The following is a 67,477-nucleotide window of genomic DNA, read 5'->3' as shown; positions in this document are numbered from 1 at the left end:
TTATATAAATGGTGGGAAATGTTAATTTTTAAGTTATTAACTTTTTAACATTCATATCCCACCACTTGTATGGTGACAGATGACGTACCATCTCGTGTACCAGTTATACTGAAAAATCTATAGAGGGAAGGGAACGAAGCTATAGTTCTTCACAAGAGCAGCAATAAAGTTCCCCTGGCAGTCACGAACAACAATACCAACACCCCCGTGTTGAGTTCCTTGTTCCAGGCACCATCAACATTTAGCTTAAGCTGTCCCCTGGGTGGTCTTTTCCACCTAAAATTATCGGGATTGGAGGATCTGGGTTGGATGGGAGTTAGTGAGGACAAATTCCAGTCATAAAGAAGTAATTCGAGAGGCAAGAAAATTTGGGGCTTCCAACTTGTCATTCCACAGCCGCGAGTTCCTAGCTCCCCAGATCACCCAACACAGCATCATGAAGAGATCAAAATCTGGTGGTGATAGCTGCTCAGCCAGGCTCATGACCCAGTCACCCATGGGTGTCCCAACGTGGCATCTATATTTGTAGGGGGGATGATAACCAGGTGCAGCGGGCAAAATGGCACTCCTTAACAGATTTGACCCCTTCACATGATAGGCAAGCGAGTTTGTTTCATAGAAGGCTACCTGAAGTTTGAATTTGGACCTCAATTATTAACAAGCCTCACCACGGGGTTTATTTTAAGAACTTTTTCACCATGAAGGTGATATTAAAAGTGGCGTGTCATCACAGGAACCATGAAAAAAAAATTTGACCTTAATATGTTAAAGTGAAAGATAAAATTAAATAATAGATTGAAGAGTAGGTTGGAGTGACAAATTTAATGCCAAAACGGGTTAGCAAATGACATTTTTAAAGAAAAGATTTGCTAACTCATTTGGAGATGCTCTTAGAGCTCATTAAAGGTAAGCAAGTGAAAGATTCATTATCACTTCATATTGAGGTTAAATTAAGCATGCTTCAAGCCCTCGGATTAGTACGACAAACCCCCACCCTGGAGTTATAAATCCTTGGAGGTGAAAGCATAAGAGCAAAATGATTCGATCGTGTCATTGTATGTTCATTGTTCGTGGCGGGAATTTCCGTGGGGGATGCTTCTTGGCCGACGAGCACACAGCTCCTCAAGAGGTTGGCGCCGGTTAATGCTTTCTGTCGGGCTCCTGCTTTACTGGCGGGCTTGTCGGGTAAGGCCTGTCGGGCAAGGCTGAAAGAGAAGGACATAGTTAACTTTGAAATGTGCCTTTGTGAGGCCTTAGGTGTAGGCCTTGAGGCTCACAATCAATATTAACTTTTAAGTGCTCGGGCGTGCCACTGCCATCTTCAGCATGGCAGATGTAGAACGAATGTTTTGAGTTTTAATTATATATATTCGAGAGACTATGTTGGTTATTAACAGGTGCCTTTGTGGGGCCTTAGGTGTAGGCCTTGAGGCTTCTCATAAATAACTAACTTAGTACTCGAACACATAAGATTCCTTTTCTTGGTTATGAATCTTATAACCATCATACTTCTGATTACCTAAGCCCAAAGAGTAGAATGAATCCAAATAGGTGCCTTTGTGGGGCCTTGAATAGGTCTTGAGGTTTCCCATCAGAACTCCTTCTATACTCAATGTACTCGCCCGAGAAATAGGATGAATCCAAATAGGTGCCTTTGTGGGGCCTTGAATAGGCCTTGAGGCTTCCCATTAGAAGTCATCCCGTACTCGAACGTTATGTGGTAAACATATTATAACAGCAATAAAACTAAGTGACAGGTCGATTACTTGCGCCTCAAGTAACTTCGGACTTCTTGTTATCAAAGCTTGTCGTGGATGGGTTAAGTCCACATCAGGTTCTTTTTTATGCCTTGAGGCCAATGACTTTTTAGAGTGATCAAATCTTATATGCTCGAGGGCTTAGAACTTAGATCTGGCTTGAACTGTGAAGACATATTCAAATCCGATTCAAGTGCTGAGAGAGTCTTTTAATAGCCATATTACTAGAAATAACTTGGATACAACTTGTAGTATACAACATATTGCTAGGCTAATGAATGAAAAGACAAAAACAAAGAGGGTCGGGCAAGGCTTGTCGTCTTGCAACTTCCTATCTTTGTGGTTTATCAGGGGGTTTGAAAGCTTAGAAAAAGGGTTGGGAGGTGAGTTTACAGAAAGAAATCGATACTACAGCAAGAGTTGAACAGGGTAGCAGAGCTATTACAAAGGGTTTATCCCGAAAGAGATGAAGGCTTGGGTTGACTACAGCTTCGTTTTGAAGGCAAATCTGGCTTTGAGCAGAGTTTGTGCTTGTATTTGTTTGTTTGAGTGTCCTTGACTCTGACTTCTCTTTCTCCTTTTATAGACATCTTGGCTTGGCCTCGTGTAGCAATAATCTTGCCCGAATGCAGTTTGAAGGATAGTGACTCATCAGCTATTTACTTGTACTGCCATTATAAAGTACTTTTGGGCTGATTAGCTGGCTGGTCTATACCACTTGGCCCTTGGGTAGGTGAGCAAGTGGTGCAAATGATCTGTACCTAGTCGGGAAAGGCCTTTTCTGCTTTCTGGGTTTGGGCTGGGCTTCGGGCTTTTCCTTCTCTTTTTGGGCCAACTCCCCTATAAGCCCAAAGTTTAAATTTTAACCCAAACATTCATAAAATGGACAAGAACTAAAAAAACATATAAATGGATACGCAGAAGCGCTTCTGGTTAAGATAATACAAATTTTCTTTTGGAAGGCAGATTTAAATCTTTTTTCTAGTTTGATCGTTTTGATCTTGCCACGAAGCTTGCCATTGCTTGTCGTAGAAGGTAGCTGTTGTGCAATGATAACACCAAACCCGTTGGAACCAACTCAAGCTAACCCACAGGAAATTTATCAAATGAAAATGTAAGAACAAAATATTAAAGACACCAAGATTTTAACGAGGTTCCTCAACAATCAGTGTAACTGGAGTACGTCCTCGGAGCAGTAGGAGCTCACCCAATAATCCATTATCAACCAAATGGGAGTTTACAAAGTGTTGGCAATCTCACAACCCAAAACCCCAATACACCCAATAACTCTCACTCACCAAAGAAACAAATAGAGAGGGAAATATAGTGAATAATTTCATCTCTATACAAAGCTCAAAGCTAATACACAAATACAACTTTGATTGAGTGAGTACCAACAAAGAAAGAAATCACCTTTCTTTCTTCTCTTTCTGCTCTCAGTTTTCTGCTCTCTGCAGCTCACTTTTCTCTCTCAAAGATAGGCTACTCAAACTGAAAAAATGGTGCACACTTCCTCTCTTTCTCACTTCCGTATATTCACTTCATCAATACAAAAGCACCCAATAAAAAATTCAACAAACATAATCATGATGCCTCCTCATCATGATGTTCCCTCATCATTTTGTCTTTCACCTTTTTGTTTCTTTTGGTTTGTTTATTAGCCGAAAGTTGTTTTGTTTTGTTGTCCACTTGGCCACTTATTCAACAATCTCCACCTTGGCCAAGTTTCGAAAAACGCCATGATAAGCCAACCAACACAATTAACACACAACATCACTCCCAAACACTAGCAAGAGAACAACTCATGCCGAGCCAAATGCTCCAAAACTCCTATCGCTCATCGCCTTCTTTATATAGGCAAAATATGAGCCAAGTTCAAGCAATGAACAAACTTGGCTACACCAACAACCTTAGTCAACATATCAGCGGGGTTGTCTTTAGTTGGAATCTTCTGGAGAATGATTTCCCCTTCACCAACAATTTCACAAACAAAGTGATAACGCACATCTATGTGCTTGGTCCTCGCATGATGAACCTGATACTTAGCCAAATAAATGGCACTCTGACTATCACAATGTACCTCCACCTGCTTCTGATCAACCCCCAAATCTCTAATCAGCCCATGTATCCAAATGGCCTCCTTTATGGCTTCAGCAACTGCCATATATTCAGCCTCTGTAGTAGACAAGGTAACAGACGACTGCAAAATGGACCTCCAACAAACTGGTCTTTTAGCCATAGTAAACACATAGCCTGTAGTAGACTTCCTTCCATCCAGATCACCTGCATAATCTGAATCAACATAACCAACTGCAAAATGACCAATACCAGAGTCATCCCTCTCAAAGCATAAACCAACATCTCGAGTATCATGGAGATATCTCAATATCCACTTAGCTGCTTGCCAATGCTCTTTACCTGGATTATGCATATATCGACTCACATGCCAACTGCATGAGCAATATCCGGTCTAGAGCATACCATTGCATACATCAAACTACCAACCAAATTTGCATATGGTATATTTTTCATTTGCAGCTTCTCTTTATCATTTTTAGGACATTGTAGAGAACTCAATTTAAAATGAAGAGCCAAATGGGTACTAACCGGTTTGGTTGAATCATGAACTCCAAACTTCCGAATCAACTTCTCAAGGTATTGTCTTTGATTCAAACTGACCAAACTCTTCTCTCTATTTCTAGTAATCTCCATGCCAAGGATCTTCTTTGCTTCACCAAGATCCTTCATCTCAAACTCATTCTTCATTTGTTTCTTCAATTTCTCAATCTCTTCAACATTCTTTGAGGCAATCAACATATCATCAACATATATCAATAAATAAATGAAAGACCCATCTTGCAACTTCTTGAAGTACACACAATGATCATATTGACTTCTAGAATAATTTTTGCCTCTCATAAATTTATCAAACCTCAAATACCATTGCCTTGGAGATTGCTTCAAGCCATATAGTGATTTCTTCAATTTGCAAAACAAGTTCTCCTTCCCTGTCACTATATACCTATCCGGTTGACACATATAAATCTCTTCATTCAAATCACCATGTAGGAAAGCCGTCTTCACATCAAGTTGCACAAGCTCAAGATCATAATGTGCAACAAGAGCTAACATAATGCGAATTGAGGAGTGCTTCACAACCGGAGAAAATATTTCATTGTAGTCAATGCCCTCCTTTTGTGCATACCCTTTAGCAACTAATCTTGCTTTGAATCTCACATTGCTTTTCTCATCAGCATCTTCCTTCTTGGCATACACCCATTTGCAACCGATAGCTTTCTTGCCCTTAGGCAATTTAGCTAACTCCCAAGTCTTGTTCTTCAAGAGAGAATTCATCTCATCACCCATGGCATTGCACCACCTCTCATTTTCCTCACTCTCAATGGCTTCCTCAAAATTGGATGGAATCTCATCAGTGATAATAGGAAGAGCAAAAGCAACATAGTCACTATACCGAGTTGGCTTGGTAATTTGTCTCTTTCCTCTGTTCTTGGCAATAGACTCTTGAGGTGAAACTTGCTCTTCAACTTGAATAGAATCTTCAAGCTCAACTTCTTCAACATCCTCATGGTCTCCAACTTCTTCACTTGTAGTTGCTTCGACATCAGCGGAAATAGGATTTGAAGTACCAGAGGCAACTTTCTCAAGCTCCACCTGTTGGACATCTTTCACATTCTTCTCAGAGTCATTGAACATACTTTCTTCATCAAATGTCACATCTCTGCTGATTACAAGTTTTTTCATCTCTGGGCACCACAACCTGTAACCTTTGACACTGCTACTAAAACCAAGAAAGATAGCCTTTTTGGCTATAGGATCAAGTTTATTTTCAGTCACATGAAAATAAGCAGGTGAACTAAAAATACGGATATAGTCATAATCAGAAGAAGGTTTTCCAGTCCATACCTCCATTGGTGTCTTACCCTGAACAGTAGTTGAGGGTAACCGGTTGATGATGTGACATGCATAATTAACTGCTTCTGCCCAAAATGACTTGCTTAAACCCGACTGAGACAACATACATCTAACCTTCTCAAGCAAGGTTCGATTCAATCTTTCTGCAACTCCATTTTGTTGTGGAGTTCTCCGAACACTAAAATGTCTCACAATTCCTTCTTCTTTGCAAACTTTAAAGAAAGGATCGGATGTGTATTCACCACCATTATCCGATCTCAAAATCTTAATCTTTCTCCCAGTCTGGTTCTCAACCATTTTCTTCCAACCCAAGAAAATGCTTAACACCTTACTCTTGTGCTTCATAGTGTAGACCCAAGACCTTCTTGAATAATCATCAACAAAGGTCACGAACCAATGTCTACCACTCAAAGAGGGAGTCTTTGTAGGACCCCAAACATCTGAATGCATATAATCAAGAATGCCCTTCGTCTGATGTACAGCAGTACCAAACTTCACTCTAGTTTGCTTCCCCAAGACACAATGCTCGCAGAAATCAAACTTACAAGTCGTGGCACCTTTTAGAAAACCTTTTTTCACAAGCCCTTGTAGAGCTTTCTCACCGGCATGGCCTAATCTCATATGCCACAGTCTAGTAGTATCTGAATCAGATGTGCCCATATTTTCAGAGACTACAGATGCTTCACCTGTCACAGTACTTCCCTGCAATAAATACAAATGGCCACATCGAGGAGCTTTCATCACAACAAGTGCACCATAAGTAACTTTCAATGTATGTCCATTTGAATGAAACCTGAAGCCCTTGGATTCTAAAGTACCCAAAGAAATAAGATTTTTCTTCAAATTCGGTACATACCGAACACCTGTCAACTCTTTAACCATGCCATCATGCAACTTCAAATGAACTGTACCAATCCCTTTTGTTGTGCAAGGATTGTCATCTCCCATGAACACAACGCCACCATCAAACTCTTTCAAGCTTGAAAACCAATCCTTATGAGGAGTCATATGATGAGTACAACCCGTATCCAACACCCACTTAGTAGCACAATCAAATGATGAGGAAGTGGTTAAAGCAAAATCAGAAAAATTTGTTTCAACCTCAGCAACATTAGCTTCAGAACTTTCTTTGCCTTTGGTCTTCAACCTAGGACAATCTTTCTTCCAATGGCCCTTATTATGACAAAAGGCACATTCATCCCTTTCCAAAGTTTTTCTACCTTTAGAGTTTCCTCTAGGTCGAGATTGTGATTTTTTCCTGCTAGAAGATGATATTCTTTCCGATGATCTACCTCTAACAAATAAAGCTTCAGAGGTACTATCATGGTTTTTATCTCTATGCCTCATTTCATAATTCATCAATGCATTTGACACATCTTCAAATTTCACAGTTTCTTTACCATGCATAATAGTGGTAACAAAATGCTCATAAGAGTCCGGCAAGGAATTCAACAATATTAAGGCTTTATCTTCATCCTTAATATCCTCATCTAAATTTAATAAGTCGGCAATCAACTTATTAAAAGCATCAAGGTGTCTAATCATTTTTGTACCTTCTTTGTATTGGAAGCGGTAGAGTTTTTTCTTCAAGTGTAGCCGGTTCTCTGCACTCTTTGTCATATACTTGTCTTCCAATTTTTGACACAACACACTTGTTAATGTCTCCCGCATCACAAAATACTTCTGAGTTTTTGCAAGGCACAACCGAATTGAAGAGCAAGCCCACAAATTTAATTTCTCCCATTCCGGCTTCGACATAGCTTCCGGCTTCTCTCCCAAAGCGGCAAGTAGATCTTGTTGAGCCAACACATCTTTGACCTCACATTGCCACATCCCGAAGTTGTTTGTGCCATCAAACTTTTCCACTTCGAACTTTGCATTTTGCACCGTAGTTCTTGCAAACCCGGAGCTGCTTCCAAAAGGATTCTCATCTTGCCCGTCTGACATCTTTGGCAACTAGACAGTACCCAAGAGCAACCAGTGCTCTGATACCAATTGTTGTGCGAGGATAGCACCAAACCCGTTGGAACCAACTCAAACAAACCCACAGGAAATTTATCAAATGAAAATGCAAGAACAAAATATTAAAGACACCAAGATTTTAACGAGGTTCCTCAACAGTCAGTGTAACTGGAGTATGTCCTCGGAGCAGTAGGAGCTCACCCAATAATCCACTATCAACCAAATGGGAGTTTACAAAGTGTTGGCAATCTCACAACCCAAAACCCCAATACACCCAATAACTCTCACTCACCAAAGAAACAAATAGAGAGGGAAATATAGTGAATAATTTCCTCTCTATACAAAGGTCAAAGCTAATACAAAAATACAACTTTGATTGAGTGAGTACCAACAAAGAAAGAAATCACCTTTCTTTCTTCTCTTTCTGCTCTCAGTTTTCTGCTCTCTGCAGCTCACTTTTCTCTCTCAAAGATAGGCTACTCAAACTGAAAAAATGGTGCACACTTCCTCTCTTTCTCACTTCCGTATATTCACTTCATCAATACAAAAGCACCCAATAAAAAATTCAACAAACATAATCATGATGCCTCCTCATCATGATGTTCCCTCATCATTTTGTCTTTCACCTTTTTGTTTCTTTTGGTTTGTTTATTAGCCGAAAGTTGTTTTGTTTTGTTGTCCACTTGGCCACTTGGCCACTTATTCAACAGTAGCTTCATCGGCGAGCTTCCTAAGGTTTCCGAGATCTTGTGTTCGCCTAATGAGTATTATAGCAGTGACTGTCACGAAAAACCCTGCCTTGCAGATGAAGTTTCCTGTTTGCCCGACAACCCCAATCCCCGTCAAGGCATCTACAACATATGCCATGAAGAATCCCACCATTGCCGCTCGACCTAATTACAAAGCAACAAAAATTGAAATTGGGTGTATAAGTTCATGTGACGTATAATAAAGCAATGCGTGCAGCAAGAGATGTAATTCTAATAACAGAGAAGTGTGAGTGTGTGAAGTGATGGGTGATTGGAAACAACCGTTGATCAGCTCAGCCTCCGGGAGATAAGATCTCATCATCCATGCCCACCATGGTATGATGGAGCTCCTAAACACTACCGGGTCATCGTTCGTAGATGCTTCCGGGTGAAGCTCAAGGAACTTCCTCCTTTTAGCTTCTGCAGTGCCAACACATAAAAAATCAACGATGTTCTAATCGAATTTTATATTTGGATTAAATGGAACAGAAGCACAGAAAAATTACAACTCAAACTGAATAAATTACAAACCTGCTAGAATCATGCCATCCCAATCCATCTTGCCATTTTTGGAAAACATATTCAGATCCCATGTCCCATTCTTCCACCTTTCGTCCCTGAATTTCAAGACAGACAACTCTGCGCCCCCGAGACCATCCTCTGATTTGGAGTCAGCAGCATCCTCTGCCTTGTGTTTTTCGACGCGTAAAGCAGATTCCTCTTGTGCAGATACGTTCAAACTATTTGCTACCACATTCAGAGCAACAACATGCGTTGCTTCTTTTGTCCCCAAAGAGCGAGCTCCTGGTTTCGATTGGGGCTGTTTTGTGACTTGATGTGAGCTGCAAACTGTTTGCAGTGAAGCAGAAATGGCAATTGAAGCCATAGCCTTATCTGAGAGATTTTTTTTTCTTTTTGTTCTTGTTGATTTGGTTCTTCAGCTTCTTGATTTCTTCCCCTTTTGCAAATGAAATTGTAGATAGAATTGCTGAAAGTGGGGAGGAAAGCCCATGCTTTGAAATTTGAAAGCTTATCCTCCCTCTCCTTTTTTTGTCAGTGAAGTTATGGGCAGCCTTTTTGCTGCATCTGCTTTAAATATTACTTTGAAGAACAAGTAAAAATTGCCAGAAGTGATTGCCAAAGAAATCACTCCTTGGAAAGGGGAAATAATTTCCACACACCCCCTTGCTTGCACACTCTTGTTTATTTTTGTTCATTAATTCTTCTTTGATCTAATTCAATCCAAAGATTAAAAATAAACAAGGGCGTGCAGGGGAAGAATAATGCACTCAAATCTCTTTTCGAGATTAAATATTGCATGGAACTATTTACCATAAGCACTACTGATGGGAGTATAGGAGCAGAAACTAGCAATTTTATCATTTAAGACACATTGAAACAAGAAAAATCAGAATTTTTTTTTCTTAATAAATCAATCCCTCTAATCAAATACAAATTCTGAATGCAAACAGTTACCGCCGAAAAAGAGAGCCGAGAAATTTGGAGGTAAACTAAGAATAGCTTCAAATCTGCCTTCTTCAGCTATGACTATATATGTAAAGGGGGAAAAAAGAAATGCAACAGGCTAACAGAAGAAGCTCCTTATGCTTCCCAACCCCTTAAGTTGGTGGCGCGCGCAACCCGGTTTACACCCAATGTGAAGGCACCCATTCTGAGATTACAATCATAGGTCTTGCACATGCTCTTGATGTTATGAAATGCCCGAGTCATGTACCTCTGAAGCTCGTTATTCACTTTCTCTTCCTCCCACATAAACCCTTGAATGTTCTGCAACAAAATAAATCGAATTTCAGTATGTTAAAATTATGTCTCTAATATTCAAATGCAACTTAGAAAAATCGAGCTAAAGTCCTGTCAGTCACCTGAACCCACTCAAAGTAGCTAACAGTCACACCACCAGCATTTGCATATATGTCGGGGAGTATTATAACTCCTTTCTTGGATAATATCTGCATCAATAAAAAATCATCTCAGAACTGGAACTATCTTTTTCCGTATTCAAAATCCCGGAAGAATGAAAAGGTAAAAGTACCTCATCAGCTTCTGGATCGGTAGGGTGATTTGCTGCCTCAACGATGAATTTTGCTCTCACAGATGAAGCATTTTCCCTTTACAATAAGATGATTAGAACAGATCAATCAATGACAGTGATTCTGCAGCCAATCGATGTAACATTGTACAAGAAACAATGAAAGCAGTGATTTTGTCGGAAAAAGGCTCAAACCTGTTCAAAACTCCACCTAAAGCAGAAGGGATGAGAACATCACATTCGTGTATAAGTATCTCATTAGGGTCCATGTTATCTCCGCCACTGAAATTTAACAAACTCCCAGTGCTTTCCTTGTGCTTAACCAACTCAATGATATCAAGTCCATTCGGGTTCTTAACTGCACCAGTAATGTCACTCACAGCAATGACCTTACCACCTTTCTCATGTATAAGCTTTGCTGCCCAGGATCCCACGTTTCCGAAACCCTATAAAAATTCACCCAAAACTCAACTTGTTTACATCATTACCGAAACTTCTTAACAAACATGACAGCATCAAATGTGCATACATACCTGAATAACAAAAGTCAAGCCCTTGCATGACTTCCCATATTCTGCAAGTAAAGCTTCTGTTCCAAAAACAACACCGCGTCCAGTTGCAGCCTCCCTACCTAGTGATCCCCCAAGATCCTAAAATCCCAAATACAAGAGATAACTTAGACAGTTCCAGTGACATATATTTGATCCAATTCTAGGAAACCGATTTTTGGCTTAATTTTCTCAGTGTCGAATACTTACTATGGGCTTTCCAGTGACAACAGCTGGTGAGTGACCATGAAATTTGGAGTACTCATCCAAAATCCATGCCATGGTCTGAGCATTGGTGCCCATATCGGGTGCGGGAACATCAGTATGAATTCCAATGAGATCATGGATTTTCTGAGTGAAGACGCGAGTCAGACGCTCCAACTCGCTCATACTTAAGTCCCTTGGGGTGCATCCAATTCCACCCTTGGCTCCACCATATGGAATGTCTGCCACAGCAGTCTTCCAGGTCATCAGCTGAGCCAGGGCATTCACTTCATCCGGATCAACCTTTAAGAAACAAACCAACAACAAATTCAATACAGAATTCACCAACAGAACATACATTTCGCTAATCCATACCCATTTTTTCTTGTGTGATTGCATATGAACAGTTTATCCAAAAACACAATTACATGTAACGCAAATGCATCATTACACTAGTTCTTAACATATTTATGCAAATCTAATCTCTAATTAAAAATTATACCAGTTCGATTAGTACCCAAAAGTTCAGAAACAAAGTTCATGCCTTTTTTTTTTTTTAATTACTGAAAAGAATCGAACCCTGAACATATCATAATCCTAACACGTTACTCTCACCCCACCCTCGCCATTTGGACCGAAAAGCTAATATCTTTAACGATCATTCCTCCCTCCTGGCCTTTTTCTGGAATATGATGATAAAAGTATTCAGTTTTATCTCCAAAAAAACAATCAAATCACTGGACCCCAAAACCCAAATAACATCTTGTCGAACAGAAAACAAGTAGATCAAGAAAAAACAAGAAAAACAAAATACAAAACCAAATTTAGACATCATCCTCACCTCAGGATGATATCTGATCCCTCCCTTCATTGGTCCACGTGCATTATCATGTTGCACTCTGAATCCAACGTACGACACCAAGCTTCCATCGTCCTTAGGAATTGTGCACTCCACCTAATCAACACACACACACACACACACACACACACACACACACAAAGTTCAGAACTTTCTCGAGAAACAAACAGAAATTAATCAAAACATTTACTCTAAACAAAAAAAAAAGACAGAAAAAGCAGCTGATGAACAACCTTGATCTCTCTGAAGGGGATCAAGAGACTCTTCTCAATTTTAGCATCGAGTCCCAGAATACGCGCGGCGTTTTTGAAATTGCGGCTTGTTGCTGCGAGGGCGTTCATGGCTGCTGATCAAACTCGAAAACGGAGAAAACCCAGAAAAAATGACGTGATGGGAAATGCTCAAAGCACCAGAAAAGCTCCAAATTTATAGGAAAGTAACTTGGGTTGTGGTAAAAATGGTGAAATGGGGTAAATGAGACAGTCAAAAACGAAGACTACGAGTTGGGCAAAGGGTGAAGTGGTTGGTGAGTATATATAGGGGAGGAGGAGTAGAAAATGAAAGCTGAGCTGCCACTGATTTTAGGGAGAGAAAGTAGAGAGAGAGGGATTAGCGCTGTGTGTATGCTTAGATGGATACACTAATCAGGATTTATAGGGATAGGATTGAAGAGCTTGGTCAAGCAAATAGCTAACAAGAACAGTGGTGAATTTACGAAAAAGCCACTTGGATCTGATGTTTGGTGAGCTATGAGATGAAGGGTATAACCGTCAATGTGGTGAGCAGTCAAGGAAAGCCGGCAGGTTTTAAGGGGGGCGGCTCATCACGTGAAATTATGTGCATGGCATTAATTAAATTAAATTATATTTTAATTTGAATTTTTTGTTTGTATTTGTCACGCCACTTATTTGTCATCGAGTAATGCTATTCATACAATATTTTTATATTATATTTATATACCATCTTAGTTTTCATTTAATGTGGAAAGCCACATCATTTGAAAATTTTGCAAAATCCAAGGAAATGAAAGAGAAAAACTTATCGTATATCACAATCATCATTTTATTAACTAGTTTTTCTTAATTATTAGTTTATTAAATAATGAATTAAATTTAAAAATCTGATTAATTTAAATAATGTAACTATTCACATCAAATGTTACCTAAAATCGTATGAAAATATGGTATAAATAACATTACTATTTGGCATCCCAGTCCGTTGATTCCCCCAACTTCTTAGTAACAACTGCGTCACGACAACTCAGAGTTGAATGGGAGGGAGATGGGTGATGGCCAATGAAATTTTGCCAGGTGGAAAACAACCTCCTCGGGACGCCGCGCGCTAGGCTACTAGTTTGGACCGCGTTTCGCCGCGTTTTGGTGATGACGTGGAGAGAGACGATTGAAAGGAAAGGGGATGTCTCCAGTTAATTCTACCAAATCCACCAAAAATTTTAATTCGGATCCTTGAAATTTGATCTAACGGTTAAAGTTATTATAATTTTTAAAGAAGATCCTTATTTTTAGCCGTTTGATCAAATTTTAAAGATCTGAATTAAAGAATTTTGTGGATTTGGTAGAAAAAATCCAGAGATGATCATTGATTGAAGGGAGTTTTAACGAAAAATCTGCGGTAACCATATTTTTACACTAAAAAATCAAACCTGGTACAATTTACTTTACCTTTTATTTTGTCTTTATCCTTAAAACTCAAAATTTTCAAATCATTTTCATTAGTTTTCTTTTGAATAAAATGGAAGGTGACTGTATAACGTGTTGGTTTTGATTTTTATCCTTTTTATTTGCTTGAAAATTAAAAGGTGCCGTGCTGTATCTGAACTGTATTTATTTTGTTAAAATATTGGAATAAGTTTTTTTTATCTCTTTGTTTCTACATGTGGAGATATTTTTCAGTGTGACTGATACACGGGGTGGTACCCATGTGTCACTAAACAAATGGTGGGATATGTGTGCTAAAAAGTTAATACCTTAAAAAATATAATTTCTCACCGTTCATATTAAAACACGTGATGTACCACTTGTGTTCCCGTCACAACTAAAAATTTCTCCTACCTACCTGTGGTTTGGAATAAGCTAGGTCACTCATTTGGACAGACGTTTCGCCGCGTTTTGGTGATGACGTGGAGAGAGAGATGAAAGATTGAAATGGAAGGTGACTGTATAACGTGTTGGTTTTGATTTTTGATTTTTATCCTTTTTTATTTGCTTAAAATTTAAAAGGTGCCGTGCGGTTTCTGAATTATATTTACTTTGTTAAAATATGAAAAAGCTCGGTCTCAGCACATTATGATTGAATTTGGAAGGAGAACGTGCTTGGTATCTAAATACGTGAATAGCATGCTCTAATCTTATAATGTACGACCGAGCATTCAACACAAATCTTTTGGTAAAAATTTGGTAAAAATTGGAGACCAAAAAGGTCCAAGCTTTGGTGATTTCCTTAAGAAAATAGGCACAAGCGATGAGATTCATGAAACGTTCGATTTCTCTCTTCTTGAAACTTTGTCTACTTTGCTAGCACCTAAAGAACATCAATCTTTTTACACAAAAGAGGGGGAATCAAACTCAAAATCTCGAGCACAACGGCAAACGCTATTAACTTACATACAAATCCCAAGCAAATATGACTCATGAAATCAGATTTTCATGTAATTAGTCTTCATCAAATGCTTGAAGGCAAATAATGATGTATACCGCTTAGCCATCGTATCATCATGGAGTTCAAATTCGGAGAAAAATCATTCCGATCAATCCAAGGCAAAGTACCTTTTACTCTACCAGTAAAGATTGACAACCCGATCGAAGGGCAGTTCTGAGTTAGGCTTTTAGCAAGGCACCTCAACAGATCTTCAACTCAATCGAAACAAGTAGCGGGCATAAACAAAACTGTCTTCCAGAAGGTCTTCTCAAAGCTTTGTGATATAACGTCACGGTCTCACCAACCAAACTCCCAAGTGCTCATAAGTGCCCTCAAAGACTCTAACATCATATCGTCAGAATGTCTTTGAAAGATGGAAACTGCCGCACTGCACCTTCAGTTCTTGACCATTCTCCTACAATCAACGACAATTTTCAAAACACGTACTAAAAGCCTGAAATATAATGAACAAGATAACTTATCGCAGCCAAAGGCCATTCTTTCCATGATTTCAAAATACAGTAAATATTAGAAGTGCCAAGATTCTGCCACTGGATAACGAAAATCGCAGACCATCCATAATCTCAAATGGTCAGCCAATAGGGTAAACATACCATTGCACTAAAATGCAGTGCAGATTAGTTGTGAATATACTTTAATTTAAATGAAATGCTAAAAAAAAAATGATACAAAGAACTCCTTACAACACAATTTTCCCGTCGTGTAGGCCAGACAAAAATTAAGGTGCCCATCTACTTGAAAACATTAAACTAGTACAGCTTTGAGATCAATGAAATGAGCATCTTATACGTCACTCTCACCAAAATGGCTCAGATTTTTTACTAGTTCGCTCAAAGAACAACTGCAGAGTAGCTGTTCTCACCCTGAGAGGTGTAGTTTAACAAGAGCACATCATCATTGCCATGTATAGGTGGGAGGGGGAACAAAGACTATAACAAAAAACCACGAACAATTAGGAGGGATATGATATGTTCACAACACCTGGTAGCCACTTGATCGGCACACTCCCTTGTGGTATTTTAACACCCAATCCCACCCCAAGAAAAAAGACAAAACGAAAGAAAAGAAGAAGAAACAGAAACTTCTTTGGTTCTTTTCCTTTCTCCTCCCAATTTTCAGCTGGCGGTGAAAATTACATAATCAGATGGAATATGCGGAATGTGATAAACTAGTCACTGAATGCTACCGCTAACCAATAATTTCATAGAGCAGAAAGATTTTGTGAATTAGCTAATCACTATCAAAGAAACAAGAGAGAAATGCAGAAGCGGTGGATACTATATATTGCCATAATGTTAATCTCATAAGCCTGAAGACCAAGAAATTAAAACTTACCTCGCCTGATTTATTTTCCATTGCTGTTATTATGTATGATATTGTCAAGTTAACCGTCTTTCCTATAGTAATAACCACATGCATAAATCAGGCAACTGATCTAGTATGGTCTTTTGGTTAAAAATTGCAGAAAACATGTCCTTCCAGAATAACAATTAACATGAACTATATAAAGTTTAATTAACATACTTCCTCTTTCGTCGATCAACCCCACTATTCCTCGGTTCAACTTTTGGAGCAGACCCAGGGGGCATAGCATACTGCATAGGAGAAGGGGCTGGAGCAGTTGCTGTCACAGAAACAGTTGTAGCCGGCACAGGTGGAACGGGAGGCACAGCATGCTGAGGTGGTGCAGGTGGTGGAAGTGCAGGAACAGGTTCAGGGAGGGATCTCGGTAATATATGTTTTAAACGGTTGTTCCTATAGTTCTTCCAGAAGTAGAATTGCTGCCTATGTGCCAATTCCTAGAAATAAAAAGAAAAACCAGATGAATATGCTGCTGGCTTCAACATACAGTTCCAAAGAATTAAAATTTCAAGGGAGAAAATGCATACAGAGACTGACCTTGTTTCCGGGATGTGCCATTGCAGCGCGAAAGTTCGCATTTTGAAGTTGCTCAAGAAAAAACAGGCAATGAGGATACCTGAACAATTACAAGAAAACATGTCAAGGGACAGAAATTAAAACCTCAGAAAACAATGTAAGACCATTCAACCAACTCCAAACGACCACAAAGCTATCACACGAGACGGGTTTCCGCTCACATTATAAATCTCGTATACTCGGGACGCTGCCAATACTGAAGATGTTTCAAGTACCCAATGAAAGCCTCATCCTCAAAGTAACGATTCTGAGCCAAATCTACATTACATATACAAAATGCAAGCTGCAGGGAATCAAATGCAAGGACAAACTTAAGGGGAAAAAAATCCAAATAGTAAGAGAGATATATACACACACATACAGTGAATGTAGGTGGGATTTGCGAGGCACTGGACGAACTCCAATTCGAGCAAGAATCGCTGCCGGCCGTCATCTGGGTCCTTGTAAATACTGTTTGTCCTGAAATTACAAGCACAAATCAATCAATCGAACGAGTTCGCTCTCTGTTGCAATCAAATGGGTAAAATTTAAGAAATTAGCTAAGATGTGTTTGGCAGCCGAGAAAGTGGAGGAATCAGAAGGAAAGGCAGAAACTTTAGTGATGAATTGAACTGAAAGGGGAAAGGAAGAAGGTGGGTTTGCTTACGGGGGTGGAGTATCGGCTGTGTCATCACTCTCTGTGCCGGACGCCATTAAATATCAACACTTCTAATCGGAAAGCACCCATATTTCGGAAGCGATCCCGAATCGTCCCCTTTTTCTAGCTTCTTCTGTAAGTTACCGTACCCAGACGGAACAGTAAGGAACGGAAGATGTAAATATTGAAAAAGATAAGGAGAAATTTTGTCATAAAATGTTATAAATTTGTCACGGATGTGGAACGGATCGTTTTAGGGAGAAGAGGTGGAACGAAAAATCAGCCAAATTTCGTCCCATGGGACAACCCGTTCCATAGTTTTTAGGCGCACCAAACGTGAGACGGAACGGCTCCCGTTCCGTCCCGTCCGGTCCCACATACCAAACGGTTTTGTAACAACTAAAGCAACGAGTATGGGCCGGGCCGGCCCAAACAGACCCCAATCACAAAATGACTATCTAGCCCAGTGCGGCATTGTCACACACAGTCACTGTTTTTAAATAGTGATAATGTTAGACTATTTGAATTGGCCCTGCAGTTTCTTCCTTCTTAATGCAAACAAAATCTGGCAAACATGTTTAAAGCAGATTTTTGGTTGCTTAATACGATAGTTAACAAAATTAGTATATTAAGAACCTACAAAAGGGACCTAATGCAGCTTTTACATGGTTAAATCAACAGTATATTATCCCGGATTTTGTTTGCATGGTTAAAACAGATTTTTCTTGCATTTTGTTTGCTTAATCCGACAGTTTGATTTTTGTATCATCTGGAGCAGTTCATCACGTATTAAGAACCTTTTATACAAAACAATTTGTGCAACACTAGTTTAGTAATTTTTGTTTTTTTGTTAGACCTTGTGATTGCAACTATCTGTTTATTCAATTACTTGTTTGCTTGCATATTGTTTTTCTTTTTCTTATTTCATGTATGCGATAGATCTCGTATTGAAGTTGTGAATTTAGAGGAAAAGAGTTGCACGCGCCTACAATTTGATCTTGACCAACTACTTTGCTCACATGCTTGTGCTGCATGTAGACACTGACAAATTTCATGGTATCATATGTGTTCCCATTATTATACCATAAACTCTTTAGTCATTGCGTATGCAAAAGCTATATGGCCAGTTGGAGATCAGATTGATTGGATAGTAATTGATGATGTGATTGAAATAATTGTCCTACCACCAATTACACGAAGAAGAAATGGTAGGCGCAAAGAAAAGAGGATCACATGACGTGGAGAAGAAAAATCAACTCAAAAGTGTTCAAAATGTGGTTCAAATGACCATTATAAACAAAACTTGTAGGAATTCCGTTCCACTTCATCCTACTTTGTGAGAGATTTTTTAATGTGACCGGAACGTGAGGTGGTACACCATGTGTCATTATACAAATAGTATGATATGTGTGTTCAAAAGTTAATAACTTAAAAAATACAATTTTCCACCACTTATAAAAAATACACGTGGTGTACCATCCGTGTTCCGGTCACAATGAAAATTTTCTCCTACTTTGTAGAACTTTTATTATGTTTAGGTGTAGTGAATAAATATTTTGAAGTCGAGACCTAACAAAAGAAGTAAACCCGAAGTGTCGACTTATATGATCTTATCAATTCTTTTCTTTGAAATTTTTTTTTTCAATAAATCATGAATTTGTCTAGACTGGTTTATGTTTAATGTAAGTATGTTGTTATAGCCGTTTGTGTGGAGTGTGTCAATTGAAAGAGGAGGGGAGAGAACTCAAATGCCGACAAGGGGATGTCGTTGTTGCATAGCTCAGGTCGGAGTTTTGACCATCATATTATTATTTTAGATGTACGTACAATCATTTAAATTTGACAAAAAAGACAATCCTTGGATTTTGGATATCTGCACTATACACTATACATGAATTCCTTTTTGCTGGGACCGTAAATCTATTACAAGGACATAGAATTTAGTTTGAAGTTGAACATATGTATAGTGAAGATGACAATTTCATTGTGCGTGTTTATGAATTTTGTTAGTGCTAGCTGAACATGATCAGGCCAATTTTTCTATGCCGTATTTGCCAACAGAATCAATCATCGTAATAGTCTTTAATTTCATGGGTCAACAATACTTGATTATAGCACAAAAAGTATTTGAGTTAACAACTAATTATACATATAAATTGAGGGGTATTTTTATCTATTTAAGTAAATTTAAGATATATTTGAACGCTTTTATAAAAAAAATGATATTTTTAATTTAAAGGTTAATATTTGGTTATATTTGATAAATTCTCTTATGAGTCATCTAATAATAAGTTTTAACGTGGAGTGTATGTACTAATAAAAAAAACCCTAATTTTTTTTTAATTATAATCTCTCTTACTAGACCCCTCCTCTTCCTCAATTTCTCCGGCCTTTTTTCTTGATCTTCTCACTTTTCCGTCTTTTTTCGTCTGTCTTTCCTCTCCTTCTCCGTCTTCAGTTGAATACTTTTACGTCTTTTTTCGTCTGTCTTTCTTATTCTTCTCCGTCTTCAGTTGAATACTTTTCCGTCTTTTTTCGTCTGTCTTCTTCTTCTTCTTCTCCGCTTTCAGTAATTGAATAGAAAAGATGCGTCTTTTTCGATGATATCAACATCAACCCACCTGTACCTCCCAAAAATTTCCCCAGACTATATAAATATTGCGCTTAGACGCTCGATAGTTCAATTCCTCGAGTCCCCTTGCCATAAGCAAAGGTTTAAGAACTGAATAATATGGGAGTTTTGATGTGGCAGGAGCTGGAGGCTTGATATGGGCATGAAGTTTGAAGGGGTTGAAGGGGAGATCTGGGTAGGGTCGACGTAGGAGAGTTTTGATGTGGCAGGAGCTGGATACTGAATAGGCAGTTCTCAAGTATCCCCCTCCGCTGCCAAATTTGACAGCAGTTTCAAATATTTTTTAATTAATTATTAAATGTTTTTTATTAAAATTTTATCAAATCTGCTACTCTTCTTCGGGAAAAGCGCTTTCTTTTAAGAATGTATCTGGTTCCATCTTTCTTTCTTTAGTTAACCCACTTTTTTCCAAAAGGGATTGTAGTAATTCAAGTTTTACACTTTTTGCCTAGAATTTGTTTTTCAATTGGACGTGGTGCATATTGTGGTTGTTTCGGTACTACATGAGAATCTCAACCCCATCGTCTTCTTCTTCCCTTTTCTGAGAACCAAACCCCGAAACAAACATCACGATCTCAACCTAAAACCCTGAAACAAACGGTGTTTGGATTTCGATAAAGAGGAGAATTGGTATGGTTTGGTTTGCATGGATTGCAATAGTCAGGAGGAGTATAAAATGAAGGACAAAACTTGTGTACTCAATGGGGAGTATGTAATATACTGACCATCCTATCAAATAACGACACGCGTCATTTTAGACCCCACCCACTCTAACTACAACTAGTTGCCAAACATTCCTATTCCTAGTGCCAAACATTCATATTCTTGCATCCAAACATCCTGCTTCTCCCTCACCAACCTTCACCAGACTGTTCTCCCCATAGCCCTCAATGCCGGCCAGTAGCCCACCCTTTCCACCACTTCCCTCATGCATCTCCTTCTCTTTGTCTCATCATAGTCTACAATTCTGAACATAGAACTTCAAAATTCCAATCTCGTGATTTTTCACGAGCTCTAATCTCAAGGAATTTCAAAACCCAGTTTTGACGAGTGGGTTGGATCACACGTAGTGGGGTGGGTCATCGCAGAAGAGAGGATTGAGGATGAGTGGCCGGAGAAGAGACGGAGTGAGGTGGGTTGCTGAAGAAGAAACGGAGAGTTTTCTGGAGATGGAAGGCCGGGAAACGAGGGAGAAGAAGGTTGTTTGGCCAGTGAAATAGTGAATGTTTGGCTATAAAAATAGTGATGTTTGGTTGCGTGTTTAGGGAATTTAGATAGACATGTGTCGTTTAATGATTGCTCCACCTAACAAGGTCAGGATATTGGGTCCTCTCCAGTGAGGATCCAAGTATTGTCCAAAAATGAACAAGTGTTATAATTTTATTGGGTCACATAATATGGTCAGTAACTTGGGTACTCTCTGGTGAGTACCCAAGTATTATTCGAGATGTTATGCCATGTTGGATTTAGTTTCTCGATTAGAAAACATTGTGTTATCTTTTCTTACCGTTATTGTTAATATTTACATTTTGATATAATGTTGTACTTAATATAGTAATCTTTTTTGAGAGAGGATCCTCGCCGGATCCTCTTTATGAGGATCTCTGGAATCCTCTAATCATATCTGTTTATCGTATATTGTGCTGTCAGTTTTTGTCAGGTACTGTTTATATTCAATTTTAAATAAAAAAAATTTATAATAATTTTTAACCGCACGATATATGATGAATGGATGTGATTTAAGGATTCCAATCCTCACAAAAAGGATCCGGCGAGGATTTTTTTTTTATATGAAATCTCTCTTCTCCCTCATTTTCTTCGGCCTTTTTCCCCTATTATCTTCTCATTTTCTCCGTCTTCTTCATCTTCTTCATCGTCATTAAAATAGCGGATTTTTCGATGATATCAACATCTTCCGACCTGTAACTTTCAAAAAAGCTTGCCTTTTTCGAAACCTGACAAGCCCAATATTCCCTCCTTTGGACTATCGAATCCTTCTCTCCTGCCATGGAAGCAAAGGAAAAGAATTGAATAATATAGGAGTTTTGATGTGGCAGGAGATGGAGGCTTGATCTGGGAATGACGTTTCAGTTTCGTAGTCTTTCTGCCATTCTCTATCAAAGTTGTGAGAACAGTTCCAGATGATATGTTGGCACGGCTTTTTCTCGACTGAGCTTTCAAGTGTTTTGTTTTGTTTTTACACGGTTGGTACTTGGTAAGGATTTTTTTGCTAATTTAATCAAAAGGAAACGAAATAATTATTTCCACCTTACCAAAAGGCATATGCCTAGAAATTCATGAGACTAATGCATTTACGTAATACAATCACCATATAACTAAAGCATCCCGTTCTGGTTTTGGGGTTCTTCGGTGCCCTTTGATATGATCATCAGCTCCTTCATTTTGTCACGGACATAACGAATTGCTGCCTTCATTCTGTCACAGACATAACGAACACCTGCCTTCATTTTGTTACAGACATGACGAACACCTGCCTTCATTTTATGACGGGCATAACGAACAGCTGCATTACCTAGTCTTTTTAGGGTTTGGTAGGACTTGGTCACAATTATCACAAAATATATGACCCAACATGCGAGAGTAAACCAACCAAAATTTGGAATGAGGATGAGCATCATTAGAATCAATGCAAGAGTTCCGCACAAGAGGCTGAGGTTGTTCACCAACTCATATATCTCTGTATTGTTGGAAGCTTGGAATATATTGACAGTCGCCAATGACCCCGCGTAAGTGAATAAATCAGCAATCAACATCACAATAGCGTTGTGGTCTGTAACAAATGGAGACGGCATATCTCCGGTCGCATGCTTCACCTGGAGGAGGACTCCTAGCATGGTAAGGAGAAAGAATATACATTTGTGTTCTGGCCGTAGAGAATTGTACTGACCACCCTCCACCCTAGTGCTGCTGCTGTGAATGGTATACATAATGGATGTGAAATTTACATAGAGGATATATGCCCACAACGCAAGCACATTTGCTAGCCAACTAAAGAACATGAGCTTATCTAAGACCCCGTTTGATATGCATACTATTAATTGTTTCTTCACTCTTCTTCATTCGTCATTTCTTCCATATATGTACGTACATATTACATTTCTCTTATATTTAATGCACACAAATGTTAAAAGTGAAACAATTATCAAACATGTACTAATTGAATTTCACAATGGCTTATCTAATCAAGTTAAAATGTTACAAAACCAAAAAATTATTAGGTCGTACAATACTATGACATCAGCACATGGTAATTCCACCCAAAATTTGGCAAATATTTCATTGTTATACTGCTGGAATAAATTAAAAAAAATAAATAAATAAATAAAATAAAAAAACTTGAAGAAAGAAAAATACCCCATGACCACCTCCCATCTCCCTCCCCGATGATTCCCCGTCCTTAGCAGTTAGCCCCCATAGCTTCACCCCTGCTATGAGGCTGCCGCCCCTCTCTATCTCTTCCCCAAAACCTCAACGATTTGTGCATATGGTAAATACAATTATAAATAACCATTAATTTGGACTACTAATTAGCGACATGGATTATTCCCACCAAATGGAATGGCAGCTGGGTTGCCAGGAAGGACTTTCCGGCCAACCTGTGTAACCGCAAGCTCATCGGCGCGCGTTTCTTCTCCACCGGCTTCGAATCCACTAACTGCAAGATGAATGAGACCACACAGAGTACCGCTCCCCTAGAGACTCCGACCGTCACGGGACTCACACGTCTACTCTCGGGTATGCCAAGGGACTCTGGCTCGCCGCGTACAATGTCTGCTGGGGCGCCGACTGCTACTAAATTTAAAACACCGGTCAAATAAAACTCTCCCAAACTCGGAAACTCCTACTATCTTTCTAACCAAACACATCATTTTTCTCTTTTACTAGTTTCCAAACATCCACTTTCTCTCTCACTAAGAACACAGCTGCCATACCTCCACCAACCACCTCCCTCCCCATTCTCCCGAAGCCATGGCAGCTCCATCCCCAAATTTCACCAACCCATGATAGATCATATCCATCTTACTAACCTTATGTAGGAAATTTCATCCATAAGAAAAATTACTAAGGTGGTTGAAATAATTTGGGGAAATTTGGGCTTATGTACTGCCCCGCCAGACGACAGAGAAAGGTTGGAGGAGAAGTGGATGGCATCAATGGATGAGACCATGGCAGAAGCAAGGAGGAGAGAGGCTAGAAGGGTCCCTATTTTCTTTCTTCTCCGTGCGCGGTCATCTTCTCCGAGAAGAAGACAGCCACTGCAACCTGCAACCTACAACCTGCACAGACCTCATGCTTGAGTACGAGGGATCCTCGGAAAATTTCTAGCAGCGATTTAGGATCACCGCCGGGTCATGTGACCTCCCAGGTCCCTATGTGTATCCGTCCTTGCCTAGAGACTCCGACCGTCACGGGACTCACACGTCTACTCTCGGGTATGCCAAGGGACTCTGGCTCGCCGCGTACAATGTCTGCTGGAGCGCCGACTGCTACGAACTCGACATCCTCGCCGCCGTCGCCGACGGCTGCGATGTCGTTTCCCTCAGTGTAGGCGGCGTCGTCGACCCTGCGATACTATTTTTTTTCACTCTATAATTCCTCCACAACACCCCCACAATCCAAGATTTTAGGATTATTTTGCGTCGAGACAACGGGTTCTAAACAGAAGGCAGATCTTTTTTCCCAGCTGATTTTGAAAGAACAAAATATGAAAAGGGGAAAAAAGAGCTTTCCAAATAACTATCCAGAAATATGAGAACAAAATCACAACATACATGCATACATGCTGCATGGCGAAGTACGGAAAACGAGCAAACGGGCAAAAGTAAAGCAAAGAAAATGTACTAACAGTGGGAGCCGTCTAGAGTTAACCAAAGTTGAGTCCTCCATTGCACTGCTTTGTGCAGAGCGCTCAGTCGTACTCATTAATTCCCTCCTCCTTCTTCTTCTTCTTGTTGTTGTCAAGTAAGTCTTACCAAATGGTTTTTTCATCTGAAATTTCGGGGGACGACAAAGGGTTACATCGTATATTCCCCTGTGTCAATTTCAGGTGACGACATAGGATCGTCGAGGGACGGTATTCCTTTGTCGTGATTTCTTTGTTCCATCGATGAGCTCTAGTTAATCTGTTGGAGGTCAAGAGAAGACGGATTGACAGAGTTCTGATTTTATTAACAGTAATGTTATTCATACCATGTTTTTATACCACATTTTTATACCATCTTAAATGGCATCTGACGTGGACAGTCACATCATTTGAAAATTTTGCAAAACCCAAGGAAAAAAAAGAGAAAGACTTCTCGTATACCACAATCATCATGTAATTAACTAGTTTTTCTTAATTATTAATTTATTAAATAATGAACTAAATTTAAAAAATCTGATTAATTCAAATGATATGGCTGTCCACATCAAATGCCACCTAAAGTGGTATGAAAATATCGTACAAAAACGTGGTATGAATATCATTACTCTTTTGTTAATGGAACCAAAAAGAGTCACATTATCTTGTAAAATAAAGAGTAAATTACTGATTTCTCCCTTGAAATTTCACTTAGTTTTCGAATTCCCCCTAAACTTTTCAATTGGAAAATTAAGGACTTAAACTATTTTTTTAGCCGATTTCCCCTATGCTGTTAGTTTTTCATTCATTCCATCCAAATTCAGTTGCCTTTAAAGACCCTAGATTTCTAAAATGTTGATGTGTGCAAATCTGTGTGATTCTATAGCTTATGTGTCAAAAGGTCTAGCGAAGTGATGTTTTTGTCCTCAAAGGAGAGTCACATAGTGTGCACGTGATAAGAGTTAACGTTAATTGGGTGAAATCTATGTAAAACTAACTGTAAGGGAAAAATCAGTAAAAAAAAAATAGTTCAAGTCCGTGATTTTCCAATTAAAAAGTTTAGGGTAAATCAAAAGTTAAGTGAAAATTCAACAGGAAAATTGGCAGTTTACCCTAAAATAAAAACCCTTTTATTTGTGTTCATTATTTGTCCACTTCTGAGCTCACATATTTTTTATTTGTGTTCATCAGTGTCCACTTCTGAGCTCACATTGTTGACATTGAGTAGAATTACAATTTCATCAAAACAAATTAAACAATTCTTCAAATTTGAGATCCCAACTGATATTGTTTTGTTTTTATCCACACTCCTTTCGAACATGCAGACGTGACGTGAGAGGAGCCATGCAAGAGTTTGAACCCCCCTCTCCAACTTTGAACCAGCACGAGACTTATAATTTAATTAATTAAGAGATTCACCCGCACGCAAAGGCTTGTAAACAAAAATTTGTTATTTGCCCGCAATTAAAGTCATAATTGTTTAGATATAAACTCATAGCAAAATTGTACTACCATGTCCCATGTCCGAGCTACGACTAATTTAAGAATTTTTTTCTATGGTAAATGTTTTCATTTTATAGAAAAATCTTGCAACCATACCAAGTTTAACTATCCAAGGAAGACTCAATCCATTGTTCTCTTTGCTAGACCAAGGAATAGGTTCAAGTCCCGCTAGCGGAAATTCCTCTTGATAGGCGATCTCAATCCATTGCTAATATCAGCAACCATATTTCCTACTAAAAAAAAACCCTTTAGCTGAATATATTTCTTAGGAATCAGGATGCCTAAAAAGTGATTTAACCTCTTGGAAATCAAATCAAACCAACAATCTGACAACAAACAGGTTCACTTCACGCGATCGGACATATAAGACTGTCCGATTTCACTAGCTCCATTCAGATAACTTATAAGTGGTGTCGACAAATACAGACGATTCATACAGTTATATTTCACTACTTGAATCATAAAATCGAATGCAATAACAATTCTTTGGCATAGGGGATCCTTCAATGTTATGAAACATCGACAATGGTCTTAAAACTACAAATCTAAGCACATAAATCTGTAAAAAGGAATCATCTCTGATACAGCATTTGCACATCTGCCTTCTCTCATCCCCCTCCACACATAAACTAAACCCTTTTTGTGCACTACAAATTCGAGAAAGAATCAAGTCGGCCTTTGCCATGCAAATGGTTTGTTCAACTTCTTTTCTCCAGTTCCCAAAACTATAGATATGCCCGTAATAAAACATAAATGGCCCTCACACAGTGCAGCCACCTAGCAATCTAAATTTGTCATTGGTATGGTATAGGACCATAATCAAACATACATGGCCTTCCGCACAATGTGGCCACCTGGGGATGTGATTCATCATTAGAATGGTCGGTATCGCATGGGCCGCCTGAACCTCGGAAACCTCCTGAACAAAAGAAAAATCAGGTCAATGGCATGTCACAATATGAAGAGCTCATGCAAAGTTTCTTAAAGTGAGTGAGACAAACAAAAACAAGGCTACAACTTTCGAGCAATGCAACTAACGAAGTAACTTCAACAGAATTTCAATAAAGTTAATCAAGCTGCAATATTGACAACTTGATACAGGAGAACATTGTAGCCTATGAGAAATGGCCTAGTCCTTTAAGGTCGTTTTAGTTTCCAGTTTTGGCGGTTTAAGCATTTTCACCTTTTTCCCTTTTGCTAGAGACAACATATTATTTTCCAAAAGACAACATAATATCGGTTTAAGCACAATAAATATAGGCTGGCCTTTTGCTGGAGACAACATATTATTTTCCAAACTTCCATGCCTCTTTTGACTTCCTTAAAAAACAACAAAGTAGAAAAGGAGATCATTGTGCTTACCCATAACCAAACGCAGGATAGAAGGGTGCAGCAGGCATGAAAGGCCTCCGAGATCGAGAAAATGGGCTGGGGCGCCTTCCTCGATACTGTTTCAGTCCAGGAACGTTTGTACGCTTAGCAGAGACCTGTTAATATACCAAAACCAGTCACTGTTACCCAATTGATTGACTAAAAAATCAATATTCAAATAAGTATAGAGACCTATACATAAAATAAGAAAGAAAAAAAATCAAGTACCTTCAATTGACGGCCATGCAATTCTGATTCATTTAACAGGAGAGCATTCTGAACAGCCTCAACTTCAACAAACTCAACATAAGCAAATCCTTTTGGTTGACCAAACTTGTCGGTCAAAATTGTAACTCTGTTAACGGTTCCACAAGACTGAAAATGCTGCTGGACTTCCTCAGGAGTACATGCATAATCAACCTGAAGGTGAAGTTAAACAATAGGTTCTCACTCTTGGCCATAATGCTTCCAAAGATCACCGCAAATATCACATGGTAACAATTTAAAAGAAATTCTTCCCTAGTGCAGATGAACTTAGTCAAAGACTTGGGAAAGCATACTAAAACTTGAGACTGCAGCTTATAAAGTACATTGAACTATAAAAAGGTCGTACCCAGTGCACAAGGCTCCCGCTTTACGCAGGGTCTGGGAGAGGTGAATGTCGGCTAGCCTTACCCCCATTTATGGAGAGGCTGCTCCCAAGTCTCGAACCCGAGACCTACCGCTCATGGGCGAAGGCACTTGCCATCGCACCAAGTGCGACCTCTTATAAAGTACATTGAACTATACATTAACTAATACTAAGTATTTGTTACAGTTTAAGTCAACTGATCCAACTATATCTTTGTTACAGTTCAAGTCAACTGACCCAACTATATCTAAACCAGAAATTATCCAAACTAGCTATTCTTTCAAGATTAGCATGGCTGTGGACAGCAGGTGGCTACTTGATTCAAATCTCAAACGAGAACTTACAACAACAACAACAACAACAAAGCATTTTCCCACTAAGTGGGGTCGGCTATATGAATCCTAGAACGCCATTGCGCTCGGTTTTGTGTCATGTCCTCCGTTAGATCCAAGTACTCAGTCTTTTCTTAGAGTCTCTTCCAAAGTTTTCCTAGGTCTTCCTCTACCCTTTTGGCCCTGAACCTCTGTCCCGTAGTCACATCTTCGAACCGGAGCGTCAGTCGGCCTTCTTTGCACATGTCCAAATCATCGGAGCCAATTTTCTCTCATCTTTCCTACAATTTCGGCTACTCCTACTTTACCTCGGATATCCTCATTCTCAATCTTATCCTTTCTCGTGTGCCCACACATCCCACGAAGCATCCTCATCTCCGCTACACCCATTTTGTGTACGTGTTGATGCTTCACCGCCCAACATTTTGTGCCATACAACATCGCTGGCCTTATTGCCGTCCTATAAAATTTTCCCTTGAGCTTCAGTGGCCTACGACGGTCACACAACACGCCGGATGCACTCTTACACTTCATCCATCCAGCTCGTATTCTATGGTTGAGATCTCCATCTAATTCTCCGTTCTCTTGCAAGATAGATCCTAGGTAGTGAAAACGGTCGCTTTTTGTGATCTTCGCTAGATTGCTCCGGTCATTAGTGTGGATAAGTATATAAATGGATAGAGATAGGAAAGCAAACACAAGATGTACGTGGTTCACCCAGATTGGCTACGTCCACGGAATAGAAGAGTTCTCATTAATTGTGAAGGGTTTACACAAGTACATAGGTTCAAGCTCTCCTTTAGTGAGTACAAGTGAATGATTTAGTACAAATGACATTAGGAAATATTGTGGGAGAATGATCTCGTAATCACGAAACTTCTAAGTATCGGAGTGTGGTGTCGTCTTGACTTGCCTTATCTGTCTCATAGGTAGATGTGGCATCTTCTCTGGAAGTACTCTTCCTCCATCCAGGGGTGGTATCTTTAACTGGTGGAGATGCACAAGGTAATGTATCAATTTCACTTGAAGCTTACTTGTAGTCTCAAGCTTGGTCAAGCGCGATACAAACCATGTAGTAGGAGTCCCCCCAGTCGCCGAGCTAGGGGGTCTGCTGAAAGAGGTGACAGACAAGGTAAGCAATCAGAGCTCCGACTGATTGTTCACCTTCTCCCCATCTTGCAGCAGCATGAAGGATAAAGAGAAGAAAAATGAGAAGAGATGATATGAGATACTTTTGCTTTTGAAGAAGTAACTTTCCACAGGCTTATTCTTGAACTGAGCTGGAGGGTTTTCTGGTTTCCTCCAGAGTATAAGGCCGACTGAAGAATTTGAGGGTCAAAACAAGTCCATCAAATCTAGAGTACGTTCCACCCTGCTGATATGGGATACTTTTGCTTTTGACAGAGTAATGGATGTATCGGCACGTGTGCTGTTACGCTTGTCTCCACATGCTTCCTTGTATCCTTCGCACTTGCCCTATCTGTTCCTCAAGCAGATGCGGAATCGTCCCTGGAAACATAAGATGTTGAAGATGAGTACTCGAGAGCAATGCCAGGTAAGTAATCAGGTAAGGGGTTCCAGGCAGTCAGTTCCTGGCTGGAAGCTTGGTTCCAAGTGCTGACTGATTGCTCTCTTTCTCCTTGTCTTGCAGGTAAAAACAAGGCCAAAGGAAAAGACAGGGAAAAAGCATGATATGGGATACTCTTGCTTTTAACCCTGATTATATGAGATATTCTTGCTCTAGTATAGCTTGTTTGCAGAGGTATTATCGGGGGGAAAGAAAGCTGAATATTTCGAAAGGCTTCGTTGGGAGTGCCCTCTCAGATATGATGAAGGGTTGAGCATTTTTGCAGGTCTGCCTGTCCATTGGGGATGGAGGTCGACATATATAGGAGTCTCCCTAACAACAAGTAGTAATGCTATTCCTTTACCCTGCTTGGTCATAGCACGGTAGTGGGAGCTGCCAGTTTCACATGTTTTAACTCTGTCAGAGCACTTTGAAAAAGTGGTCTGTGGTATCTGGCTCTCGAGATTCGGAGAACGATGCCTCTTCGATTTTTGAGAAAGCAATCATGCTGGGGGTCTGGCTCTCGAGATTCGTAGAGCAGTGTCTCTTCGATTTTTTAGGAAGTAATCATGTTGGGAGTCTGGCTCTCGAGATTCGGAGGGCGGTGCCTCTTCGATTTTGGAGCAAGCAATCCTGTTGGGAGTGTTGTCTCGAATGTGAGTAAAGGTTGGGCATGTTTGCTAGTCTACCTTGCCACGAAGCACAAAGGTTGACACACAGGGACTTTCCAATTATCCAGCAATGGTACTGTTCCTTTACCCTCTCTTCGCTTTTGAGAGAGTAGTCATGTTGGGAGTCTGGCTCTCGAGATTCGGAGGACGGTGCCTCTTCGATTTTGGAGCAAGCAATCTTGTTGGGAGTGTTTTCTTGAAAGTGAGTAAAGGTTGGGCATGTTTGCTAGTCTACCTTGCCACGAAGCACAGAGGTTGACACACAGGGACTTTCCAATTATCCAGCAGTGGTACTGTTCCTTTACCCTTGTGGGTAATAATATGATAGCTAGACCTTCAAAATTTATGTGTCTAAACTTTGTTAGTGCTGTTTCTTTGCTATTCTTTTACCTTTCTTGGTCAGAGCGATGTAGTGGGAGCTACAAGCTTCACGTGCTCAACTTTGGCAGAGAACTTTGGCAAAGTTATCTGTGGTACCCATGAGCTATGGTTGCGTGTGGGAAGTGGGTGATTGAACAGTAAGATTCATGTGCTTTCTACTTCACCAGAAGTCTTCGACAAAATGCCCATAATTTCTGCAAAGCTGAGTGTGCGTGTGACAGGTGCTGACAAGGCTAGAAAAGTAGGTGCCTCTTCGATTTCTGAGATCAGCCCTCGTGGTCTCTGAGCAGCCCAGCTTTTGAGAAAGCGAGCGCCTCTTCGATTGATTCGGAGAACGATGCCTCATCGATTTTTGAGAAAGCAATCATGCTAGGGGTCTGGCTCTCGAAGATTCGGGGAGCAGTGTCTCTTCGATTTTTGAGAAAGTAATCACGTTGGGAGTCTGGCTCTCGAGATTCGGAGGGCGGTGCCTCTTCGATTTTGGAGCAAGCAATCTTGTTGGGAGTGTTTTCTCGAATGTGAGTAAAGGTTGGGCATGTTTGCTAGTCTACCTTGCCACGAAGCACAGAGGTTGACACACAGGGACTTTCCAATTATCCAGCAATGGTACTGTTCCTTTACCCTCTCTTCGATTTTTAAGAAAGTAGTCATGTTGGGAGTCTGGCTCTCGAGATTCGGAGGACGGTGCCTCTTCGATTTTGGAGCAAGCAATCTTATTGGGAGTGTTTTCTCGAATGTGAGTAAAGGTTGGGCATGTTTGCTAGTCTACCTTGCCACGAAGCACAGAGGTTGACACACAGGGACTTTCCAATTATCCAGCAGTGGTACTGTTCCTTTACCCTTGTGGGTAATAATATGGTAGCTAGACCTTCAAAATTTATGGGTCTAAACTTTGTTAGTGCTGTTTCTTTGCTATTCTTTTACCCTTCTTGGTCAGAGCGATGTAGTAGGAGCTGCAAGCTTCACGTGCTCAACTTTGGCAGAGAACTTTGGCAAAGTTATCTGTGGTACCCATGAGCTATTGTTGCATGTGGGAAGTGGGTGATTGAACAGTAAGATTCATGTGTTTTCTACTTCCCCAGAAGTCTTCGACAGAATGCCCATAATTTCTGCAAAGCTGAGTGTGCGTGTGACGGGTGCTGACAAGGCTGGAAAAGTAGGTGCCTCTTCGATTTCTGAGATCGGCCCTCGTGGTCTCTGGGGAGCCCAGCTTTTGAGAAAGCGAGCGCCTCTTCGATTTCTGAGATCGGCCTTCGTGGTCTTTGAGCAGCCCAACTTTTGAGAAAGCAAACGCCTCTTCGATTTCTGAGATCAACCCTCGTGATCTCTAAGCAGCCCAGCTTTTGAGAAAGCAAACGCCTCTTCGATTTCTGAGCAGGCGCCTCTTCGATTTCTGAAGCTCCGTCGAGTGCAGATTTTTATAGAGGCTGGCATTAAGTTCCAAAGCACACTTGAATCTCCACCAGTAGAAGCTTCATTCTTGCACTTCTAAGATCTTGATTTGTCCGACCTCTTCTCTCTTCAACACCTTTGAAAATGTCTGGCCCCTCCGACCGTCGTTTTGACTTGAACCTTGTTGAAGAGGCAGCCCCGCCTTCTCCAGACAACATATGGCGCCCATCCTTCGTCTCCCCTACTGGTCCTCTTACCGTTGGGGATTCCGTGATGAAGAATGATATGACCGCTGCGGTGGTGGCCAGGAACCTTCTCACTCCCAAAGATAACAGACTACTTTCCAAACGGTCTGATGAGTTAGCTGTTAAGGATTCGCTGGCTCTCAGTGTTCAGTGTGCAGGTTCTGTGTCTAATATGGCCCAACGCCTATTTGCTCGAACCCGCCAAGTTGAATCCTTGGCGGCTGAAGTGATGAGTCTCAAACAGGAGATTAGAGGGCTCAAGCATGAGAATAAACAGTTGCACCGGCTCGCACATGACTATGCTACAAACATGAAGAGGAAGCTTGACCAGATGAAGGAAACTGATGGTCAGGTTTTACTTGATCATCAGAGATTTGTGGGTTTGTTCCAAAGGCATTTATTGCCTTCGTCTTCTGGGGCTGTACCGCGTAATGAAGCTCCGAATGATCAACCTCTGATGCCTCCTCCTTCTAGGGTTCTGTCCAGTACTGAGGCTCCAAATGATCCCCCTCCGGTGCCTTCTCTTTCTGGGGCTCTACCGACTGTTGAGACTTCTCCTAAGCAACCTTTGTGAAGGCTCCGTCTTGTGTGTTTATTTTGACTCATGTATATGTACATATTTGTAGCTGATCGGGGATATCAATAAATAAGCTTTCCTTCATTTCAACGTATTGTGTTAAATACACCAAAGCCTTCTTCGCTAAGTTCTTTGAATTTTCTTTTGTTGAAGCTTGTATGTTGAAGCTTTCTGAGTGGAGCATGTAGGTTGGGGTAGTGTTCCCTTAATTTCCCGAGTGAGGAAAACTTCTCGGTTGGAGACTTGGAAAATCCAAGTCACTGAGTGGGATCGGCTATATGAATCTTAGAACGCCATTGTGCTCGATCATGTGTCATGTCCTTCGTTAGATCCAAGTACTCTAAGTCTTTTCTTAGAGTCTCTTCCAAAGTTTTCCTAGGTCTTCCTCTACCCCTTCGGCCCTGAACCTCTGTCCCATAGTCGCATCTTCTAATCGGAGCGTCAGTAGGCCTTCTTTGCACATGTCCAAACCACCGTAACCGATTTTCTCTCATCTTTCCTTCAATTTCGGCTACTCCTACTTTACCCCGGATATCCTCATTCCTAATCTTATCCTTTCTCGTGTGCCCACACATCCAACGAAGCATCCTCATCTCCGCTACACCCATTTTGTGTACGTGTTGATGTTTCACCGCCCAACATTCTGTGCCATACAGCATCGCCGGCCTTATTGCCGTCCTATAAAATTTTCCCTTGAGCTTCAATGGCATACGGCGGTCACACAACACGCCGGATGCACTCTTCCACTTCATCCATCCAGCTTGTATTCTATGGTTGAGATCTCCATCTAATTCTCCGTTCTTTTGCAAGATAGATCCTAGGTAACGAAAACGGTCGCTTTTTGGTATTTCTTGATCTCCGATCCTCACCCCTAACTCGTTTTGGCCTCCATTTGCACTGAACTTGCACTCCATATATTCTGTCTTTGATCGGCTTAGGCGAAGACCTTTAGATTCCAACACTTCTCTCTAAAGGTTAAGCTTTGCATTTACCCCTTCCTGAGTTTCATCTATCAACACTATATCGTCTGCGAAAAGCATACACCAAGGAATATCATCTTGAATATGTCGTGTTAACTCATCCATTACCAACGCAAAAAGGTAAGGACTTAAGGATGAGCCTTGATGTAATCCTACAGTTATGGGAAAGCTTTCGGTTTGTCCTTCATGAGTTCTTACGGCAGTCTTTGCTCCTTCATACATATCCTTTATAGCTTGGATATATGCTACTCGTACTCCTTTCTTCTCTAAAATCCTCCAAAGAATGTCTCTTGGGACCCTATCATACGCTTTTTCCAAATCTATAAAGACCATGTGTAAATCCTTTTTCCCATCTCTATATCTTTCCATCAATCTTCGTAAGAGATAGATTGCCTCCATGGTTGAGCGCCCTGGCATGAACCCGAATTGGTTGTCCGAAACCCGTGTCTCTTGCCTCAATCTATGCTCAATGACTCTCTCCCAGAGCTTCATTGTATGACTCATTAGCTTAATACCCCTATAGTTCATGCAATTTTGTACGTCGCCCTTATTCTTGTAGATAGGCACCAAAGTGCTCGTTCGCCACTCAAACGAGAACTTAAACACACTAAAAAAAAAAAAAAAAAAAAAAAAAACCTCAATAATTTGTAGCCTACAGGAAAAAAAGGAAAACAAAATCTAAATAAACATAAAAGTCACCTAGTAAGTGCAATCTCTCCTAGGAACTCAGTAATATCATAAACTCGATATCTTTAAAGTCTGAAAGATTTGATCCCTCCAAAATAAATTTGACATATGAAAATAGATAGAGATAAAGAGAGCAGAGCATGAAAACACATATCCATTATATAAAAAGGTCGAAATTAAAATGAAAAAGGGAAAGGGTTGTTGAGCCTCACATTACCAACATAGATGGATCTAGAATCCACCTCCTCCTTCTCAGCCTGAGACGCAGAACCACTTGAGGAATCTTCATTCACAATCAAAACATATAAAACAAAAAGTATTAGCTACTGATAGATATCTTTACTTGAAGCATTACTAGAGTAAAATTTGACAGAGGATATCATGTTTCATCAATTACAAACATGAACAGTTCAGAAATACTACTTATACACATCATGTTAGCCTACTGTGAGACAGAAAGATTCTTTTGAGAACCAACAAATGTATGTATACCTCAACAGCGCCCTAGATGGGCTGACCAACAGAGAAAGACCAAGGACGTACAATTAGACAACACTAGCATACTGTGCAGATGGAAACTAACAGAGTTCAGTTAGTTATAGTTACGCAGCAGGGCCAATCTAGTTTACATAAAAGGACAGTGAACCATTAAAGACAGCACTCGTGCATGTACCCAGAACAAAAGTACCAAAATCCAATTGTACAAAACCAAACACCTTCTAATTCAAGCACTCTATCCATTAAACCAGCGACAACTAACAACATTGGTCTCAGCACGCGTGAATGTACCCAGAATAATCAATAAAATTCCAACTCGGGTACCGTATCCATTCAATCGACGACAACTAAGAACATGGACCAGTTAGACGCATCATGATTCGAAAAAAAATCAAATCTTTCCATTATTTTAAGCTTTTGTGAATCAGCATTCCCCAAACACAATCACAAAGGGACAACATAGCGGATTTTGACCTAGCATTACCTACACAGTCATCATTAAGTTCCAATTCAAACCCACCAAAAAACCCAATGCAGCCTAACCCTAGCTCAAGAAATCATCCCCAAAACACCCAAAAGAAATAAAATTACAAAACAGAAAAGTAAAATCCGATACCTTGAACAGCGCCCATCTCCTTCTCGACCTTGGCCTGCATGTCGCGGAGAGCACCAGCCTCCTCCTCTATCTCCTTCAGCCGCTTCTTCATGTCCTCCAGCTCCTACACCACATTGAAACCAGAACCCGACCCGAATCAGCCCAACCGGGTCAAACAAAAAGCTAAGGCACCAGATTTACGAGGCTAAATTGATTGAGGGAGTACCTTGGAGTTAGGGTCGTCGTTGTAGTCTTGGTCGTCATCGACCCCGTCGGCCCTGGACGACATGTCGACGTCTTCGCCGTCGTCGTTGGGGATCTCGGCGCCGTAAACCTCGTGCTCCTGTTGCTCCTCCATAGCACTCTCTCTCCGTGGCTGTCGGATTGAGTGCGATTCGGAGAGGTCTGTGTGCGTGTGTCTGGTTTTTTGAGGTTTTTGGTTTTGGGGATATTATATATTTGGGATCGGGCGGTGCGGCTTGGCCGCTTGGGGTTGAGGAAGAATGCGGCTCAAATTTGAAATTTTAGGGAATTTGTAGGGGTATATTGGGGTTTTTATGTGTTTATCCGCTTGTCTTTGATTGGCTGGTTGGATTCGGACTTTTACGGGCTGATGATGAACGTTTACGATTGAAAGAAAATCATGCGGCTGCCGTTCGCTTCTTATTTTTCGTTTTGCTTTAGGTCACTATTGGCGTACTAAAGTCATTTGGCTTTCCGCGAGAGAGTAAAATTCCCTCGTCTCCTATTTCCATAATTTTTTTCTCTTCTCCTCTTATATTTTGTTTAAAATCAATATAAGATGTTAATATGGATTAATCGTAACTGTTCAAGTAGGAGAGGAAGAAAATGAATGAGAGATAGATTAGGAAGGAAGATAATCCTCATTCTTCTGTAAGTGGCCAACATCATCATCAACTGGGTCTTAGTATTAGGTCCCAACCACTAATTTTGGCTTATTTTCTGGATTAAATTTAGCATAAATATAAGTGTTAACCCACAATTTTTTTTAGCCCAATGATTGAAGAAGATTTAGGCGAGTTTAAAATTTAAATTTTGAATTTTAACCCAACACAAGAAGTTAGTCTAACATAAGAGCTACTATACCTAAAAGAATTTAGCATAGAAATTACACTAGGAAGGGGAAAAAGTTATGAAGACATGAATTTGAAGGTGTTTACTTGACTTTCACAAAACAACCTAGACATTAATTGAAGTCGTGAACCTTTTAATGCCTAGTTTATTAATAAACATTGCAATTTTGAAATTTCGGTTAGTTGGAATGGTTTATGATCATGACAAAATGATCGTATGAGAATACAAAAGTGGCGTCGACAGCAATAATCGTAAAAGTTAAGATTGAAATCGTTAGAGGAGGCCCCGAGTTCGTATCCTCTCTCTCGATCCATTGTTAAAATTAAGCGAGACTAAAAAATGGTGTGCAAGTCGATAAGCGAGTTCATGCACTAAATTTTCAGTGAAGAAAGTGAAAAGCAGTGTCACTTTGGCTTCAAATCCACCGGCGGCAGCTTTTCTTTCTCCCTGGTGCTTTCTCTCATATTTCAAAGCCAACGAAACCGTTGAGACGCGGTAACCGGCGGTGAGGAGGAAGGTGGAAGTCGACGATGGAGGCGAGTGGCTGACGAGGGTCGGTTGGGTGGAGAGTTTTGTTGGCTGTTGATTTTTTTTTTCTTTTGAAATAATTGGAGGAATGATCCCTAATGTTTTGCTCTATTGGAGTTTTGATCCATAAATTTTAGCTCAATTGGATCTTTGGTCCTTGAATTTTAGCTCAATTAGATCGTTGGTCCCTAAACTTATTATAATGTGGAGCAATAATTGTTCTTTTAGTTAACTCCGTTAAAATTTATATCCAATTTTATCCAAAACAAGGGTTTAAAGGGAAAAAATTGGATAGAAGTTCTAACGGAATTAATCAGAATAATCATTACTCCGCATTATAACAAGTTCAAGTATCAATATTCACATATTTTTAACTCAAAAGGCCATTTCTCCATGTAAACATAATGGAGGTAACACGAGTATTAACATGGAGAAGCCAAGGAAGCAATGGAATCTCCCTGTATTCTCAAGCACATACTCGAAAAATTAAAAACAAAATGACTAATATTGTCATATCACACTACGTTAGCTTTATGTTTCTTGCATATTTCTTATGTAATGGATGTGCTTTTTTTTTTTGTGAAAGTTGTTTAGAAACCCAAAAGCACTTCATTGTTTAGGAACCCAAAAGTATTTGAAGTGCTTTTGGCAAAAAGTACATAACTAATGCTTCTTCAAATGCACTTCCAAGTTGGAACCCAAATACACTTTGATCGAAAACGTTTTCAATCATTTTAAAAACACTTGTAAACATTCCAAATTATTTGCTTATGCATAAACTCTAAGCAATCATATATCCATCAAAGTAAAAACCTTTTAACCAAAAGGATCAAGTGATGAGGCCTAAGAAAACCAGTCACTAAGAAAACCAGTCAACAAGAACAAATCTTTGTTAGTGGCCAAGGCATTGACTCTTTTAAAGATGTGGCATTTCAAATAAGTTAGTGATGTTGCCCACTTCCTAGAATCATCTCAATCGCAAAAGCAGCTCAAAGATGCTTTTTCTCTGCATTAAAAAGCCAAAAGCCAAAAGCAGCATAACACTCCTCTGGCCTAAAATGGCAAACTGGCAGTGAGTCTCATTGAGGCAAGAAAAAAATTGCATTATATATGAATGAAGACATATTTTTGATCAAGTTGGCTGCCAGATTGACCTCCATGATCTTCCCTATTGCTCCAAAGAATATATTCTCTGGTGTCAGCCAAATGGTGCAAACAAACAAAAATGAAATAATAAAAAAAGAATTATGGCACTGAAATTATTTTGGTTCGTTTTACAGGGCTATAAATAGAGAGTTCAAACAACGATCTTTGCATCCCCATCTCAACATTGTAGCGAGTTTACGAAGTCTCAGCGAGAAAGATTTGAGCCTACGACTAATCACTTAACAGGCGAATGCCGGAGAGAAGTGAAGAGAAGAGAGGTCTTGCATGAGAGTTAGAGCCTTGTTTGGTAGCCAAGGATGACTTGCCTGCTCTACCTAGAGAGACGAACTCCACTTGTTTGTATGAGGAAAACTCCTGTTTGGCCAGGCAGGCATCCCTGGCTAATTTGACAGGCTCTTCTTTCTCATGCCAGGCCTTCTCTTCTTCCTTGAGCAGAACTGGGGAAACGATGACTTTTTCGTGAAAAAAGGTGGGAGCTTTTAATTTGGCTAAATTGCACTAATAGTCATTGTAATTTACTCAAGTTTTCACTTTCGTTCTTATACTTTGGAAAATGTTAAATGCTATTCACACATCTTTTTTTTTAATTTCTCACTATCCTTTGTTAATTTTTTGTCATTGATCTTCTTTACTTCATTCGATCTGACGGCCGAAATTAATAGAGATATGTGGGAAGTAAAAGTGATTGTGTGGATAGCACTACTGTATCCTTTTTCCTAGCATTTTTGTCCTTGTAGTGATGTAGTTTCATTTTGTTTACACTGTTAGTCTAATTTGTCAAAAAAAAAATTTCCCAAGTTGGGTTTTTCAAATGAGAAGATATGCACAAAAATGAATGAAAAGTTTAACTTAGCTGAGAAAATGAATTAAACGGTAAACATAACGAAGGTATAAGAACGAAAATGTAAGAAAAACTATACAAACCCTGAAAATTCGGGATCTTTGTGACAATAAGAAATAAGTTCAACTACAATGATACATATCACTCAGTGATTTAAATTTTATGCAAAATGTAACAACGATTCATTAAATACTAATATACAAAGTATAACTATTGATTTTCCGAACCACTCAGCAGTACGTACTAAAAATTGGTCCTAAACTCTAGAGACCCCATTTCAACCCAAGTGGGCCCAATCTTTCTCTGAGTCGTCTTCTCAACAGAAGCAACGGTTGGATTTGCTCCCGTATGTAAAACTATTTGGCGGGAGATTTCGTTTCTGCGGACAAAGATATTTTCTTTTGCATCTTCTTCCTTCATCATCTTCATCTTCTTCTTTATTGCCAAGTAAAGAAGGAGTTTGTATATTCTCTACATCACCAATTCGCCAGCAACACAAATTATCGAAAAATGCAGGAACTTCAATCGGATTGGTGCTCCCCTACTCGCCTCCAAACCAGCCCCATTGCCCGATTCGATTTTCCGGTACGAATCACTGCATCCATTACCCTTTATCTCCATCAAGATTTCACCTTTCTCCGCCGTTTATCCATGCGTTGTTGTTTTTTCGACATTTGGTTTCTGATTTGGTGTCCTCAAATTTTGGGTTTTGTTTATGCATCTGCAAATTCAGGGAGATCGGTTTATACCCAGTAGGAGTTTGATGGATCTTGATCAAGCCCGCAGTTTATTGACCAACAGAACAACGCCGACCCGCAATTCGAATTTCAATGTATGAATCCACATTGCTTTCAATTCATCAGTTTTTGGTTTCTTTCTTTGTCCTTTTGGGAAACTGTTTCTGGGTTTTATGGGGGTTTAGTTTTTACTTAAATTTGAAAGTTGCATTTAACTTCTGAATATCAAGATTTGGGCCTGCTCCAATTCCATCAGCTTTTAGTTTTTTTCTTTGTTTTCTGCTAAATTGTTTGTGGGTTATGTTGTTTTGTAGTTTTTACTTCTGTTTGAGTGTTGCATCTAACTTCTGATGAATTTCAAGATTTGGGCCTGCTGAGTTTTCTTGTAAACAGTTCTCGAACTTGTTGGGTCTTTGCAGGATGTATACAGACGGAGCTTAGAGGACAAACTGACTTTGGATTCGGATGGGAATCCATTTAGGATGTTGGTTTTTAGGGGAAGTCCGAAATCAAACCGAAAGCCGATCCGTTCTGTTGATCTGATGCGACAGGATGAAGCAAAGGAATTGGACGGTAGTGTTAAAAATGTTCTGCCTCGAAGAATGCCTAAGGTACTAAAAACGAAACGGTTGTCAAACGTTACCAAATGGTCTATATTTTTTGAAGTTTGATCTAATTGAGTGCAAATGCTGCAGGGGGAAGCTAGGGTTCTGGATGCAGTAAACATAAAAAATGACTTTTACTCCAGCATCATGGATTGGGGGAAGAACAGTATTCTTGCAGTTGCTCTGGGGAGCGATTTGTTCCTCTGGAACTCGACGAACAGCGAAGTGCACAAGCTGCTGCATGTTGATGATCAGCGTGATTTCCCAACAAGTGTAGCCTGGTCTGAAAATGCTAAAACTTTAGCCGTTGGATATAGGCGATCCAAGCTCCAACTTTGGGATGTTGAGACCTCCAAGCTTGTAAAATCTCTCTCAAACACCCTCTCGTGAGTTTCGAGTTTTTTCGTTGTTTTCAAACATTTGGTTCATCTGTTTAACACACAGGTTAGGAGGTTTGAAAACCATAAGGACAGGATAGCCACCGTTGCGTGGAATGGTCACGTTTTAACTTCCGGCAGCCGCGACACATCCATCATCAACCATGATGGTAGGTCAAAAATATTGTTTCACATTCATCTTATTGCAACATTTCATATATTTTTTGTAAACTGTTTTGGCAGTCAGAGCAGGGAGCAATGTGGCTTCCAGATTGCAGGCACACAAAGAAGAAGTGTGCGGTTTGAAATGGTCAGAAGGAGGCAATGTACTGGCAAGTGGAGGCAATGAGAATCTTCTGTACATCTGGAACTCATCGAAAATGAACTCGAGCCGTTTTTTGTTTCGGTTTAGAGAGCATTGTGCTGCAGTCAAGGCCCTCGCATGGTGTCCATATCAGTCTGAGGTGCTTGCCTCTGGTGGAGGCACAGAAGATGGGTGTATTAAGTTATGGAATACAAAAAAGGGAACCTGCATTAAAACCATTGAAACCAATGCTCAGGCAAGTTATAGAATTCAGTCTCCGTTTTGTGAGCTTTTCGTGGTTTTTTTTTCTTTTCGGTCTCTTGTTAACTGCAATCAGTTCACATTGTATTTCCAGGTCTGTGGACTGGAGTGGAACAGGCATCACAAGGAGATTCTGAGTGCCCATGGCTATAGTCGAGGCGAGCTCATCAAGAATCAGCTGTGCATTTGGAGGTATCCCTCTATGGAGAATGTCGGAAACTTGAATCGCCACAGATCCAGAATCCTCCACGTTTCCCAGGTTTGACAACCCGTAAAGCTTATTGATCCCCATACATCCATGAATATATCTCAATATTCCTATTTAGCACTCATTGCGTGAGTTCAAATAGTTGTTAAAGCGAAATATCTTCAGAAGCATCTAACTTGGTTTCTTTTGATTGATTTTCGGTGCAGAGCCCTGACGGGTTAACTGTGGTATCAGCTGTCGGAGATGAGACACTTCGATTCTGGGAGATCTTCGGACCACCAAGCATTGACAAAATCTCTCCTCTGGATAGTCTCTTATCTCTCAAGACTTCTCCCTTACGATGATGCGGATAAAATCTGTAGTTAGTTTATGGAGAAAAGAAAATGTACATGAACAGCTCTATAGATTGTAGAAAACCACAGAGAAATATACATGTTCCCTGATGACTTTTGCACTGCCAAAAATTTCCTTGAGAAAAATCAAGAACGTGTTGTATTACTTTTTGCTAAATCGTGCCCTACATTCTATCAACTCTTCCTCATGGATACACAAAATTTGGCACATGCCGCCTAAACTCAGATGACCTCTATTACATTCGGTGTAAAATAGAAGGCAATGAGCCTATAATGGTTCCCGGATTGTCTAGACTGCAAATAAACTGAACTCATTCGGTCTCTGAGTCATCGCTCTTGTTGTCCACATAAATCTCTGGAACTTCGCCGTCTGATGTTTTCTCCTCCTCCTCTCTCTTCTTCCTTTCCTCTTCTTCCTCTCTTTCAGTAGCTCGAGCCTTTGCTATTTCAAGCCTAGAACTGACTGCTTCCCACGATACGAGTTTCTCCAAGAAGATTGATAAGTAATCTGCTCGCCGGTTCTGAGGGAAGAATCAAAGATGTGGCTGTTAGATGCATTGGTATAAGACAAAATGCATAGGTCCCAAATCATAAGACGGAAGTTCAAATGTTCAATAAACAGAGACTCACCTGAAAATCGAGGTAGTAAGCATGCTGTTGAAACAAAAGCAATTTAAATCTGTTAGTAATGGCTTTTCCAAATGAACTGAGTAATATAACTATTTCCATATAGGAAGAAACATGGTAAATGTCTAATACCTCCCAAACATCGATAGTAAGGAGCGGCTGCAGAAATCAATATGAAACTCATTACACACAAGAAAGAAAAGTCTTAATGTGAATGGTAAGATTTCCTAACGACTATAGAGTAGTACAGTACTCATCTTTACTCACAGAATAATCCCAAATAAGCGGGTTAACGGCATTAGGACTCTTCACCACTACAAGCTTCTTGTCTTCATCGGATGGCTTAGGATTTACTGCGTTTCCAACATCAAGTCTATTCGCTTTATCTGGAAAACGCAATACATATATTAGTTTACGCAAAATTCAGCATGGAGAGGAACATTAATCTTAAAGCAAATAATATGAAGTGTCATGGTGGGAAGACAACTACTCACATGCAAGCCAAGCCCAGCCAGAACCCAACTGTGTAGTTGCAGCTGACCTTAAGTCGTCAATCAATCTCTCAAAAGAACCAAAGTCTCTATTAATTAGTTCTAGAAGTTCCCCGGATGGTTTTCCCCCGCCACCTGGTTTCATGGATTCCCAGAAGAAGTCATGGTTCCAGATCTGCAAAAGGTAAAAAAAGGAGTGAGTAGTTAACAATATGGCATTGATGGACAACAAAACATTATAAACTTGAAATTGCAAAAAACGCATCAGGTGGAGAATCATTATCTACCTTAACATTCAAGTAGTCGTAAATTCACCAATACCGAATATAAGCTTAAAATGTGTAATTTCAGGTTGAGAAGCTCTTCTCCACACTTCCAGAATATAATCGACTAAAACAATTCAAAATCGTTATAGAAATCCATGTCGCAGACAGCATACCTGCGCTGCTTGGTTGAAAGGTGGGAGCAGATCCCCCTTGTTGTATGTAGCAAGTATGACATCTTCCAATGACAATTCATCTAGTTCGGTTCCTGCTATCAACTTGTTTAGGTTGTCCACATAACCCCTATGGTGCTTCCCCCAGTGATACTCTAACGTCTCCTTGCCCATATGCGGCTCCAACGCATCCTGCTCAAAACCAAACATCAAAACAAACTGTCAAATTTACACAGCATTGTCATACAGAGCGAACAAGTACCCGAATTTTACGGTTCATTTCCAGCTAAACTAGCCAGAATTCTCAATATATAGCTACTCAAAGTACAGTTTCTTATACAAGTACCCGAATTTTACTATCTCAATATGGTTAATAAAAGATGAAAGCTTGTAACTTTATGGAAATGAGTCAAAACCCACTGGTAAAACAGTGATTAGCTACACAAAACCAGCTTGTATTTATATATAAGTAACTTCATATGCAAAGAAAAAGCTTACTTACCAGTGGATATGGAGGAGGCTTCAGCTCAAATTGTGCCCTAATATCGATGGCACCGACTTTCCTTCTGCATTTTCTCTGCTTTGACAGGATCAAATCCCAAATTAAAATTTTATATAAAACGAAATCAAATTTTCAAACATTTTCTTCAAAATTCTCAGAAACCAACGGAAACCCATTTCTGCTTGTACGAAAATAAAAATTTTAAAACTTCGAAATAGGCGAACCTGTTTCTTTGGCCATTGCAAACTGCGAGCTGGTCCCAGACTTCCACTGAGCCCTGCAAATTTCGATTAACCGTTAACTTAATGAAAACCCATTTGCACACAGAGGAAGAGACGGATGGGGGAGGGGGGAGGGGGAGGCGGGTAACGACTGCAATGACCTTGACAGGACGGACCCAGTGTGCACGTTAGCGGACCAGTCGTAGCTTGCGGTGCTGTTGCTGCTGCTGCAACTCCGATTGGTGTTACCATGTCTTAAAGTTGAAACTTTGGATAAAGAAGCAGCTCAACACTTTAAACAGGGGATGAGACTGAATAGTAAATGTTTATTTTGGGAGGGGCTTGAGTAAAATATATCAACTTTGTTGGGTCTATCTTATGTGTCATTGTGTCAACATTTTTATTGGAACAGAGATCCCAGGATCTCCCACCAAATCTTAAGGATCCAGAGATTCCGACGGTTGAAATTTAATCCAACAGTTACAATTATTATTATTTTTAGAAAAGCTTCCTATTTGTAACCGTTTGATCAAATTTCAACTGTCCAGATCTGATTTTGTGGGATGAGATATGGCTGGAATCTCTGTCCTTTTTTTTGGTCAATCATTGTGGCAACTTGATGTCGTTAAATTAGGTAAATAGTGCTGAAATTGGAATTTACTTTCCAAACCATTATTGGAGAACAAGATTTGAACTTTGCACATTAAATTAATAATCTAATTTGGCCAATTATTGTGTTAAAATGGAGTGTAGAAACGGGGCATTGAATTACTCGATATTGTTCTAACTTAATTATTTATTGTTGAGTTTTGTTACGAAATAACTCAATTAATCATCTATTGCTAGGTGGTGAGTTTTATTACAAAAGATTTTTAATTTTCTTAATTTCTGGATGTGAGACTTATATATAATATGCCCCTCTCACATGAGACCACCACATAATAGGCTACACGTGAAACTAATCTCACATCAGACATTATGCGCAAAACAGGATCAAATGGACGAATTTTGGAGTAATTCCAGTTGGAGGACGTTCGTGAGTCACTTAGCTTGATCGTATCAAAATTTGGGATTTTTCCACCAAGCGGTGATTTTCTGGCGATGAAATAAAGAAGCAGTGCGCAGTGCTGGAAAGTGACGTTTTGGGCTTAAATTGCGTTTTTGGAGCCCAAGATGACCTCGGATGGGTTCGTGGCCTTCTGGAAAAGTGTTCAGAATATTCCAAACATCAAATCCAGCTATATTAGGCCAGTTTTGGAGCAGCTTATGGGCCAAAAACGTGGCTGTTCAGATTTTAGACGAATTTTACTATTTTTATTTAGGGTTTTTATTAATTTTAGTTGGCTAGGGTTTGTGTGGTGGCTTAGCAGATATATTGCTTGGCCGTCTACAGTTTTAAAAAACGGTTTTATTTTATGCAATATTGGAGACAGAGAGAAGTGCTAGGGTTTTGAAGATTTTCTACTTGAAGGTGTTTTCAATCCTTTTCTTAACGATATTTTCTATGATTTCAATTATGAATATGCGGAACTAATTTCTTTTGCTAGGGTGAAGCCTTGAGCCTTAGCATGAATATGTGATTTTTATTTAATTGCTTATGATTGATTGCATGCATATTTTGAATTGTTAATCACCGGGATAAAAACTATCTAATTGTCTTAATGCCTGATCACCATTAGGATCTTTAGAAAAGTAATTTGATGCAATTTTGGTCGGAAGGTTCCCTGAAATTGACGCTGGCTTCTTGTGATTAATAATTGTAATTTCTCTTAAGATGAATATCACGTCTTAAGGATTGCATGGTTTTTCAAAGGATTTTCATAAAGCATAATGAGTCTTTCATGTTTAGATTTGATCCGAACGTCCGGACGGGTTGCATGTTAGATATATGTTCTATGTTGGAGGTTCCAAGTAGAATATGAATTAGGAAAATCTAACCTTCAAAGTGGCATGTGTAGATCATAAGTAATTGGTAAAAATTCATAGGATTGCTAGGTGATGGTGGAACCCTATGCTTTCTTAATTTGATTTTCTCAAAACTGTTTTCTTCTCTCTAATCCTAATATTGCAGTTTGTTTATTTTAATTCATTAAATTCGTTTTTATTTTAATTAGGTTATAAAATCACTCACTTAAATTTCTACTTCACAATAATTAATTGAAATCTGATTTGTTTCGGTTTATTTAATAATCCCTGTGGAGAATGACCTTGCGAGATCCGTTTATACTACAATATCCTTGTAATTATTGCAAGTAAAATAGGAGGTTTTTATCACATTCACATGAGTTGTAAAAATCCTATCAATGCCCCTCTCACATGAGACCACCACATAATAGGCTACACGTGAAACTAATCTCACATCAGACATTATGCGCAAAAACATAGTGTTACATTAAGTTTGATAACTTGGGCATGACACGAACCCACATGACTCACAATTAGGGCTGGTTCGGTATGGGATACCGAACCAAAAATGGCATATCAAATCCCGAACCGAAAATTTTCGGGACGTAAATCTCATGACCGATCCCGAACCGAAATTTCGGATTCCCAAATTTCGGGATTCCCGAAATATTTTCGGTATTTCGGAATTTCCCGAAACCGAACATCATCAGAATCCAAATCGTCTTAGATTAATATTGAAATCATCCGAACCTGCATTAAAAATCCAAATTGAAATCAGAGACATAGTGATAGTGAATCAGTGAAAGATTTATGGTCGAGAAAGAAGCAGAGTGAAGAGAGGGACCTCCTCCTGACCCGAGCCCCCAATTCGAAACCCTAAGCCCCAATTCAAAACCCTAACCTCAATTTGAAATCCCACACACACAGAGAATCACTGGAGAGAACCGGAGGTGGGGATGAAGCCATGAGGTGTGGTGGTGGCCGGAGTGGAGATAGTTCGTCGGAGTCAGATTGCTAGACGGTGGGTGGCTGCTAAGCTTCAAATCCGAGAAAGAGAGGGAGAGTCTGAGACTGAGTGAAGGCAGATGAGAGGCGAAATGAAATGAGAGAGAGTGAGTAGGGATGTTTGGCTTGGTTTTGGATTGGGTGGAAGGAAATGTTAGGTGGTTTCTGGGTTGTAGAGAGAGAGAGAGAGAGAGAGAGAGAGAGAGAGAGAGAGAGAGAGAGAGAGAGAGAATACGAGAGAGATGAGATAGAAAAAATGAGAGGGATAAATGATTAGGTAGGTTATGAGTTGTGGAGAGAGACGAGACAGAAAATAAGAGAGAGATGAAGGGTTAGGTTATGGGTTGTAGAGAAAGGGAGTCTGGGAGATAATCAAGAAGAGAGATGACTGATGAGACAGAAAATAGGGAAGAGAGAGAGACGGCTCTGTCTTCAGAAAGCAAGCACCCTTGCCTTGCGTGACCCATCCCTTCCCATGTGCTTGATGCAACGTTTGTCAGCACCACACCACACACACACTGACACATATACATATATATACACACACACACACCGACACATATACATATACACACACACACACACACACCGACACATATACATATATACACACACACACACACACTGACGCATATACATATACACACACACACACAGACGCACACAGACACATGCACACACACACATATATATAATATACCTAATATAATATTAATAAAGTTCGGTTCGGGATCGGGAATACCGAATATTTCAAATTGTAAGACCGAATCCCATACCAAACAATTCGGGATCGGTTCGGTTTCGGTACTAAAATTTTCGGGATTTTTGGTTCGGTATTTTTTCGGTTTGGTTTCGGTATGGTTCGGGATTTTTGGTATTTTTTTCCAGCCCTACTCACAATCAACCCCACTCTAATATCATGTTAAATAAAAGCACTTCCACCAGAAGCAAAAGAGGCCGGCACCCAGTGGAAAAAACAGGTTGAGACTCAGCCAATCCACTCCAGCCCGTGGAATAGACTGGCACCCAGCCCAAGCTAGTCCACAGACCGGCCTAAAATCGACAGAGGAAGGAGACGGCTCATCTGACGACATGCTAACGTCATGGCAACCGTCTCTCTCATCTGGAACCCCATCCCGATCCTTGGAACCCATCTCGATCCCTGGAACCCCAACAACCCCCTTCCCCTGATAAATCCATATATTCAACACCATGTTCGCCTTCCAAATCGTGATCTTCCTGCAACTCGGATCGTCGTCGATCGGTTGATTAACTGATCTTCCTGCAACTGGAATTTTTTTTCCGTTTTGTATATTTTCGATGAATTTTTTAATATGTAGGTATTGATTTTTGGGGGATCCTTGTGGTAATACCCTACTTTTAAAGATACTCATGTGGTGAAAAAGCTATTAATTGTAATTCTATGATGAAATTCGTTATCAATCATAGTCCAAATTGGATTTTTCCTCATTCTTTTGATATTTGTAGAGGCAAAATTGTTATTTTCATTTTTATTGATTCCATCAACCAATCATAAAGCGCTATATTGACATCAATTTTTTTTTTAAACGTTTAGAGCTACAATAAAAGAATAAATAAACAATAAAATTACAAGGTTCATATTATCAAATTTTTTTATTTCAAGAAAGCCAAGAGTTCAAATTCAAGGTTTAAAAAATCACAAACTACCTTGCCACGTTTAGGTTAGAATATAAGTTATTATGCAAACATTGAATTTAGTTTTATTTTAAGAAGAACAATGGTGGACTGGATGTCTAGGGTTATGTGAGAGAGAGGGGGGAAGGTGGTGGCTATGGCTGGCAAGGGTAGGGATTTCTTCTTTTTTTGTTGATTATAAAAAAGTGGAATTACCAAAAAGAAAAGAAAAAAAAGAATGAAATGACCTTTTTAGCCCTGCATGTGGATGAGATTTTGACAGAAATTTCAATTTGGACTATGATTGATAACGAACTTCACCACATGAGTCGATTTAAAAGTAGTGCCTCACCACAGGGATTAAGAAAAAAATTTAGCCTAAAAAAATGTCGCGGGCTTATTCGAAGCTATTTAGATGTCGAATAATTTGAAATGACTAAGCTTTTGACTCTATTTGTGGACATTAAAGACATAGGATTTTGAATCTTGACAGGGAAAAAGGACTAATTAGGTGGGAATTATTCGTCGGAAGGCTGTTTGCGTTGTTTACTTGGTGTAGCTTGTTCTTGTTCCAATGCAAGGAAGTTTCAGACACAGATTTTATCGGTTAGGGTCTATTTGATATCAGATCTACACAGCATGCCTAACAGCCATCGAGCATCATCCAAGAACACAGAAAACATAGATCGGTAAACAACAGAATTAAACACAAGCAGATACAAAATTGGGTTTCTCTGAGAAGTGTACACACGAATAGGAGGCCGGGACACGATTAATGAATGATCATGAGCAATCGTAGGGAAATCCTGCTTCAATAACTACAAGGAGAAAGGCTTCGTATACACATCAAATGGTTGATTGGCGGTTAGCTGTGGTTCCTGCACCAAAGATCGTTCAAAGGAGAGTTAAAGATGCTAACCGAAACCGAAACCAACTTAATTGATTTAAGATCAAGTTTATCAAAAATCTAAATTTATGGGAGCGTTTAATTGCTCACGCATTTTGGCATTTTGAATATGGTCACAACGAGTGCAAAAATAGTACCTGTCTTATCCCGCCAAGACTCCCCCCTTTCAAAAGCATGGAGATAAGAGATGTCACAATACCACCTCCACCATCATTGTCTGTGTTACGGATGGTAGATCGCATTGCATTCAACATGTTACCATATGTATTTCCATGTCCACGCTCGATGGCTTCGATGAAAGCGTAAGTCATGGCACCAGTCGAAGTAATCTTTGACAAAGCCTGCACACGAGGAGCGTTAGCTTTGTTTCCTTTAACAGCCTTATGTCAGAAAAGGAGACGCTGCTAGTCTAGCATAAATAACAGTTTAAGATTTTGTCCAAGACTTTACTGAGGTATCAGCAGAGGTTTGATCATCATCACAGCCACTAAAGGAAATGACCTCTCCACCGTTTGTTCCTTTCCAAACACCTGATCTTGGGCGATGATCCTCCCATATGTACTTCCCGTTCCTACATTCAAATATAACAATGAATAAACGAAAAAAGTACATAGAGCAATGATAAGCACAAAACAGATTGCAGAAGTAACATTAAGCACAGATACATAACAAAATATCGAGCTAGAGTTACCTGTCCATCCTACAGAGATACGGTAAATCTAGCACAGTACCGCTGTGGCAAGCATCCACAATTGCATGAAGCCTAGCCCCGGTGGGAAGAGGTCTGACAATTGTTTCATTGATCTCATCATCGACAATCATCCCCTGAGTCTCAAAATCCGAAGGACATAGCGTTTCATCAAATCCATCCACCTCGTCCCCAGTGTAGTTCCTCTGTTGTGATCCATGACCAGAATAATGAAACACCAAAGAATCCCCCGCTTGACAACCTTGCACAAGCCAAAACAGCGCCATTCTGATGTTTTGCTTGTTCGGGTGCCTATAAGGATCAGCTTCTTCTTCTGCAAGCAATACACACATATAGATTAAGATAATAAGTTATCTACGTTAGATTTTTACGAACATTAACATAACGACGTTCTAAAGAAACCCGAGTGCATTACTAAAGCAAGCTTTTAACTTTTTACTACCATTTCACAATTGTTAATTTGTTATTAATCATACTTAATTGATTACTTAAATGGTAATTGCATAAAATCTACAGAAAAATACCCACCTTGCAAATAAATAATAAATAAAAAATCGATGCTTTGCAGCAAATTAAGAACAATTCAACGATTGCGAACCATAAATGTGGAAATTAAGAACGCAAGAACTAGTCTTTGCTGACCCATAAATTAAAGTCTTACTTAAACAGATATTAACCATAGAATTCAGTCCACACGCAACATCAAGCGTTGAAGAAATGGGAAGAGAAAGAGGTTACCGGTGAGCATGAGAATGGAGGATTCTGGAAAGCTGAACCTGTTGACCAGCAAGTACTTCATACACTTGGCGTCGTTAATGCATCCCTTGAGCTCGTGCCGGGACCGCTTGTACGACACGGCACATATCACAGCTCGCTTCCGTCCGTGCACCGTCCGAGGAGGCACCGGCGGCGCGTGGTTGTAGGGAGAAGTGGAGGGCGGAGGAGGGTTGTGGTTAGATGAGGAGGAGGAGGCAGAGTAAGGCTGAGGTGGATGAGCGCGGGAGTCGGCGATGCGGGTGAAGGCCTGGCACAGGGGGCAGCGGATCGTCCTAGCGCCGGGCGGCAGCTGCAGCGGCGTGTTGCAGCTGGAGCAGTCTACCAGCAACGGCATGCCGGAACTGAATTGAATTGGATTGGGAGAGATTGTTGTGATCGGAAGGCGATGAGAGAGAAGGGATTGAGGAAGAAGGAAATGGTGGGGAGGGAGAGGGGTTGCAAAAGAAGAAGGCTTATATTGACTTGGCGGAATGGTGTAGCGGTTTGTGACTTTGGGAGGAAGGTGACGTGAAATGCGAGGGGAGAAGAAAGCGAGAGAGAGAGAGAGGGAGGGAAGTGGAATTCAATTGGACCAAATCACAACGGAGCAATGACAACCGATGTTATAATCTTAGTTTGGTTTTATGCTGAATTATACTCTCAGACACCAAAAACACGATAAATTTTTCAATGTGTCATGAACACGATTTAATATTATGTCATACATCAGACATAAAAAGGCCAAACTTGAAGTGGTTGCAACGTTCTTCACACATATGACTGATGTAATTACTCATCTTTCAACTAAAAGACATGCTGGTTCCTTATAGTCGTTTATCTTTTATAGCCTGAGCTGATATGGAGTTAATCAAGTTAGATAAAATAGTATTTTTCTTTTTATATGAGATATTTTTTAGTGTTCTGAGAATACGGCTCCATATAAAAAATGTAATAATACAATTAAAAACTTGAACAAAAAAAAAATTTATCTAATTATATTATGACACTTTGTGCAAATGATCGTATTTCCAACACATTAAAATAAATTAGAATATTTCTGAATATTTTATATGTTACTGAGATCAAAACCAATTTTTCCTTTATTTATGCATTAACAAAATTGTGTAGAATCTTTCATAATTAAGTGATGGCCTACAGGACGTTGCCCAAACTTCCCAGAGCCCAAAACGCCTTCCTTGTTTGCTCTGCAGACACGACGAAGACCTACACCTGAAATAAAAGCTTATTGATTTTTTAAACAAACGATATTATTGACACTAAAAAAAAAAAGAGTGAGTTTAGCCTCACAGTAAACTAGTATAATATGGTTTAAATTCGCTTTTGACGAGAGTATTGAACCTAAAACCTCTCACTTACAAGTGAAGAGAAATTATATTAGACCGTAATACTAAGTAACAAAACTTATTTGATTTTTGGTACCTTAGTTTCGGTTGTGCAGATTTTGTCCCTTCAATTTAAGGACACTCCCAATTGGTGTCAATTCCTTGACAAATGAGAAGTACTGGCCATATAGGGGACCTTTAAAATAGTAAACTATATAAATATATAATTGAGAAATTAGAGTAAAAAAGAGTTAAAATAATTTGGGAGGGGCTAAAGTGATCAGGTTCAATCTCGCGATGTTAAGAGAAAGGGGAGTGAATAGATGCACAATAACTTAAGAAAAGGAAATGGTCTACAATTTTTAGATTTTAAATGTTTTTATTATCTACAACAAAAATGACAAAAAGATTAAAAAAAACAAATTCTGTCCTCATTCACTCACATCTTCATGTGAGGTCTCACGAAAATGACAAGAATCACAACTACTAAACTATAGTAACAAAATTGACAAATTCAAACTAGAAGGGAAAAAAGGAACCTCAACAAAATTAGGGGGTGCAAATGTGAAATTTGGACCTCAACATATACAACCCGTTGTTTCAACCTAGCACATACTAATTAGGTTCAATTATCACTAAAAATGAATTTAAACCACATTCATCAGGTTTAGCTTATTTCCTATCTTTATAATATAAATAATATTATTTATAAAAAAAAAAAAAGGTGATGCAGAAGTTATACGACGGAAAGATGAAAACTTTTTATCTCCCCCACACCGCAACAAATCAAAACCCTTTTGACTGATTGATAACTTAGCAGATACTAATTATCGGATTAAGATTCCCTTCCCCCACCATCCCCTAATTTTCTCCCTTTTTCCTCTTTTTCTTTCAACGGTCAGGATTGTATTGATTTCATAAAGTTAAGAGAGAGAGAGATAAAAAAGAAAGAGCAAGCGAGAGAGAGGACTCTCACTCCCACTCTGCCACTTTCTCCCACACTGTGATTATTTTCTCGGGAAAGTGACGGAAGACAACTGAAAATGGTGGTCAAGAAAGGTCAATCAGCAACCCATTTGGGCAAGGATTCAAAGGTGGAAGTTTGCAGCAATGAAGATGGCTTCAAGGGCGCATGGTTCCCCGCCAAAATAATCGACTCGAAACCACTGATTCCGGCGACGAAGAAGAAAAGGAAGAGCTTTTCCGACGGCAGCAGCAACTCCTTCTCACCCACCAAGGCTGAGGTCCAGTACGAGACTCTGGTCTCTGACGTCGACCCGGACAAGCCCCTGACGGAGTTTGTCGAGTTGGGTCAAATCCGGCCGGTGCCTCCGGACGACAATGTCGACAGGCCCTTCGAGCCCGGCGACAAAGTCGACGCCTTTCACCTCGATGCGTGGTGGCCCGGGGTTGTGATCAAGCGCGAGGAGGATGCGTACACGGTGGGGTTCATGTACCCGCCTGATCTGCTTGTGCTGCGGCGGTCAGAATTGCGTTCTCACTGGGATTTGGCGGACGGCGTTTGGGTCCGAGCCAAAAAGGAGGTACTGGTTCTGGGTTTTTGGTAATGCATGTGGGTTTTGTTTTCTGATGCATGATTTTTCGAGGTTTATGGTTGCATAGGGTTTTTTGTGTGTTTATTTATGATTTTTTTCTTTGAAGATTTGTGACATGGGTTTTCATGATTTAAGAACATGCAGGTTGTTTGTACATATTTGGCTCTGCCTTCTGTTGTTTTGCTTTTAAATTCCCCTTTTTCACTTTAAAAAATAAGTTTTTCTCCACCTTGATCGCTTGTTTTGGTCCCCCAGTTTCATCATATCTTGGCTAATGTTGTATTTATCTACCATGAATGTTTGTATTGATCTCTTTTGCAATGAATCTGACTTTCTTCTAATTTTGGGAGAGTGTAGAAAATTTTCTTATGCTAGATATGGTTGTCAATTGTCATAGACAGAAACTGACATTTTTCACCATTGTTTCATAGATGATGATGGTATCAAATTTCAGCCCTGGGACAGCAGTTGAAATGAATCCGGACGAAGAAAGACTATTTTATGCTTGGTTTCCAGCAATTTATCTTGGTCAACTGGGGATCGACTCTTTCTTGCTTCAATATAAGAAATCAAACAACAGCGATGATAAAATTGTCGTACGTGGCCATCAGATTCGGCCTCAGCCTCCAAATTCGACTGAAAGAGATTTTAACTTGTTGGATAAGGTGGATGCATTCCATGGCATGGGTTGGTGGGTCGGAGACATTACAAAAGTTCTTAAAGGAAACAAGTATGCGGTCACTTTAAGTTGCACGAGGCAGGAGAAGGAATTCAGCCTTTCAGAATTGAGGACTCACATGGATTGGACTGATGGAGGATGGGCTACTATGAGCCATGGAAAATGGATTACTGAAGTTCGGGTACGTGTTTTTTTTCCTATTGTTTTATAAGTGGAAAGGTGATGGTCATTACTTGTTTCTTATGGGCAAGATGGTAATCATGTTTGAAACATTCTGTGTCTTGGAAATGAGATCATTAAGATGTAATTTTATTCAGAAAGATTTAACGATGTCCGTGTAAATTCAAGTTGCTATGCTGAAGAGCATTTGATGGATTCAAATTAGTTGTGTGTGACTAAATTCTGGCGGTTCTTTTCAGGAATTTCACTTTAGAAGGGGGTCTGAAGCACAATCAAAGCATTCATGTCAGAGTTCCAAACGTGATTATGAATTACAATCATGTGAGAGTTACGGAAACTCTGATGTAGGTACACCACTTCGAAAGAAAACACCTTGTTCTAGGATCTCAGTGAAAATTCAATCGAAGCCCTTGAGTCCTTGCACGGATAAATTACCTTATGGAAAGACCAACAAGAAATTGAAAATGTCTCCGCAACCTAAGGATGATGCAACAATTTTAAGTCTTTACAAGAAGTTAAAAGGTGGGCATTCAGATGACTCCTTATCTTTGGAGAAACCGTTTGCAAGGAGAACGCTGGTTAAAACTCTAAACAAAGAATCCCCAGTTATTAATGTTTTGGTAAGGGAACTCTTTGAAAAATGTTGTTGGTATTTAATTATTTATTCTCCTATTGCTGAATGTTCCCTTGTGGTATACAAATTCATGATTCCAGTCTTCCCTTTCTAACCTCATTAACTTGCTCTATTCTTTGCATTTTACTCAAGATACCCTGCAATCACAGAGAAGTGTGTTGGTTCACTCAGTATTGGTCAAAGTACTTGTGTCGGTGAGCATTATCAAAACTACTTATACTATACGGGCAACACTCACCGACTCAAGTAATTCCAATAGCAGGGTTAAATAGTGCTCATCATTGGGGACATGTCGGTACATAAAACTACTCAGTTTTCATCTCTGCTTGATATTTAATAGGAAAACAACAAAAATAGGTCTCTGTTGCCTCTATCGTTTGTATGGCATAATAATGCCTGATGGAAATATTCCAAGATTAAGGTTAGGTTCATATTCTCGGAGGCCTCTGTATTCATTCATTTTGCTTGAGTAAGCAGTCCTAGCGGCTTGCCTTCTTTTAGGTCCATTCAAGGATAATTGGGATCAAATGTTTTCATCTTCATTATTTGAAAGTAGAAGGGCTATACAAAGAAAGCCGTGCACTATTTTTCCACTGATTTTGTTCTTCTAAAACCTACTGGTCCTGATTAAAATGCGTTATTTGCTCTTGCAGAAGATTGCGAAACTGAAGGTTAGAGGACTAGATGATCAAGCATTAACTCATTTCAAAAGAAAAGGTAAACCACGAAAACCTCAAAGTGACATCCCATGACCTAGAGTAGGACATGATAGGAGGGGCATACCACTGAAATTGCATGGTAAAAAATTCAATAGCCCTCAGAAACAGACATATACATGATAGGTCCACATAATCAACCAATAATTTTGAAGGCAAGGGTAAACCATGAATATCTCAAGCTGATATCCAATGGCCTAGGGTAAGACATAAGAAACTTTTGACATTACATGATATTTCTATGCTAATAGGTTCATTGGATAATCCACATAAAATAAATATGTATAAACTATTGCAGGCAAGAAAAGAAGTGAAATTGAAAAGACCGGTGAAGTAAATATTGGAGATGAGCATGTAATGGACAACACTGAATCTTCTGGTATCAAGTCAGAGTCTGAAGCAACAGGGGGATCTCATGCTGGAGCATCATGTCTGCTCCCTATGGAGGTATTTATATCTGAAGCCAGTATGCTTTGCTTCTTTCATTTGTCTCTGCATAACAGAAGTTCAGAACTGTAGCCTACATTAAGCTTTTGCGTAAATTCCAATGCATGACCAATATGACAATGTAAGACCTCTCTGTTCAAAACAAAGAGATGTTTCTCTTGTTTGTTGAAAGACATTTAAATATGAAGTGTTGTTTTTTTATCCATAATTAATTCGAAGGTATTCAGCTGTCCAATAATCTCTTGAAAAGTTATGGACTTGGAGGTACCATATTGGGATTTCATTGCTTCTAGTTTAGTTTTATTCATCACGATGTTTGTTCTTAACTCATTCAGGGGGTTGGACAGAATGAAGATGGAGTGACCAGTGCAGTAGAAGGGAATGGAAAACGGACTGCATTGCTTGTTGAAGGTGTGTATATGTCAAACCTACAGCATTCCGTAGATCTGTAATTATTTCAAAATCTAATGTGTGCCAGCATGTGCAGGCGAGGAACATAATGGCGGTGGATCTATGGCTGCGGATTGCTCGAATGATATATTCGAATTGTCTATGATCACAAGGTTGGATTTGAAAGGTATGGGAGGCTAACAACCCCAAAAATCCACCAAGCACAGTGGAATAGAACACTGTAGTCTAAATAATTTCTACTTTGGCAGGTGAGAAACATGATGGAACTGGAGTTGTTGCTCAAGTTGAATCGACTGAGACTCAAGTTGCTAAATATAAAGGTATGACACATCACAACCTGAAGAACCTTTAGTTCATAAAAACTAATTACAGTAACTAGTGTGTAATTTAATTTGAATTCTTCTTACTTTCCCCATCCCATCACTGCTCTGCTCTTACTTTGTCAAAATCTCAGGTTCTGAAGATGCAATGGTCGAAGAGGAAGCTGTATATTCTGCAATGGATATCGATAAAGGCATTACAAGTATTACAGTGGGCTCAAGTAAGCTATCAAGAATATTTTGAAGGAATTTCTTTGGCTATAGTTGTTTGAAAAACGTCAATGTTGTGTTATAGGTAACCCTGCTGGGATTTCCGAACAACAAAGTGAGGTCAGAAAACAGGTTGAAACTGGCGTAACAGGTGACGTTGACAGTCCACATTTGCCTTTTCTGAAAATTCTACAGTAGGGGAAAAACATTGAAACCATGGATGTATTCAAACTATTGCTAGGCCAAGAGAAATGTTAGACTAAACATAATAGGGATGGACTTTTTCCTTGTTTTCCCCCTATGGAAGTACTTGTCTTATTCATTTTCAGGTTCTGAAGAAGCAATGAGAGAGACGGAAACTGTGAATTCTACAACGGATTACTTGACACAAGAAGGTCAGGTGGTTGTGACTGGAGTATTGCCAAAGCCATCCGCTCATAATCAACCTTTATCACTGTGCATAAATGAAGTGCATTCTGTAAAAACCATAGGTGGTACAAGTAAGATATTGTGAAGAAAATTCAGTGGATTCCTTTGCCTGTAGCTCTTTGACTAACATCAAGTTTGTTTCCTAGGTAACCTTGTTGGGACTGCCAACCAAGAGATTAATGGAAGACAAGTTGAAATTAGTGTCACAGGTGAGGTGGAGAAACACGACAGTCCACCTTTGGTTTTTGTAAAAAATTGAATCCATGGGTTCCTTTACCCGTAGCAAGTTTGACTAATCTCAAGATTGTGTTCTAGGTAACCTTGCTGGGACTCCGAACCAACAAAACGAGGTTAATGGAAGACAAGTTGAAACTGGTGTCACAGATGAGGCTGATGCGGAGCAAAACAACAGTACTTATTTATCCTTTTTCCTTTTGCCCTCATTCGGTAGTACTTATTTTTCCTATTTACTTTTGTCTTGTTTGTATGAAATTTCCATGTTATCAAGATGCAGTGAGACAGGCAGAAACTGTTGATTCTCCAATGGGTTGCTCGACAAAAGAACTTCAGGTGGCTGTGACTGGAATATCCGAAAAGGCATCTGCTCATGATCAACCCTTTTTGTTGTGCACAAGTGAAATGCATTCTGTCAAACCTACAGAGGGCTCAAGTAAGCAAATGTGAAAATTTTCAATAGATTCCTTTGACTAGTTATTTTGATTTTGTCAAATCTGTTGTAGGTAACCCAGCCGAGACTGATAACCAACAAAATGAGGTTACAGGTACACAAGTTGAAACTGGTGTCACTGTTAACATTGAGCAACAAGACAGTCCAGATTTGCCATTTGTGAAATCTTATCCTGAAATTTGGGAAAAAGTTGAATCTATGGATGCATTTAGAAGATATCCGCAAAAACCACATTTTTATCCTTTAGTTAAGTGTGGAGAGCTAAGTCGCGAATCATTAGCCATTGCAAAGATGTTAACCTTTGCCTCTTTGGTTGAGAAGACCTCCAAGGTGAACATTGAGGTTCCTGACGACTTCTTTGATAGCAGCTTCCAAGAAATAGGTGATTTAGAAACGTTTGGATTTGATGTCAAGGCAGTACGTGACCGTCTGAACTCTTTGCTAGAAATGAAAGTTCAGTTGGGGCAGCTTCAGGACAAGTCAAAGGAAGTTGAAATTCAGATTGCTGTGCAAACTCAAGAAAGAAAGAAACATAATGAAAAAATCAGTGGGGTTGCTAAGCAGATTAAGGACTTGCAGGATCAACTGGTGGTGCTGATGTCAGAGGACGCGGCCAAAGGTACTGAAATTAGCAGGTTGCAATCCGAAGAAAACGCAATCACTGAAAGCATTCTGAGCACCCGTCGTAACTTTGAGAAACTGAGCGAAGCATGGTGATCCTTGTGATAACATTCGTTTGACTGTAATGGTGAAAGTGATACCAAGCTAGTCTGTAGTTTATTTTGTAACAGCTATTAGCCCTACAAATGGTGGCAACAGGTATCTGTACTGCAGTGTCGTCAGCCAGTAATTAAGTTAACCTCTTTCTGGTGTATATTTAGCCTCTAGTTTCCTTTCAGCAAATTTTGGGCAAGAACCCATGATTGATGGAGAGAAACTTGTACAATTTTGATGTCATGCCCAGTTCTTGTGTTTTAACTTTTTCACGTGACATCTCTCGATTAGTTTAAGATATTGCTATCTTGGCGTCTAGTTAAACTTAAAACTGAAGAAATGAAATTTTACACATAATTGCAAAAGAATCATTGATCCACAACCTAAAACCAAGTAAAACTAGTGAACTGCCCCTGTTTCTTTTCCTACAAGGCAACAACACTGCTTGCTTGGACCCCTTTATATTTTCTTCACCAAGAGAAGCAAGATTCATTATTCGTTGCAGACTTTGAAGCCGTATATTCTCGGAACAAAGTTCTGAATCGCCTTCTGCGGCTTAAGATGCCCGTAGGTCAAGAAGAAAAGGTGAGGAAATGTGGTTCCAAAGTAAGCTCCATCAATTTCTGAGATTGTTGTCAAGGCAAACATTGAAAAACTGCTCCGGAACAAAACAAAATTGGCGGAATCGAAAATTCTAGTTTATGCCATGTATGGCAGACATCTGAATTTAAGAACTGAATATGCACTTAAGAATCGCATGAAATTTAACAGGTGGATATGAGCTACTTAAAAGACAATGTATACTATTCTTAGGTATTTATAGATGTATAGTAGAAGCACTCGTCATGTCATTTACAAAGTCATACATAAGGATACGTTCTTGGTGTCTGGATTGTGGGGAATAAATGTCTTCACACTTGGGACAGTAGATTTGTACGGTGCTTAATCTTGGGATGTCTGACTGACCAACAGGCAAACAACGTTGTTTATTGCAGTTAACTCTTGGACATCTGCCAAAATCATAGTTCCTGTACTTCTCCAACTGAATTGCACTGTTAAATTAGGAAGCCTCAAATCTAATGCCACACTCCGAAACATGAACAGTATTTCGGGGTGTGACACCTAATATTTTGAAAGAAAATAAAGCAATTAATATGTATTTTGTAAACACCTTACCATTGCAGACAATCCTTTGTTAGTTGCTATGTATCTGGCATGTATTAAACCATAGAGCATCTCCGCCGCGGATTCGATCAGATTGTTCTGTTCCTCATCAGTTAAGCCATCTGTTGATCTCATTGGAAATTACATAATAACTTAATAGCTTCGTACCGCAATGGCAGCTGAAATCTTCATCAAAGTAATTTTGGTTGATGGACTTATCTGATTCTTACCATTGGAAGACTCAACGTCCAAAATTAAATCCAGTGCATAATCATAGAACGGTACATGATTTCTTAAACCTGAACGGTTGAAATCATCGAGGATGTAATCGTCCTCGACTTCACAAAAGAATTCATTTCCTTTCTGATTTCAGAACCATGATATCCAGGATGCATTTTCATCATCATAGCATCTAACTTCTGAATCTTTGCAACTTGTATCAGCTGATTCCGCTGCACATTTGTAGTGGGGAAACATACATTCAAAAGATTAATTATAAACACATCAGAAAGAATGCAACCTGGGGTTTATAGAATTAAATCAAAACCAAATTGTTGAACAAAAATGAGCTAGAGACACTACTACAAAAAGGGGCAGTAGCCTCGGGTTCATGCTCACGGTTCACCAACCGTGGATTTTGATTAGCCACGGCTAATCTTATGTATGCTATCATGGTGTTTTGGAAGAAGTTTTTTTCCTAATTAATTGCCCATTCCGACTTACTCAATAAAAATTCGTGCCAAACACATGATGAATGGTGAAGAAAGTTGGTTCCACCATAAAATTAAATGGTAATATGAGAGTAACCCAATTACTTATAAGCACATTTAATGTCCATTATTTCTCCAATTAATGTAGAATGGATACCCTAAACACGCACTCTCACGTGTGATGAACTTTTAAACTTAGAACGTGGATAACACAAATCGGGTGACGTATGTGTGGCTGTTGAGCTTTAGAGTTGGCCAACCTGCCCTGATACTAAAAAGAAAGTTGAGATTTCACCATAAAACCAATTGGCAATATGAGAAGTAGTCCAAGTACTTATGAGCATATATATACTTTGTCCCTTCTTTTCCCAATGTGAGATTCACTGTCAATAGATGGGAAAAAGTTACTATAGCTTAAAACCAAATTCAAAAACCTTTTAACATGAATTAGTCGATCTATTCAAATGATACAAATATGAATCCTTAAGCAAACGTTGATCTAGTTGTATTTATCTTCCACAATTAACATTGGAAGATGTTTTAAGTTTGAATTTCCCAGCCCCAGTGATAAAAAACGAAAATGCCATGACATGTAAGTTTCGTTAACCATTCTGTGATGAACATAATATGAATTACTGCAAAACCTAGTACTGGGAAAATAACAAGGAAATTAATTTTGAAAAATGTGTACGTGAATATTGTGGGATTATGCATGCATGCATGCATGCATGAACGTTGAATAATGTGTGTGGAACTGAAACTTACCCTGATCATAGAATGTATCTATGTCATTGGGGTTGGCGGCAAGTGACGTCGAAGGAGCCAAAGATTTGTCTCTGAGTCGATTAGGATTCAAAGCCGGTTCAGAACGTGATCTAATTACACCTCTGTGATTTTTAGGCATAATAATATATACTCAGTCTCTCCCTTGATCTGTCTGGACCTGGAAGCAATGTGCAATTCCGGTTTCTGTATCGACGGCTATTTCAACGTACATTTGGATCTGGAAGTGGCAATCAAAGGGGAAAATAATTTTAATTTTAATTTTTTATTTTGATGAAATACTTGATGTCTTTTTTGTTCTCGGGAAAATAAAAAAAGTTTAGAATAATAAAGAAATACTCTTTTAATTTCTAAATAAATAATAAAGAAATACTATTTTAATTTCTGAATAAAATTTATTTTAAAATTATTTATGCAATGTTGATAAACTCATTAAGGATAGTATTGTTTGCCACTAAGTCATTTAATGATAAAATAAATCTTTTTTTTAATATTATTAAGTAACAATTTTTGTCTTGTATTCGTCACGTTTGAACTCATAAGCTCCTCCAACCAAAAAAAAAAACTCATAAGCTCCTCCAACAAAGTATAGACGGTTAATATTTATGACTAATTTGGTAACATAAAATTGAGAAATGCACATTGCTAGGAATTTCAGAGAAGATGACGGCTATACAGGAAAGCAAATATATATATATATATATATGTATGTATGTCAATGATAGGATTTTTGGTCCTTGCCCATTGATTCTTATCTGCAACGCAGCTGGAAGACAAAGGTCTTACCAGTTCCAGTTGCAGTGTTACAATCACAGACTTCCGTTGAGGCATTTGAACACCCTACACCTGTCATCTTATTAACTTAAATAAGAACTAGCCGTTACAATTTGAAACAAACTAGCCCTTGCAATTCTTTGAGGGACTTCTCACAAACCAAGAAACCAATTTAGGTTCCAACATAGATTCAATGTTAGATCATACCCAATTTAAGATAAGATTAATTTTTTTTTAACAAACAATATTGACTACATGTGGAAGATGTGTTAAGTCTCACATTGGACTAACCATATTAATGGGCTAGACAGGTGGATCAATTTCTTGTATTCAAATTATATGGATTTGCGGTTTACCTATTTCTAGAATTCTAAACAATTGGCTCTGTTAGAAGTGTGCCTGTTGCCAAGTAATACATGGCTGAATGGCTAATGCTTTTTCGGCACCAAATTAATAGAATCATAATCTCTACTAATATGTAGAAACAAAAAAATAATAATAATAATAATTGAGTCGTAAAAGAATCAATTTAAGACCCACGAATTCCTCCATCCCTCCGTTTTCAGCACACCAACTCTGAAAATAGAGAAGTGTATGACTAATTGAATTTTAATCCTCTATAATATGGACGATATATATAGTGCCATATAGGCATATAGGTTATTCTAATGTTTTCTTTGACGGAGAGAGAGAGAGAGAGAGAGAGAGAGAGAGAGAGAGAGAGAGAGAGAGAGAGAGAGAGAGAGAGTACTTCAAGAGGGTTGAGTGAATAAAAAGAATTTTAAGATGTAAAGTGAGTCGAGTTTAAGAGTGTTGCAGTAAATATATCAATCATAGAACCATAATTAGGCTATCCATGTTCCTTCCCAAATTAAGCTGTTGCTTCTATAGCTAGTGGTTTTTTATTTCGTTAATACAAAGGGTGGATTTGAAATCCAAACAAACATAAACCCCAAATGACGAATCAAACTATCCGAAAAGTTATCCAAGTCTCCCATATTTTGGGTTAATAACCCCTCTAATCTTACACTTTGCCTTAAAGCACCTCATGCTTTGTGGACTATAAAATCAAAACCTTCCACCACTCTAATCAATAGCACCAAAAAAACAAAATAAAAATAAAATGGCCGGAAAAAACAAATGCATGGTCGTCCATGCAGCTTTAATCATGACAATTCTCCTCTCTGCCACCATTGCCATGGCGGACGACAATACACCGGTACCAGCCGCCCTTTCCCAAGTCAACACGTGGTTCAATAACAATGTGAAGCCGTACACACAGCGGCAGAAAACGCTTGACCCTGCCGTTGTGACGGCCGAGGCTGGTCAAAAAGTCATCAAGGTCATGCAAGATGGAAAAGGAAACTTCAAGACCGTCACCGACGCCATTAATAGCATTCCGGCCGGGAATACCAAACGTGTCATTGTGTACATTGGATCAGGAGAGTACAAAGAAAAAATTACGATTCCGCGAAATAAACCATTTGTCACATTATATGGTTCTCCAACGAATATGCCAATTTTGACATTTGATGGCACGGCCCAGAAGTATGGAACTGTAAACAGTGCTACAGTGATCGCAGAATCCGATTACTTTGTTGCTGCTAATCTTATTATTAAAGTAAGTTGTTTACGTCATATCACGTGATATTACCGTTATATAATTATTTTTGGTTAACATTTTTGGTGGATTGGTTTGTGTAGAACTCTTCACCAAGGCCAGATGGGAAAAGAGTGGGAGCGCAGGCAGTGGCATTGAGGGTGTCGGGGAACAAAGCAGCCTTGTACAATTGCAAGCTGTTTGGGTTTCAGGACACCCTTTGTGATGACAGGGGCAATCATTTGTTCAAGGACTGCTACATTGAAGGCACTGTGGATTTCATTTGGGGAAGTGGAAAGTCTCTCTATTTGGTAATTAATGCCTCCCAATCTAACCCATAATTCCTAAATAAAGCCGGTGATTTTAACCTTACATGGCAGAGTCTGACCGTAGCAATGTATTTCAAGTACATGTGAGAAAAAAGTTACATATGATTGACTTATACAATTATCTTTTTCTTCCATTAAAAAATTATGTATGAGATCATGTCATATATAGGAACAACATTAGTCAAGTGGGGATTATTTGAGTCTCATCATATTAACAGTGGAATCCACATGATTGTTCCCCGTCCCCCTCCCAAAACATTATTTGGGTGGGTAAACATATAGTTAATCTTTTTGTTTGTCAAGTCATGGTTTTGAACTTTTGATGGTTGGTGATTAATAATGCAACATATAATTAATGGGTGCAGAACACTGAGTTGCATGTGCTGGGGGATAATGGAATAACGGTGATAACAGCACAGGCAAGGGACTCAGATTCGGAGGACACTGGATACTCATTTGTTCACTGCAAGATAACTGGGACAGGCATTGGCACATACTTGGGAAGGGCTTGGAGGGCCAGACCCCAGGTGGTGTATGCATACACCAACATGACCAAGGTGGTAAACCCTGCCGGATGGAGCAACGATAACCACTCTGAACGCGACAAGTAAGCAGGATTATGTTAATTAAAACAAAATTAAGCATTTTCGTATAATTAATTTTTGAAATTAATTAATAAGTAATTTGATATTGCAGAACTGTGTCCTACGGAGAGTACAAGTGCATGGGTCCAGGTTCAAGTAAGAATAATAAGAGAAATTTGAGCAAAGAGCTGACTGACGAACAAGCCAAGCGTTTCATTAGCCTTGGCTATATTCAGGGTTCCAAATGGCTGCTTCCTCCTCCAAATCCAAAAGTGTAGTTTTATATATAGTATACGTATATACACTACTAATAATACTGTTAGGGCTAGGGAAATAGTTGATTTTTCTATGTATATATTTGGGTGCCATTGAGCAAGCCACACGCATGCATGCCTCATGCAAAATGTACTTATATCATATTGAGCTAGCAGTGTATAAAACTAATATCGTGCCTTACTTTGTATAGAATCCGCTTATATATGCACATATATTCGACTTTGTGGACCGGTTAGCATTCTTATAACTACCTTTCAATTTGCAGAAAATAAGAATTTCTTGCATTTTCAAAGTGTTATCGATGTATCTCCTAAAAAGCTTGAACTTTTTAATACCTACACGAAAGAGAAATGATAGTATCAAATACTGGTTCAGATTCTAGAGTAATATATCCATCCTCCTTGAAAATATCCATTTTCAAGAAATTAGGTAGGTAAATAATCCGCAACTTATATCAAATGAGGCATCAATTAGCTTAGGCCACTCTACATTGTATTTCAATGATCAAACCATTTATCTTTTAATTATTCTCTTAATGATCATTTCTACCAAAAGTTACATAAGTCGGAACACATATGACCGTTCGTTAAATAGTAGTTATTTTAGTGTTTCTTTGAAGCATCAAATTTGTCGATTTTCTTCACTACAATTGGATATATATGTTAATGATTTTGGATTGTCTAATTTTTGCAAAGATGACCTATTAATGATAGATCAAAATATAGACGGTATGAATTGTTGAAAAAATTTATATAATGGGGGCACAAGGCATCCCTCAATACAAGGGGACGGTAAATACATAAAGAAATGATAAATACACTATTTTTAGCTTTTACACACACTATTTAATATGGAACTTTAACGAAAAGCACCCGGTACTGTTCACTTTAACGAAAAACCACATTTTTACACTAAAAAGTCAATCCTGGTACTATTCACTTTACCCTTTATTTTGTCCTTATCATTAAAACTCAAAGTTTTCAAGCCCTTTTCATTAGTT

General features: G+C 39.3%; 9 protein-coding genes and 1 pseudogene across 22 annotated transcripts; 3 read left to right on the top strand and 7 right to left on the bottom strand.

Annotated features, from left to right (window-relative positions):
- Positions 1-8,231: 8,231 nt before the first annotated feature.
- LOC103438435 (light-harvesting complex-like protein 3 isotype 1, chloroplastic) lies at positions 8,232-9,420 on the bottom strand. The gene is made up of 3 exons (XM_008376983.4): positions 8,933-9,420; positions 8,684-8,821; positions 8,232-8,545 (listed from the first exon to the last, which is right to left on the bottom strand). Exons 1-3 carry the CDS (start codon positions 9,285-9,287, stop codon positions 8,352-8,354), a joined length of 687 nt encoding a protein of 228 aa, XP_008375205.2. The 5' UTR covers positions 9,288-9,420; the 3' UTR covers positions 8,232-8,351.
- Positions 9,421-9,794: 374 nt separating this feature from the next.
- On the bottom strand, positions 9,795-12,692 carry LOC103438445 (glutamate dehydrogenase 2). Its single transcript, XM_008376991.4, has 8 exons — positions 12,296-12,692; positions 12,045-12,158; positions 11,210-11,506; positions 10,985-11,101; positions 10,647-10,897; positions 10,455-10,530; positions 10,285-10,371; positions 9,795-10,189 (listed from the first exon to the last, which is right to left on the bottom strand). Exons 1-8 carry the CDS (start codon positions 12,401-12,403, stop codon positions 10,004-10,006), a joined length of 1,236 nt encoding a protein of 411 aa, XP_008375213.2. The 5' UTR covers positions 12,404-12,692; the 3' UTR covers positions 9,795-10,003.
- A 1,857-nt stretch (positions 12,693-14,549) lies between these two features.
- LOC103406464 (mediator of RNA polymerase II transcription subunit 31-like) lies at positions 14,550-17,511 on the bottom strand. 6 transcript variants are annotated; one of them, XM_029102766.2, is made up of 7 exons: positions 17,326-17,481; positions 17,041-17,138; positions 16,841-16,962; positions 16,641-16,719; positions 16,266-16,540; positions 16,077-16,138; positions 14,550-15,135 (listed from the first exon to the last, which is right to left on the bottom strand). In XM_029102766.2, exons 1-6 carry the CDS (start codon positions 17,348-17,350, stop codon positions 16,126-16,128), a joined length of 612 nt encoding a protein of 203 aa, XP_028958599.1. In that variant the 5' UTR covers positions 17,351-17,481; the 3' UTR covers positions 14,550-15,135; positions 16,077-16,125. The 6 variants fall into 6 exon arrangements, with proteins under 6 accessions (XP_028958599.1, XP_028958604.1, XP_070681969.1 ...); XM_029102771.2 differs by having other exon boundaries at positions 16,082-16,138; XM_070825868.1 differs by having other exon boundaries at positions 16,841-16,937.
- Positions 17,512-26,778: 9,267 nt separating this feature from the next.
- Positions 26,779-36,767, bottom strand: LOC103454991 (polyadenylate-binding protein 1-like). Its single transcript, XM_029102748.2, has 6 exons — positions 36,466-36,767; positions 36,261-36,363; positions 35,359-35,429; positions 27,912-28,103; positions 27,675-27,799; positions 26,779-27,231 (listed from the first exon to the last, which is right to left on the bottom strand). Exons 1-6 carry the CDS (start codon positions 36,595-36,597, stop codon positions 27,186-27,188), a joined length of 669 nt encoding a protein of 222 aa, XP_028958581.1. The 5' UTR covers positions 36,598-36,767; the 3' UTR covers positions 26,779-27,185.
- A 3,467-nt stretch (positions 36,768-40,234) lies between these two features.
- Positions 40,235-42,860, top strand: LOC103431644 (cell division cycle 20.3, cofactor of APC complex-like). Its single transcript, XM_070825859.1, has 8 exons — positions 40,235-40,455; positions 40,604-40,702; positions 41,027-41,218; positions 41,303-41,572; positions 41,657-41,759; positions 41,833-42,149; positions 42,249-42,413; positions 42,569-42,860. Exons 1-8 carry the CDS (start codon positions 40,381-40,383, stop codon positions 42,704-42,706), a joined length of 1,359 nt encoding a protein of 452 aa, XP_070681960.1. The 5' UTR covers positions 40,235-40,380; the 3' UTR covers positions 42,707-42,860.
- On the bottom strand, positions 42,827-45,364 carry LOC103431645 (superoxide dismutase [Fe], chloroplastic-like). Of its 2 annotated transcripts, none has more exons than XM_008369819.4 (9): positions 45,154-45,364; positions 44,996-45,048; positions 44,772-44,846; positions 44,273-44,461; positions 43,837-44,008; positions 43,610-43,728; positions 43,475-43,501; positions 43,346-43,369; positions 42,827-43,236 (listed from the first exon to the last, which is right to left on the bottom strand). In XM_008369819.4, the coding sequence occupies exons 1-9, from the start codon at positions 45,242-45,244 to the stop codon at positions 43,027-43,029; spliced, it is 960 nt and encodes a 319-aa protein (XP_008368041.2). In that variant the 5' UTR covers positions 45,245-45,364; the 3' UTR covers positions 42,827-43,026. The 2 variants fall into 2 exon arrangements, with proteins under 2 accessions (XP_008368041.2, XP_008368040.2); XM_008369818.4 differs by having other exon boundaries at positions 44,772-44,849; positions 45,154-45,315.
- A 4,876-nt stretch (positions 45,365-50,240) lies between these two features.
- On the bottom strand, positions 50,241-52,531 carry LOC103431647 (metacaspase-1-like). The gene is made up of 5 exons (XM_008369822.4): positions 51,913-52,531; positions 51,157-51,487; positions 50,916-51,036; positions 50,603-50,806; positions 50,241-50,436 (listed from the first exon to the last, which is right to left on the bottom strand). The coding sequence occupies exons 1-5, from the start codon at positions 52,283-52,285 to the stop codon at positions 50,377-50,379; spliced, it is 1,089 nt and encodes a 362-aa protein (XP_008368044.2). The 5' UTR covers positions 52,286-52,531; the 3' UTR covers positions 50,241-50,376.
- Positions 52,532-54,183: 1,652 nt separating this feature from the next.
- On the top strand, positions 54,184-60,417 carry LOC114824927 (DUF724 domain-containing protein 7-like). Of its 8 annotated transcripts, none has more exons than XM_070825856.1 (15): positions 54,184-54,817; positions 55,261-55,689; positions 55,928-56,308; positions 56,976-57,039; positions 57,337-57,485; positions 57,821-57,896; positions 57,973-58,062; positions 58,145-58,216; positions 58,351-58,437; positions 58,512-58,577; positions 58,756-58,917; positions 59,002-59,064; positions 59,171-59,266; positions 59,370-59,525; positions 59,638-60,417. In XM_070825856.1, exons 1-15 carry the CDS (start codon positions 54,317-54,319, stop codon positions 60,258-60,260), a joined length of 3,015 nt encoding a protein of 1,004 aa, XP_070681957.1. In that variant the 5' UTR covers positions 54,184-54,316; the 3' UTR covers positions 60,261-60,417. The 8 variants fall into 8 exon arrangements, with proteins under 8 accessions (XP_070681957.1, XP_070681950.1, XP_028958540.2 ...); XM_070825849.1 differs by having other exon boundaries at positions 59,596-60,417; XM_029102707.2 differs by having other exon boundaries at positions 59,364-59,525.
- LOC114826402 (casein kinase II subunit beta-2-like) lies at positions 60,097-63,035 on the bottom strand (annotated as a pseudogene).
- Positions 63,036-64,775: 1,740 nt separating this feature from the next.
- On the top strand, positions 64,776-66,705 carry LOC103401623 (putative pectinesterase 63). The gene is made up of 4 exons (XM_008340337.3): positions 64,776-65,309; positions 65,393-65,599; positions 65,983-66,224; positions 66,314-66,705. The coding sequence occupies exons 1-4, from the start codon at positions 64,812-64,814 to the stop codon at positions 66,477-66,479; spliced, it is 1,113 nt and encodes a 370-aa protein (XP_008338559.2). The 5' UTR covers positions 64,776-64,811; the 3' UTR covers positions 66,480-66,705.
- The last annotated feature ends 772 nt before the right edge of the window (positions 66,706-67,477 follow it).

Source organism: Malus domestica, chromosome 01 (genome assembly GCF_042453785.1).
Source record: "Malus domestica chromosome 01, GDT2T_hap1".
In the NCBI taxonomy this organism is placed as follows: domain Eukaryota; kingdom Viridiplantae; phylum Streptophyta; class Magnoliopsida; order Rosales; family Rosaceae; genus Malus; species Malus domestica.
The sequence above is the reverse complement of the archived record's forward strand: the minus strand, read 5'-3'. Positions and strand labels throughout refer to the sequence as shown.

What these genes read in the sequence shown, in the direction of transcription:
- LOC103438435 (XM_008376983.4), bottom strand. Translation starts at nt 9,287, where the DNA reads ATGGCTTCAATTGCCATTTCTGCTTCACTGCAAACAGTTTGCAGCTCA. An exon ending in GGATGGCATGATTCTAGCAG is followed by an intron (nt 8,822 to 8,932) that starts GTTTGTAATTTA and finishes TTGGCACTGCAG; the next exon opens with AAGCTAAAAGGAGGAAGTTC. An exon ending in GGAGGCTGAGCTGATCAACG is followed by an intron (nt 8,546 to 8,683) that starts GTTGTTTCCAAT and finishes CTTTGTAATTAG; the next exon opens with GTCGAGCGGCAATGGTGGGA.
- LOC103438445 (XM_008376991.4), bottom strand. Translation starts at nt 12,403, where the DNA reads ATGAACGCCCTCGCAGCAACAAGCCGCAATTTCAAAAACGCCGCGCGT. An exon ending in TCCCCTTCAGAGAGATCAAG is followed by an intron (nt 12,159 to 12,295) that starts GTTGTTCATCAG and finishes TGTGTTGATTAG; the next exon opens with GTGGAGTGCACAATTCCTAA. An exon ending in GCTACTTTGAGTGGGTTCAG is followed by an intron (nt 10,190 to 10,284) that starts GTGACTGACAGG and finishes ATTTTGTTGCAG; the next exon opens with AACATTCAAGGGTTTATGTG.
- LOC103406464 (XM_029102756.2), bottom strand. Translation starts at nt 17,350, where the DNA reads ATGACACAGCCGATACTCCACCCCC. An exon ending in AAATCCCACCTACATTCACT is followed by an intron (nt 16,963 to 17,040) that starts GTATGTGTGTGT and finishes GATTCCCTGCAG; the next exon opens with CTTGCATTTTGTATATGTAA. An exon ending in GAGTATACGAGATTTATAAT is followed by an intron (nt 16,720 to 16,840) that starts GTGAGCGGAAAC and finishes GTAATTGTTCAG; the next exon opens with GTATCCTCATTGCCTGTTTT.
- LOC103454991 (XM_029102748.2), bottom strand. Translation starts at nt 36,597, where the DNA reads ATGGAGGAGCAACAGGAGCACGAGGTTTACGGCGCCGAGATCCCCAAC. An exon ending in ACGACGACCCTAACTCCAAG is followed by an intron (nt 36,364 to 36,465) that starts GTACTCCCTCAA and finishes AATGTGGTGTAG; the next exon opens with GAGCTGGAGGACATGAAGAA. An exon ending in TATCCTGCGTTTGGTTATGG is followed by an intron (nt 27,232 to 27,674) that starts GTAAGCACAATG and finishes TCTTTTGTTCAG; the next exon opens with GAGGTTTCCGAGGTTCAGGC.
- LOC103431644 (XM_070825859.1), top strand. Translation starts at nt 40,381, where the DNA reads ATGCAGGAACTTCAATCGGATTGGTGCTCCCCTACTCGCCTCCAAACC. An exon ending in ATGTTGAGACCTCCAAGCTT is followed by an intron (nt 41,573 to 41,656) that starts GTAAAATCTCTC and finishes TTTAACACACAG; the next exon opens with GTTAGGAGGTTTGAAAACCA. An exon ending in GAATCCTCCACGTTTCCCAG is followed by an intron (nt 42,414 to 42,568) that starts GTTTGACAACCC and finishes TTTTCGGTGCAG; the next exon opens with AGCCCTGACGGGTTAACTGT.
- LOC103431645 (XM_008369818.4), bottom strand. Translation starts at nt 45,244, where the DNA reads ATGGTAACACCAATCGGAGTTGCAGCAGCAGCAACAGCACCGCAAGCT. An exon ending in TGCAATGGCCAAAGAAACAG is followed by an intron (nt 44,850 to 44,995) that starts GTTCGCCTATTT and finishes ATCCTGTCAAAG; the next exon opens with CAGAGAAAATGCAGAAGGAA. An exon ending in AGCCTCCTCCATATCCACTG is followed by an intron (nt 44,462 to 44,771) that starts GTAAGTAAGCTT and finishes GGTTTTGAGCAG; the next exon opens with GATGCGTTGGAGCCGCATAT.
- LOC103431647 (XM_008369822.4), bottom strand. Translation starts at nt 52,285, where the DNA reads ATGCCGTTGCTGGTAGACTGCTCCAGCTGCAACACGCCGCTGCAGCTG. An exon ending in CTCCATTCTCATGCTCACCG is followed by an intron (nt 51,488 to 51,912) that starts GTAACCTCTTTC and finishes TATTGCTTGCAG; the next exon opens with AAGAAGAAGCTGATCCTTAT. An exon ending in AAACCTCTGCTGATACCTCA is followed by an intron (nt 50,807 to 50,915) that starts GTAAAGTCTTGG and finishes CCTCGTGTGCAG; the next exon opens with GCTTTGTCAAAGATTACTTC.
- LOC114824927 (XM_029102696.2), top strand. Translation starts at nt 54,317, where the DNA reads ATGGTGGTCAAGAAAGGTCAATCAGCAACCCATTTGGGCAAGGATTCA. An exon ending in TGATGCGGAGCAAAACAACA is followed by an intron (nt 59,267 to 59,363) that starts GTACTTATTTAT and finishes CATGTTATCAAG; the next exon opens with ATGCAGTGAGACAGGCAGAA. An exon ending in CAAACCTACAGAGGGCTCAA is followed by an intron (nt 59,526 to 59,595) that starts GTAAGCAAATGT and finishes AATCTGTTGTAG; the next exon opens with GTAACCCAGCCGAGACTGAT.
- LOC103401623 (XM_008340337.3), top strand. Translation starts at nt 64,812, where the DNA reads ATGGCCGGAAAAAACAAATGCATGGTCGTCCATGCAGCTTTAATCATG. An exon ending in GTGGAAAGTCTCTCTATTTG is followed by an intron (nt 65,600 to 65,982) that starts GTAATTAATGCC and finishes TAATGGGTGCAG; the next exon opens with AACACTGAGTTGCATGTGCT. An exon ending in AACCACTCTGAACGCGACAA is followed by an intron (nt 66,225 to 66,313) that starts GTAAGCAGGATT and finishes TTGATATTGCAG; the next exon opens with AACTGTGTCCTACGGAGAGT.